The sequence below is a fragment of the Monodelphis domestica genome, chromosome 5 (genome assembly GCF_027887165.1).
Source record: "Monodelphis domestica isolate mMonDom1 chromosome 5, mMonDom1.pri, whole genome shotgun sequence".
NCBI lineage: Eukaryota > Metazoa > Chordata > Mammalia > Didelphimorphia > Didelphidae > Monodelphis > Monodelphis domestica.
Genome location: NC_077231.1, coordinates 278,765,478 through 278,826,425, shown reverse-complemented (window position 1 = coordinate 278,826,425; position 60,948 = coordinate 278,765,478). Strand labels below are relative to the sequence as shown.

Genomic DNA, 60,948 nt, shown 5'->3' with positions numbered 1-60,948 from the left:
AGCAGAATAGGCATTTATAAATCACCAAAATGCACCAACATGGAGAAAATCAAGTTGCATTCTTCTTCTGGGTCTTTTTTTAGAGCCAAGCCAGTGGTCTCTCAGAGGGTGGGGGTCCTCTGCCTAAGTAATATGCCCCAGTAGAATAACGGAATGAGAGACATTGTATGCTCAATCCCATGTGTCTAGGCATCACACAGTGTTCTGCCATGGCATGAGGTTGGTTTATTTTATAGGTTCAGTTGAGTACATGATTTTCTGGTGCACACAATCAATTTTCTACGTGTTTCTATAGAACTTAACAACAGATACGAAACCTAAGGAGATAGTCAATGAAACATTGTTGCTACAACAGAGATGAAGATAAATGACTTGATTTAGGGTGATTTTGGAGGTTAGTCCCTCTTGACCTAAGGAGAATCATTGTTACTTTTCGTCAGCTTTCACAATCAATCACAATTACTTAGATGATTAACAAAACCATTTCTTAGCTAGGTACAGGGTCAGAGGATAATTTAATGACAGACCAGAGTCACATCATGCAACTCCACCACATCTGGCCAGACCACCAGCTGCTTCAGCTCAGCTAGTCAAAAAGTTCATCCCCCTGATATTCTTCTTAGATACTATGGGAGCCTTGGGCTTCTTCTCCTACTCAACATCACTGCTATTATTGTCATTGTCTTTGAGTTCCTCCTCAAAGCCCTTCTACTAGGGAGCTGCAGAGTTCTCCAGTTTGGATATATATATATATATATATATATATATATATATATATATATATCCATCCACATATATATCCATATATATCTTCATTCAAAAAACTCAGGCTTATCTAATTCCCACTAAACCTTTTTTTTTTTTCTTGACTTCTGAGTTCAATGAATGTGGAACCAACTCTGGGCAAGAGCAGGTAGACCTTCCTCTAGGACAAACACCAGGGAGCCAGCAGCCCCTCATGAAAGTACCTTGATTTGGAACCAGGGAACACTATCATTAAGTACAGTTTGAGGAATTCAGATGTCACTAAAGCATGTTGATTTTGGGGGGTAGTTATTGAAGAAAAAAAAAGCTTTTCTTTTCCTACAAGATTTATGCCATTCCTTAAATCCCCTTGTGTTTTTTCTTCCTAAATATCTTCAATAAATAGGAGTAATAAATAATAACATATTACATAAAATATGTTAAATAAAATAATAAATAAATAATAAGCAAAAACCTGTACAAAGGAAATGAGAGAGGCTAAGGAAAGAAAAGATAGTTGTTCATCTCCTTAACCCAGTTCCTCCCGAGTCTTGCCAACTTTCTTGGGCATTTTCTTTGCATTAGGATCTTCTAGCTCTCTGGCCTTGTAGTAGTGGGGAGCTACTTCAAGGAGCCAACCACTCTGAATTTCTAGTACCTGTCTCATGAACTCCTTGGTTGTCCAGACAAGTTCATGGTAGAGAATCCAACGTGGCTGTTCCTCAAAAAGAGAGGAGTCAGGGTGAATGAAGACGGTCTGTTGTTGTTTCACTGTGCGGTACCCACTTTGGGTCAGCCGTGCTGTGTGATAGAAGTAGCCAGCAGTGATGGCCTTTCGAACTTGAGTATAGTCCCCCTGGCAGGAGCTGAGCCCAACTTCTACCTGTTCCAGGAGCCCCTCCAGCTGTTCTCGAACATCTCGAGCTTGGCGCAAGGAGCGCAGCTGCACAAAGTTCTCATGACACCACTGGGAAGAATAACCACTCTCAACCCACTGTGTATAAACATTTAGTAGCACCAGGTGGTCCCCACCAGGCAAGAAGAAGTTGGCACGGGCATTATCAGCATGGACAACTTTGTCCTTGGGACGGTAAAAGATGGAGTTGTTGACTGAGAGCATGGCTGCCACCGTGAGGATCTCCTCTGAGCAGCCATACTTCTGGGAGGCCAGAATCATCTTGGATAACATAGGGTCCACAGGCAATTCTGCCATTTTCCTGCCCAGGGTGGTGAGCTCCCCCAGGTGGTTTAGTGCTCCCAGAGCATATAACTGTTCTAGAGCCAGCATCAGGGTCTCGTAGGGTGGAGGATCCAGAAAGTCAAAATGCACTAAGTCATGGATTCCCAGACTCTTTAGTAACAGGACGACATTGCCCAGGCAGGTCCTCTGGATCTCTGGCACTGTGGTCTCCTCTAGCTCGTGCTGATAAGCCCAGGCTGTATAGAGGCGGAAGCACTTCCCTGCAGCTACCCGACCTGCCCTGCCAGCTCTCTGATTGGCTGAAGCCTTGCTACAGGGTGTGACAGTAAGGGATTCCATGCCAGTTCTGGGGTTGTAGCTCTTTTGTTTGCAGAAACCAGGGTCCAGGACATAAATGATGCCCTCAATGGTCAGTGACGTCTCTGCGATGTTGGTCGCCAGCACCACCTTGCGTGCCCCAGGGGGTGTTGGCTGGAAGATCTGTGCTTGCATGTGGGAAGGCAGGTTGGCATAAATGGGCAGTACCAGGAGCTCCCGGATCTTGGAGCCCAAGCGACGGCAGCGATCCCGGAGCATCTCACAAGCTGCTTCGATCTCTTCCTGTCCCGTCAGAAATACCAGGATGTCCCCAGGGGGCTGAGTGATGTGGATCTGTAGCACAGACACCACACAGGCTTCCAAGTAATCTGCCTCTGGAGCCTTGGTATAGAAGATGTCCACGGGAAACCTGCGGCCAGGGATCCGGAAAATAGGGGCATCGTCAAAGAAGGCTGAGAAGCGGGCAGCGTCTAGGGTAGCCGAAGCCACCAGCACCTTGAGCTCTGGGCGGAATCGAGCAACGTCCTTGATCAACCCAAACAGTATGTCTGTGTGTAGAGTCCGTTCATGAGCTTCATCCACCATCACCACACTGTAACTTGCAAGGTCAGGCTGGGAAAGGAACTCTCGAAGAAGCATCCCATCCGTCATGTATCTGAGAACAGTCCGGCCCGAAGTACAGTCCTCAAAACGGATCCTGTAGCCAACCTCCTTCCCCAGCTTCACCCCCATCTCGAGGGCCACTCTGGCTGCCACACTCATGGCTGCCACTCTCCGAGGCTGGGTACAGACAAGCTTCATTCCCTTCCGTGTGTAACCGTCCTCCAAGAGGTACTGGGGGATCTGTGTGGTCTTCCCTGACCCCGTTTCACCCTCAATGATGAGGACCTGGTGCTTAGCAATGGCATTAAGGAGGTCATTTCGGAATGGAAATACAGGGAGGCTCCTTCTCTCAGCCCTAATGGACTCCTTCTGTTGCTCCCCGGATGAAGGGGATGGAGCTGATGCTTCCTCCTCACCCTGGAGCCTTGTGGCTCTGATAAATTCAATGGTCTCCTCCTCTTCCAACACCAGTTCATACTTGGGCTCAGAGGCAGCAGCATCCTTGGCTCCAAACCGGAGAGCAGCTGCCCGTAAAAGGGCCTCCTCCCAGCACCTCTGCTCCTCTCTTGGCGCTCCCGACTCTTCCACCAGCTCCACCCCACCAGTTGGCTGTCCACCAGTCTCTTCTGGCATGTGGTATCGAGTTGTGGCCTCCAGCTTCTCTTTCTCCCTGGCTGCCTGGTACTGCCAGGCCAGATCTCGTACCCTCTTCTTATACTTAAGTTTCTGCTGCTCAGTGTGGCTCAGCTCTACATCTCCAAAAAGAAATTCCTCATCTGCCAATTCTGCTTCTAGATCCTCCAGCTTCTCCTTCCCCCTCTTGGCAAGGTACTCCCTCCTTGATTTCTTTCTGAGCTCAGGTACCATTGCTTTCTGGTCTTCAGCCATTTTCTGGCACTTCTGGGCCTCCTGATAGGCCTTCTTGTGTGGCTGCTCCAAAGTGTTCTCTGACCCCCCAACAGGGATCTCCCCTCTTTCTTTAGCTTCCCTTAAAAGCTGTTCTGCTGTGATCTGTGCTTTAGCAGGGGCTTCGTCTTTCCCCTTAGCCACTTTTGGGGATCCGCTGCTTTCTGGCTAAAGTAGAAGCTGCCAAGTTTTCCAAGATGGGCTTGCAAACGCTTCAGAGTTGGCTCCAATCTGCTGGATCTGTCCCCTAAACTCCAGGGAAACTGTTCCCAGCAGCCTCTGGTTAGCTCAGAAGCTCCAGACAGCTCTAAAGTGGATCTCCCAAATGCCTCTTCTTATACTGGATCCTGGATCTAATAAGACACCACTGGAGTTCACAAGTGGGAGGGAGTTCACACGTTCACCTGTGAACTTTGGGGAAGTCCCTTTTGCACACTAGGTAGGAAGCTCCTTAAGTCCTGTCAGCTGAAAGGCATTGGGTGTGAATTTCTGCTCTTCTTTTTCAGAAACTCCAAAACACAGTTTCTTTCCCAGTTTCTCTAACCATGATGGCTTGGCTTGACTTCTTGATGGCCTGGAAGCCAGAAGCAGCTCTATTACATTTTATTTTGACATCATTTTAGAAAAGGGGGTGGGAGAGGTTCAGCTGTTGGTCATCCTTCCTTTAAGCCTGTGGACTGTGAGCCCCAAACAAGTTATTCAGTTCTCCAGTTGATAGTGTTTGATAAGAAGGGCCATGTGAAGTGCAGCCCCACAGAACCTCAGTCATGGCACCCAGCCACCCCTAGCCTCCTACCCCTGCAGTTCCTGCCTCACTGCCTGGGTGCCATGGGCCCTTGCCAGCTGTCCTTCAAGGCTGCAGGCCACCAGAAGCTTGTCTGTTACTGTTTAAAAAGTAAAACTCTGGACACACTCAATTCCTTTTGTTAATAATTACTTGTCACAACTCTTTACTCCCAGTTTTTTCCTTACATTTCTAAAGCACTTCATCTCCTTGGAGCCCAACCAATGTAGCAAGGTGTTAGGGATGCCCAAGCATCCCTAGAGGAGCCCCCATCCTCTGGGGATCTTGCGAAGAACAGTGGACGGGTCCTGGAGCTGGCATGAAGGGAGGTGATGGTCCCATTGGGTGGAATCTGTGTGATCTAAAACCTGCTGGGATTGGGGGTACAATTTGAGGAGGGGGGCAGGGCTGTTGTGGGGGCTGAGGTGCACCCCTGAGGTTTGGGAAGGATACCATTTGTAAGAATGCAAGATGATGAAACTGAGCTTAAAATAAGAAGAGACATTTATTGATTTGAAAGGTAATGTTGAATCTGGCCAGGAGAGCAGTATGGGTGGAAGCCTGCCTCCTGGGTGGAAAAGCTGCCTCCCCCCCAATCAATTCTGGGGATTTTATATTCTTTACAACAGATGAATGCTCCTTTACAACCGAGGAAACTGGATGAAAGCTCAGCTTTGCCTGTCCAACTGTTACCTTTAGGATCTCACCGAACTGCTCCAAGTGACTTTTTCTTTCTTTCTTTCTTTTTTAACCCTTAACTTGTCTTAGAATCAATATTGTTTATTGGGTTCTAAGGCAGTAGAATGGTAATGGATAGGCAATGGGGGTTTTGACTTGGAAAAAACACAGAACTCTAGTCAGAAAAATCCCTCTTTGGTTAAGGAAAGGTGTTCAGTGTGATAGTAAACTTCTACACAGAGCTATGTACCACAGGCCTATGTATGCAGAGTCTGAGGATTGAACTCTGGTCACTCTGGACACTGACCCCTGGGAAAGCCAACTGAGCCAGATTGACAACTCCAAGGAGTCATTAAAGTTGGGAAGCTTAAATACCTTTCTAGGGGATCATGGATTCTGAGGATGAGAGAGAGTTGATTGGATTTACAATGGTAACAAAGGAAAAAGAGGAGTTCTACACAGTTCTAGGAATAACAAGTGAGGGGCTGATGCTTTGCAATGCACCCAAAAGGGAAAGACCCAACCTAAGTCTGGGCCATCTTGGTAAAGGACTTTGTCCTAAGAGGAGAAACCTTTGGGACAAAGGAGATACTTAACACCTAATGGGATTGGACCTCCCCACCTACACTTCAAGGTCTATTATTAGTTTGAGACTCTGAGGTTGGACTTTCTCCTCAGGGAGACTCCTGTGACAAGCTCAAATTTGGAGCTTTTTACCTTTAAGCTAACTAAACTGGGGGTCACTGAATCTTACTAGGCTACAAGTTTGGGGGCTTCTAGATTCCATGTTGGCAGGAGGAGCAAAGGTGAGGAGGATTCCTTTGGTAGTAAGGGCTAGTCTGGGCCAATTGGAACAGCATGTCATTGGTCACTAGCCTTCCCAAGATCACCAACTGGCCAAGTACCATCAGATGTAGAAATCTCTCCCTCAAGATTCTGGAGGTAGTAGTGTTCTTTGTTCCCTCTGACTTGGGTATGGCATCCTGAAAAGCCAATTTTGCAACATGGATCTGCATGGGCAAGCCCATATTCTGGGTCCAAAAGACAGAACTGACACGGGTTTTTGAGCTTGCTGCAGGCTTGGCACAATTGAGTCTTCTTGAAATGCATGTGAATACCTGGGTACCAGCAAAACGTTGTGAAGGGCCTGGCACAAACTCTGCATTCTTTTCCACACCTTTCTTTGGTCATGCTGGTGTAGGGATTTGGTCCAAGGCATGTCTGGCACAGAATAGGAAAGTCCAGTGCTCCCAGTTCTGCCTGCTGTAGGTGTTGGAGCCCAGAGACCTCCCCATCTCAGAAGTCACAGCAGTGACCTTGGCCCTGTCCAGGAGAAGTAGGAGCCCCTGCTGAGGGCCCCCGGGTGGGCCAACTGTGACAATCCCCACTCCTAAGTTATGGCCCCAAGTATCTGGAGCTCCCAGGATACTTGAGAATTGGAGGGTTAACTCAACTAGGTGCCAAGTTCTTATCAAGCTCCAGAGGTGGACAGCAGCCTCCTTTAACTGCAGGTTTTGGTCACTCCAGTCCCAACATTCCTTTTGGCTTCAGTGGGCTCACTGAACAAAGGCTTTCTGGTTTTTGTGAACAAACCTACTCTCCCATTCCTCCCAGTTCTCACCCTCAGTGCTCATTGGTTAAGGGCAAGATTCATGTTTGATAAGCCCCAATGACGTCCTTTTATTGTGTGAGCCCATTTTATTTTGATTTTTTCTACTTTGGACATGCCTTTGTTGGTTAACATACCTTTACAACATGCTTCCTGGCATGGGCATTGTACTCCTAGAAACTCAGGCAACCTATTATCAAGGAAATTTCTTTGCTCCCTTACACTCTCTAACTCCCAGCCCAAAATATCTGACCCTGAGAGGATGATCCTCCTTTGACTGTCCCATTGATTTGAGATGGACAAAGAGACACATCCCATTCATTCATCCTCCAAATCATGAGAACCACCTCCATGCCCTTGGGCTAACCTCCCCTACACACAGCCCCCAACCCCTTGCTCCAGAGTCAAGTCCTCCCTGCTGTAAAAGAATATAAAACCCCCAGAATCGAGGCATTCTGGGATGCTCTCATGCTGCCCTCTTAAGGATCAGCTTTTCCACCCATGCTGTTCCACCTAGGAGGCAGGCTTTCACCTATGCTGCCTCCTGGTCAGATTAAACATTACTTTCCAAATGAATACATTTCTCTTTATTTTTAAGCCAAGTTTCAGAGTCTTGCATCCTCACAAAATGTATCCTTCCCAAACCCCAGGGGTTTACCTCTGAACCCCACAATATTACTATGTAGGAGGTTCTGTAGTAGATTGTGGAGACAAAAAAGATTTGGGTTTTGGACTAGGGTTAGGGGAAGTCTCAGGAGTGATCTGGAGGATGGGAAAGGAAAGGAATAAGTCAGTGAGGAGTAGGAAGTGGTAGGAGAGACAGAGGAGGCTTATTCACAGGAAGGGGAAGCCTTTGGCTTAGCTTGTGATGGTGATGGGGCTTAGATGACTGACTTCTGGGCCCAAATATATTTTAAAAAATTTTATGTCCTCTATTAACAATCTCTTAATACTTGGGCATCATTTTTTAAAATTTAGAATATTTTCCCATGGTTACATGATGCATGTTCTCTAACCCCCCTCAGAGCTGACAAGCAATTCCGCTGGGTTATACATGTATCATTGTTCAAATCCTATTTCCATAGTATTCATATTTATAATAGAGTGATCATTTAATGCCAAAACTCAGTCATATCCCCATTTAACCATGTGATCGATCCTATGTTTTTCTTCTGCTTTTCTGTTCCCACAGTTCTTTCTCTGGATGTGGGGATAATGTTCTTTCTCATAAATTCCTCTGGTTTATCCTAGGTCATTGCATTGTTGCTAGTCGAGAAGTCCATTACATTACAAAGAATTCCACAGCTCTTTCATGTACTCTTTTTGCACAAGCCAAGTAGCCATGTTTTTGGCCAAATATGTCCAATACTTTCTACTGGGTTACCTGGATCCCTATTGTGAAGATTGGATTTGACTCTCCCTGTTAGCTGTTCCTTGCTTGTGAAGATAAATTGAAATCCCCTGTCTATTTGTTGACTTAATCCCCCAAAATCGTGGGGGTAGATAAGAAGAAATTAGAGCAAATCCTTCTTTATCTGGTCATTTGGAACTAGGGAATCCAATCATTAAGTAATCCTAGCCTCCAAAACCCAGCAGTTTTTGAAACTTCATCACTCTTTTGGCTGGGATCCTGTTTCCCACAGGAAACCTCTCATTTCATCACCTCAGAGGCAGAGATCATAACGTTCCTTTAGAAATTTGCACAGTAAGATATGGCTCCTTCATTTTTAAAATTCCAATTTCCTGATTATTTCAACTTCTTGAAGGTATTAGCCCCAGAAAATCTGAAAAAAGATCAGAAACTAAAGAAAAACAAATGAATCACAAAAATAAAAGCTAGGCCTTTAATGGAATCCAGAAAAATCAGACACGTTTGAGGAATTCAGATGTCACTAAAGGATGCTGATTTTGGGGGGTAGTTATTGAAGAAGAAAAGTTTTTTTTCTATAACATTTATGTCATTGTAAATTGAATATCATCCTATTTGGTAGAAATAATTGAAACTCATTTTCAATGGTTTTCTTCTAATCATTTGCCATCAATTTCCAACTATGAGGGGGGAAAAGTCCAAAAAGAGTCCCACAATGATTGTTGTCTGTATATGCAAAGTGTGGGGGAGGTCTTGGGCTTGATTTTGAGGCTACTAAAAATCCAAATAGGATACAGCCATCAAGAGTCTGCTTTCAAATCTGATGCAAGAACCAAACAGAATTCTCTAAATGAACCAAGGAATAAATTAGGTAGAAAACAGCTGCTCCCAACCCTTGATCCTTTCTGTCCTCTTCATTGCTGGTAGCAGTTCCCCAAAAGGCCTTGGGTCTTAGGGTCTCATAGCTCCATGGAGAAGAGTTGTCAGAGGGCATTGTACTCCACACACTTTGAGGGCTCTGTTGAGAAGTGCTTCTGACAAATGGTCATTAATCTTTTCAGGCCCTGAATATATTTTCTTTGAGTCTCATCATTTAGAACATGTGCAACATGCTTGGAAAAAATCTTTTCCTGACCGGTTCTGGCATGGATACCAACCATGGTGACTCCAATTGACCAGGGAGCATTTCCAATGGCCATCCAAAGATTAGCATCGTTGGCCTTCATGTATTCTCTCTGCAACAAGAACTTGATAATGTTTGTTATTGATTCTTTGATATCTGCAGAAAGAGTCCTTTTCTGTAGCTTTCTGAAGAGTGGCCTCAGATAGGCTTCTGTCTGTTTGTGGGTGGCACTGTTCAGTTTGCCCTGAATGCTTTGTTTTACATGGTCTTCTCTAGCATTGAGTTCCTTAGCCCAAACTCCAAGGAGAAACTTAAGGGCTTTGGTTATGATGTCCATGTCTTCTTGATCATCCCCCTTTCCTAAGGATTTTCCCAATGCCTCTGATTCTTCAATAGTGGTGTTTTCTTCATGGACTTTCAGGTCATCCCCTGTGTCCTTTTCTCCTCGTTCTTGACCACTAGCCATTTCATCAAAGTACTGTTGATTGATCCAAAGCTGCCTTCAAGTCGTTCCTTAAACCCTTGTAACCTCGGATATGACAATCTCTATATTTCTTAAACATTGAAATGCATCATCAGTTTCTGCAGACCACCTTCCTGGTTCTCCTCTTTCTCTTAAGTGTCTGAGGACCTGTGGCCTTGAAAGAGTCACAGGCAATTGTTCCTGTGCCAGTTCCAGTTCTAATACTGGACTGGCTGAAGGTCGGTGTTTGAAAGATGTGGCTACAGGGAACAGCCAAAAGAGAAGGATCACAAAGTAGGCCTCCTCTTCTTTTTTGGCATCACCTCTGAAGTATCATTTCCTTTCCCCAAGCAGCTTCTTGTCCTCCCCCAGCTTCCAGTTCTGAGAGATCTCTGCTTATGCATCTCCATGTTTGGCTGCCCTGGAGACCTCCTGCCAGGCCAGTCTCCTTGACCCCACACAGGGATCTCCCCTCTTTTTTTTAGCTGCCCTGAAAAGCTATTCTGCTGAGATCTCTATTTCAGCAGGGGCTTTATCCTTCTCCTTAGCTACTTTGGTGATCTACAGTTTTCTAGACAAAGTGGAGGTTGCCATGTTTTTCAGTCTTTCAAAGCTGTCTCCAATCTGCTGGTTCTGTCCCCTCAACTCCAGGGGAACTGTCCCCAGCAGACTGTGATTAGCTCAGAAGCCACAGGCAACAATAAGGAGGAATTCCTAAATGCCTCTTCCTAGACTGGATCTCCTGGAGGGAATAAGAGACCACTAGAGTTCACCAGTGGGAGTGGGGAGCTACCTCAATGAGCTAAAATCTTTCCATTTCTAGCACTTGTGTTGACAAACAAGGACTTTATGAGTGTCTTAAAAAAATAAAAGTAGAGCAGTGATGTTACCCCCAAGGGAGGCTTGGGCTTTTGGTATTGAAGGGGAAAGAGAAGAGGAAACCCCCTTGCACACAGCGGGGTACAGGGGAGACAGCAAATGTAGCGGGTTGGCTCAGAGAGAGGAGAGGGGGTTTGAAGATTTTCCCCCTTCTGCCTTCCCTCCTTAGGTAAAGCTGCTCTCCCCAAGTCGCTCTTGTCCTTCTTGTCTCCCCTCTACTACTTGAGACTGAAAGGTCTACACTTGACCCATTCACTTACACTCAGCTTGGTGAACAGTTAACTTTAATGTTAACTCAATCAGGTAATAGGAAAGGAAATAACAGGCAGGGAAGATTGGGAAAAGGAAATTGGGAAAAGGGGATCCCTTTCTCTATCTAAACCCTTTACCCTCCCTCCTCAAGTTTGGGGGAAACTCTGGCCTTGGCAGCCTCAGCCCCCCTCAGAGAAAGTCAGGTGGACTCAGGGGCAACAGGAGCTGAGGTAAAGTCTGCTCAGGTTTCCCTTCAGAAGTCCCTTCAATAGGGAAGTGTTGGGGGGAGAGATTTCCAGTCACCAGCAGGAAAAGTGGGTAACCCTCAGGAGAAAGTCTTTTCCCACCTTCTCTCTTCAACATCTCAAGACAGAGAGACCCTTGCTCCTCTCCCAGCCAGAGTCTTCTCTCCTCTGGATTCCACTCCTGGGGGGGCCCTCCCCCATTGAGGTGATGACTTTCATATACTCTTTAGTCTGGCACTTTTTCTCTAGTGCCAGCCTCTGTCACATGAGACAAGTTCATGGTGGAGAAGCCAATGTGAGTGCTCTTCAAAAAAAAAAAAACAAAAAACAATCCTCTTTTCAAGGTACTCCCTTCTGGATTTCATTGGGAGCTCAGGGGCCATTGGTTTATGGTCTTCAACCATTTTCAGGCTCCTCTGGGCCTCCTCTTAGGCCTTCCTGTGTGACTGCTCCAAAATGTGTTCTGGTGTGAGAATCCCCAGCTTTCTGGCTTGTTGAAATGCATCATCAGTTTCTGCAGACCACCTTCCTGGTTCTCCTCTTTCTCTTAAGTGTCTGAGGACCTGTGGCCTTGAAAGAGTCACAGGCGATTGTTCCTGTGCCAGTTCCAGTTCTAATACTGGACTGGCTGAAGGTCGGTGTTTGAAAGATGTGGCTACAGGGAACAGCCAAAAGAGAAGGATCACAAAGTAGGCCTCCTCTTCTTTTTTGGCATCACCTCTGAAGTATCATTTCCTTTCCCCAAGCAGCTTCTTGTCCTCCCCCAGCTTCCAGTTCTGAGAGATCTCTGCTTATGCATCTCCATGTTTGGCTGCCCTGGAGACCTCCTGCCAGGCCAGTCTCCTTGACCCCACACAGGGATCTCCCCTCTTTTTTTTAGCTGCCCTGAAAATGAGATCTGTGCTTCAACAGGGGCTTTATCCTTCTCCTTAGCTACTTTGGTGATCTATTGCTTCCTGGTCAACGTGGAGGTTGCCATGTTTTTCAGAGCTGTCTCCAATCTGCTGGTTCTGTCCCCTAAACTCCAGGGGAACTGTCCCCAGCAGGCTCTGCTTAGCTCCCAAGACACAGGCCACAATAATGAGGAACTCCCAAATGCCTCTTACTATACTGGATGTCCTGGAAGGAATAAGAGACCACTGGAGTTCACCAGTGGGAGTGGGATGCTACCTCAATGAGCTAAAATCTTTCCATTTCTAGTACTTGTCTCAAAGTCCTTGTTTGTCAAGACAAGTTCATAGTGGAGGAGCCAATGTGGCTGCTCTTAAAAAAAAAAAAAGCCCCAACCCTCTTTGCAAAGTACTCTTTTCTTGGTTTCATTGAGAGCTCAGGGTCTATTGCTTTATGGTCTTCAGCCATTTTCAGGCTCTTCTGGGCCTCCTCATGCCTTCCTGTGTGACTGCTCCAAAATGTGGTCTGGTGTGAGAATCCCCAGCTTTCTGGCTTGTTGAAATGCATCATCAGTTTCTGCAGACCATCTTCCTGGTTCTCCTCTTTCTCTCAACTGCGTGATGACCTCTGGCCTTGAAAGAGTCACAGGTGATTAGCGCTCAGCAGGGGCTCCTACTCCTCCTGGATAGCACTAAGACCATGGCTCTGACTTCTGGGATTCAGAAGTCTCTGGGCTCCAAAACCTACAGCAGGCAGAAATGGGGGCACTGGGAATTTCCTATTCTGTGTCAGATGTGACTTGGACCAAATCCTTATACTCCCTGACCAAAGAAAGGGGTGGTAAAGAATGCAGAGTTTGTGACAGGCCCTTCAGTGTTTCACTGCCGCCCCAGTGTTGGCATGGGTTTCAAGAAGACTCAACTGTGCCAAACCTGCTACAAGCTCAACAAATTGTGTCAGAGTGCTGGGAGCCAAGATGCCATGACAGCTTGGCAAAGTCACTCATGGTAGCTAAGAAGGCCACAGATTGGCCCTTGCCAAAGGTTGACTTCCCACTCATTCCTCCTTGCATGACCTCTCTCATTAACATCTCTTTCCTATGGGATTGATATGATTACTATTACCTGTACCTTAATTCTCTAAAATGTCACCAAAAGATCAGACTCTCAAACCCAATCCCAAAAGACTCCCGTGGGCTAACTTTGTCAAACCCCTGCTGGCTGGTGTTGGGCCAGAAAGCCTTAGGAATTTGCAGCCTAAGATATCTGGCAAGCCAAACCCTAGTCTACTTACTTTCAGTCATCAGGGTCTCACCTGAGTCTCACCTGAGAGACAAGGAAAAATAACTAGTGTATTCATCCTTGGACCTCCAGTCCAGAATATCTCGTGATTTAGCCAGGGTGTTTTAATCTTGCAAATCTCAACAATAGGATCAGTTAAGAAATTAGGAGCTGGTTCTGCTTTTGAGGTAGCCATGCAAATAGGTCCCAATATTTCTCCTATCATAGCCAGTTCTAGCTCTTTGTGAACATGATTTCTTAGAAGCTTACATAATCAAAATAGGTTCTGATCAAGGACACATGTAATAGCCAACACGCAGTTCCATTGGGTGTGACATTGAAATCCCTTTAAAAGACTGATATATATTAATTTAAGGTCGCCAAGGAATTCACTTATGTAATTCCTAAATGAAACACTCAAGTCAGCTGCTAAATTTTTTTCATGGTGTTTTAATTACAAACAGGAGGAAGAAAGTATTAGAGGGAGAGAGAGAGAAAGATAAGGGAGAGAAGGAAAGAAGTTGAAATACCCACTCTGGCTCAGGCTGAGCCAAAGCGGGCTTTAAGGCCCTGGATAGCCAAGCCAAGGAAAGGGATCAGTCCTTATCACTCACATGACCAATCTGAAGGAAAACAGTCCGTGGTGCTCCTCCAACTCCAAGCACCAGGCTCCAACTGACTCTAGCCCTCCTTACAGGAAGTCCTGAGAACTCCAGTGGCTGATTTCTACCTCACTTTCTGTGTCTCACATGTGCCAATGGTGGCTCTAGCTTGACCTAGGACCACCCAGGGGTCTGTCCTTTTTTTGTACATGTCTGTTGAAGGCCATATTCTCAAATAATTAAATCTTGAGTTTGCTGCAGCCCTTCCTAATCTTGTTACACGGAGTAGGGTGGAGATTGTAGCTTCAAGACCTGATTCTGTTATTACAAGTATCTCTATTGTTATTGATCAGGAAATAGCTAAATCTCTTCTTCTAAAGAATGGTCTGTATAGAGTAGAGTAGCTTTGAAATTCACAAGGCTACGGGAAGGGCAGGAGGAGAGGAGGGAGGAGTAGAATATGATTTTTGTAACCAAGGAATAATGTTTGAAATTGACCAAATAAAATTTAAAAAATTAAAAATTAAAAAAAGAAGATTCCATGGTCATCTATGGAACTAAACAAGACTTTGAAAGTTGAAAACAATTGGCTCCTCTCTCCTCATTTGATTCTTGAAGTCTTTCAAAAGCTCTTCCAAAAACTCTTTTTGGGCTGTGACCACTTCATATTTTTCTTTGAAGTTTTGTAGAGTGGCTGTTTGACTTCTTTGTCTTTAGAATTTGAACTCTGATCTTCTCTTATCATAGTAACGATCTGTAGTCAGTATCTTTTCTGTAATTTAGCTAGGTTAAATAGACTATTTCTTGGCTGTTAACTTTGGGTCAGATTCTGCTCCTCGGTGGGGAGGCTAATGTTTCAGGCTTCAGATATTTGTTTTTTCAGAGCTCTCTCTGGGGATGTTTGAAATTTTGGAGCATCCAATGGGCTGTGATCCAAGGCCAGATGTGGTCACTGCTCCTCTGGCCTATGCCTTGGTTTATGAGAGACCTCAAGTACTCCTCTCCATTCTTGAGCCACAATCAGAATCTTCCTCCCCACATCCACCACTGCAAATACTTTGACCTCCTACAGAATGCATCACTGGCCTCCTTTCTGATGCAATCTTCATTTTACCCCCTCTGCCCTGGCACCAAATCCAAGAACTCTGCAGTGAACCTTTCATGACTTCATGGAATGGAGTTCCTCTTCCCAGGTGTTTGTGACATACTATTCCTCCTGAGTTCGCCAAAACATAGAAATCTCTGTTCAAGGCTGCATAAACAGTTCCAAGACATCGTCGGAATGGGTTAACTCCCCTGTTCACATTCTGGGGAGGATAGATTGTGTCTCTTGAGAAGAGCTTTAAATCTGGTGTACTGCTTACAATAAACATTCATTATCCTTGCTTTAATAATGTTCCAGTCTTTCTTGAGACTCCATAGCAGTCCCCAGCAGAACTCCACTCCTTGTGCATGGTTACAACCAGCAGGGAGCCTGTTCCTCTGTAATTGCATTTTCTAGTATGTGTTTGTTTCTCCTTGGGGATAACATTCCCTGGCTCTATATGCGGTGCCCACAGTGGGGCTCCCTCCAGTCTTGCCCTGCTGGGCCACCCACCCCCAATCCCAGTCATTTGTGGGGTCACAGTTCCTGACATAGCTGCCACTGAGGCTTGGTGTTTGTTGATGTGACAGTGATAGCACTTTGCTCCAGGCCAGACTACTAGCCTAACATCCTCCCAAGTTACCTTAGGTTGAATGACTGCTTTCCCCTTGATGTTCCATTATTTCTGGTGCTCTAAAATTCAATTTGATGTGTTATTAAGTTATTTGGAACAGAATTTGGGAGAGTCAGGCAATTTCCTTCTTTATTCTATCTAGCCATCAAGTACTTGAGCTTGGAAACTCCCTCAGCTTGATAGTTTTGCTTCCAAATTTGCTGTTTGTAATTGCCTTTCTCCCTCTCTACTTTCTCATGTTGTGCTCAGCCCATGGAGGGAAATCTATAAAATTGTGTAGAAAAAATCCTTTCCCCAGGCTCCTCCTCCCCAAACTCCTCCTTCGCTGCATCCCATTTTGTGTGTGTACATTTTGGGACTTAGACTATACTTTCTCTCTCTCTCTAGGTTGGTGTCTGAGTGGAAGACTGTCTTGAGCTGGAGCTCTGGTGCCTGCTAGGCGCTTGTGGGGTTTTTTGTGCCTTAGGAGGTTTGGTGATTTCAGATTGGGGCTTCCTGATTCGGCTCAGAGTATTTATTTTAGATCATATTTTCTGTCCTTTTCCTATATTTCCCTTTTTTTCCCTATAGCTCCATTTTTATTAAAGCTTAATTGTTTAGAGCTACTAACAGACACCTGACTTGAGTTAATTTTATAGATGGTGACCAATCTTTTTTATTAATATTACATTTAATCATTTAATTATTATGAAATCACAGTAAGAAACTGCCTTGTGGCTCAGACACCTTATTTTCTATCTGGTCTTACAAAAGCAGCTTAGTTGTAAATTTAGGTTCTCTCCTTCTGCCAGAATAACCAAGTGGCAACTTTCAAATGAGCTGTTTGTCTCTTTCCTAGCTTTCTCCAGTGGTGACTTACAATCTCGGATTATTGTAAAAAGGCTTTCCAAGTTGTGTTCTCAAGTTAAGGACTCATGTAGACTAGTAGAGCCTCATGACCATGTAGGACTCAAATAGATAAGCTGATGAGAGGGAGGACTTTGCTGGAGTAAAGTCTATCAAACAGCCATCTGAGGTCAGTAGCAGTGTGCCGCTGTCAGGGTCCAATCTCACTCAGGTCTCCAGGGTTCCCGACAGGTGGCGAACGATCAGTCACAATAAATAACATAAAATAAATAACAAGCGGAAGACAGCTTAATCATAATGGCCATGGGATTGCTTTGAATCTCAGCTGTTCCAACATTCCTAGGCTTGGGATTTATTTTTATATCCATATTCTTGGCATGCAGATACACAAAATTAAAGAGAGATAATTGGAAAAGTGATACATTAACTTTTAACAAATCACTTGATTAACATTCTATATTTTTGTATTGTGATTACAAACAGAAATACAAGATAAATGATTTCCTCACAGGTGGCTTACTAGGGAGTTTGAGTTACTGATTTGTGTCATTGAGTCACTGAGGCATATTGAAGCTTTGTGTACCTGTACTGTACCTGTACCTATTGTATGGGCCTCTATGATTGATTTGTGTGCTGGCTTCATGAGAAAGTTTTGGGCTTGACCTGTAGCTGTGGTTTTGCTGGGAATTATGTACCTAAGTAAAAGTTAACCCATGATAGTCTTTTGGGTTTGAAGGTCTGATCTTTTGATGATATTTTGGGGAATAAGGGTACATGTGTTTTGCTCTTGTATTATTTCTTTTGAGACTAGGGGGAATAATAATCATGTCAATTCATAGGTAAGGGGCATTGATGAAAGAAGTCATGTAAGGGGAATAGAGTGGGCAGTCACATCTCACCAAGGACCACTCTGTGGTCTCCCCAGCTACCATGAGTGACTTTGTCAAGGCATCATGGCCTGATGGCCCCCAGCAGCAGTAGATAAATAGGGGCTCTAAATGACTTTGATCAGACAGGTGATCATTTTGGTGTGTGAATGGTTCCTTTTATTGAAGCTATAGAAGTTCCTAATTTTGGATTCTATCCTCAGGATCAGAGTTATGAGAGGACAGGCACTGTGAGCCGCTAGAAGGCTCTTCCATATTGTAGTATAGGCGCTGACTTTCCTCTAGCAGTTGAGCTAGCTTTATAATGTTGAACTTTAGGCAGTGACTAAATGATGCCTGTAGGCTCTCATTCTAAGTAGCCTGTATGCTGCCTTTTCTATTGCTAGATTAAATGGAGAAGTATAATGGATGGGATAGGTCTTTAGGAATGAATCTCCAAAATTCAGCCATATGGCTTTGGTGAAAGGGTTGGGGAGATAATAGACCAGTCAGAACCTCCAAGATATGTCCTGATCTAGTTCCTGAACAAGAAAGGAAGGAAAAGTAAACATGAAGATGATTAGAGTGAACTCATCCCTGATGTCAGTATTTCAATAGCCAGAGGGAGCAGGGAAAGAAATAGGTGGGGAGGTAGAGCCTCTCTTTGCTTCAGTGTTGACTGACTCTTGCTTCTGTTGGTCTACTGCTTAATTCTTCTTTAGCTTTTCTTTCCATTGGTTTATTTTCATTTGTGTAGCCTTTTCTGTCCCTTCTTGGGCTTGATAAATGGTCATTTTATAAAGACTTGAATCAAGTTTCTGCGTCCTATTTCTTTGTCTCTACTGTGGGCAATGTGCAATTCATGTTCTTTAGAGCTCAGAGCTTAGCTTAGTCTCATTTACCTCCTTCCTCCTATTAGGAAATACTTCGTATTTCTAGATTACCTTGAATACTGGAGAGCTGAGGTTCCTAGGGATCTCCTAATTTGTCAGCAGTCATTTGTATCCTATAGTTTCAACTTCTTGGATACTGTCTTTGAGTCAGTCTCTCTCTAATAGGATGGCCACCTGTGTTTTCAATTCATTTATTTCTTTGGCTGTTCAGGTTGAATCTGGTAGAGGTAACATTGAACTTTAGTCAGCTTGTGTTTTTCCATTTCTATCTTCTCCAGGGAAAAAGTTTTGGATTTTAATCTGTTAATTGCTCCACCTCATTCACTTTTTCTTGAAGTTCAATGACTTCTTTTGTAACATTGAATATGTTTCCTCTTACTTTGTGTTTCTTGGATCTTTTCCATTGAGTTTTGTTTCAGTGACTGCCAATCTCTCCTGAGTCCTCAAAAGTTCTCCTTTCTAGCATGACTATTTCTTATTTCTTAAGTGCTACTCCAATATTTTTCTTTTATTTCAAAAACTTTCATCTTCCAACTTAGTATCAATTTAGAAGTCAGGTAAACCAAGTGATTGACCAGAAAACCTGTTTTTCCCTGGGGAAAGCAGAAATTGGAACTGAATTTTCCTGTGAAGATCAGTCATCTCAGAACCAAAACAACATACAGTCAGGATCCAAGAGAAAAATAACTCCCTTACTAATGTAATTTTGAGGGACTCTCACTCCTTAGATGGAGAAATGAGGGTTGAAGGCAGTGAGGAAAGGGTTGATGAAAATGGCTTCCCTCACTACCCCCTTCTGAAGTCCCTGAATTACTTAAGGGAGACAAAATGGAGATCTCCCTTCTGTGAAGGCTTGCCCTTTGATGGCCTTGCCAGCCCTCAAGGGCAGTGGGGAAGTTTTTTCTACAAAGACAGGTATGAAGGACCTCAATCCAGATACGTGCTGCTTCGGTTCAGAGTGCTCACAAGCCTCCCCCTCCTGTCTTCTTGAAAACTGGCAATAAGATAGTCTGCCAATGAGCTTACTCTCTAGTTGTAAATAAATGAGATCGAATTTGCTGACTGCTTATTTGATTTAATTGTTGTTTGGGGCAATGCGTAGATTTTAGAGGGGTTGTAGGTTCACCCTAAATCTCTTTCTAAACAAAACTAATTTCTGAAGTACTAGGTTTTCTTGTATGCAGGGGAGAGGTAGAAAAAAGGGAAGAGAACACTGCTCACCAATTTGAGTCCAGTATCTCAATAGTTCATGGAATGAAAGTCTTTGAAGAAATTAGGTTTCTTGACAGGAACTAGCAATGTTTTAAACAGGAACCCTCAATGTTAGGATTTCTGTCAATGACAGAAATATCCACAAGTGTCTTGAAAATGGCCCAGAGAAATAGCTCTTCCTTCTGTGTCTCCGCACCCAAGACCCCTCTCCTCACGAGAATTTCCCAGAAGTCCTTCAGTTCCCAACTGTCCTTTCTGCCCCAATCTCTGTAGAGCTCTCCCACTGGTTCTTTTTGTTTTCCTTCTACTCCCAATCATTACACTAACAAGCAGCCAGTCTAGGATAATATATACAATGGAGTGTCCTATACCCCATGCTAATGATGAACATGGCTTCTAGACGATAAGGTTTGCTTGCTCCATCGAGGTTATGTCTCATTAATGAACATTGTTTGCTTTGTATCTTGCACCCTATAAAAATTGCATTGTCAATTCAGTTTGGCCCAACTTTCACTAAGAAGATTTACCCTGGCCAATAGGTAAGTTTATTAATCATTGATTATTAATGAATATTGGTTCCATTAACTTGAACTTTGGGTTTCTGGACTTGTTTTGTGAAGTGCACAACTTCAATACTGTGTTTTGATTCCAAGACAGAAGACCAATAAGGGTGAGGCAATGGAAGTTAATGTAGGATTACACTACTAAGAAGTCTCTGAGGCCAAATTTGAACCCAGGACTTCCAGTTATCAACCTTGGCTCTCTTTCCACAGAGCCACTTACTGCATATTTCTTATTCTTCTTGATTTTCTATAGTTTGGAACTTTTGCTTCAGCAAGCACCCCCTCCCTAATACTTATTCATCCTTTTGCTCTCTACTGTCCACTTTCCATCTATCTATAAAGATAATGAGAGAGCTCTAAGAAGCTCTTCTAATATGAGAGGACAATATATAAAAGGAAGATGGAAAGAGATGGAGGAAGACAAAATTTCTCAGGGCCAGAGAGCATAGTAGACAAAGTCCAGAGTATAGTTTGTAGAATGAGCCACAGCTATCCTGGGCATCCTCCTGAAATGGAGAAGTGGTCCAACAAAGAGGGAGAGGCTGTATTTCTGTGATGCAGTCTGTAGACCACCTCAGTACGGTCTTAAGATCTCTCTATTTTGGGGTCAGTTAGATTGTGCCAGGTGATAGGGACCTAAAGGCATTTGTTGAATTTTCACTTACATGTTAATAGTGTCCAGTGCTAATATTGGCTTGGTATCTTCCGTATGCTTGATATATACCAAAATGAATATAAATTCTCAACACAGAGCCAGCTTGCTTCTTAGTCCACCTAGGGGTTTTGTCCTTGATACCGGTACCTGTTTCACTCTTCCAATACTTGCTATGATAGCTCACATTTCAGTCACATGGGTTATAGAATGTAGTAGGAGAAAATGTTCTGGTGCCCACCTCTACTCCCAATCATTAATTCCCTTGGAAATGTCTGTGGAATCTGGAAATAGTGCTAATGGCAGGGAGCTTTGTGAATTGGAAAAATGCCCCAATTCCCAAATAGTTTTGTTAAAACCCTCAACAATCTGAAATTCTTGATGGCTTTGGGTCTAAATCATTTAAATTGTGGTCATGTTATGATCATGCCTTTGAGTTTATCACATTCCCGGTAGACCCATATTACTATATGAAGACTCCTTTCTTCATGAAATTCATATTGCATTGTATTGATTTAAATTGGGAATCTTTGGGAAATCTGCTGGGAATGGGTTTTCCTTTACTCTCCCCAGAAAAGGTGAGAAGTACTGTGTGTTCACAGTGCTTCCAGTTTCTGCCATGGGCCTGAGTTCTCCCCTTTGTCCTGTTTTTTAGAGTAATGAGCTATTATTCACAATGGTGTTCACACTTGGAACCAAGACAGCTTTGGCCTCCAGTGTCCAAGTTCACCAGGTCATTGGGAACTTGGTAGAAATGGTTCAATTTTGTTTTGAATATTTTGAGAAAATTAATCTTGTTTTTAGATGCCTTCTTTGTTTTCATGGCTCCCTAGAAAGGAGAGAAAAGATCTACACAAGGAGAACAGGAGTATAAAAACAGAAGATGTCAAGAAAATTCACCTTGGGAGCTATCTTGCCTCAGTCTCCTACCTCTCCTTCCTCTGCATTTTCCTGTTTCCTTGCTTGCACACCCCATATAATGTAGTATAGGCTATTTATTAATACAGTGACTTTGAGTAAAAGTTTTCCCTGATTTAGTGGAATATCATTGTGGCCAGTGTGGTCCTCTTGTAGGCCAATATTTCACTTCAGGCCCAGCGGTTCCTTGATCTAAAAGGGAACTTAAGACATACTTTGGAGAGGAATCCCTTACAGTGTTAATTGAATCCTGTGGTCTAAGTGCCAGATGATCTCAGATCAACTTTTCTAATGATGTTTTCTAAACTGAAGAAACTCGTATAGTGATGGGTAGTTCCTGGGATCAGTAAACTCTTTCAGCTCTGACTAGTGAGTACCTTTCAGGAAAGGAGAGAGAAGGCTTGATGCAGGCTCTAAGGAAGGGAACCTCATGGTTTTCAGGTCAATCTCAAAGTGGGTAAATCTTCAGCTCTTTAGTGATCATTAAGTGTGAGAGTTCACAAGACACTAGAATCTAGAGTAAGTGATAACTCAAAGGCCACTCCCCCCCACCTTGGGCAGTGCTAGGCAACTTGAAAGACTGTGAGAAAACTGCCTTTAAAAGGTCAGCTTGGGGGCAGCTGGGCAGCTCAGTGGATTGAGAGCCAGGGCCTAGGGATGGGAGGTCCTAGGTTCAAATCTGGCCTCAGCCACTTCCTAGCTGTGTGACCCTGGGCAAGTCACTTGACCCCCATTGCCTTGCCCTTACCACTCTTCTGCCTTGGAGCCAATACACAGTATTAATTCCAAGACAGAATGTAAGGGTTTAAAATTTTTTTTTTGTTAATAAAAGGCCAGCTCCTCCTCTGATTTCCAGCAGCTTCAGCTGCAGCCTCTGAATCAGCCACCGCCTCCTTTAATACTTTATAACCATAACATGTTTTATATAGAGACCTTTAAGATTTTTATTATTATTATCACTTTATTATATTATCATTTTATTATTAGTTATCACTCAGTACCCAGCTGGAGACTTCTGTCAAAAGCTTAGATAAGACAGAACCTTTGCTTTCTAGAATTTTCCAGAATATAAGAGGAAAACATCCCAGAGGCCCCTTTGAACTTAACTATATTCTTTTTTTTCCCCATTCAGAATAATCTAAACTTTACTTTTACAGAAAGATGTTCTAGCTTTTTACTTTAGCAGTTTCTTGATGATCCCTACAATTAAAAAAAACAACAAAGGCTCCAGTTAATTAAAAAAAATTATCAAAGTGGGAGACCTGTTGAAATACAATAAACATTTCACGTATCCAAACAGAACCTTATAAATACAAACAACACTTGTTCCCCTAGTTTAGGAGAGAATGTTTTATTAAGACAATATTGCCTATTGAGTTCCATGCAGATGCCATGGGGCAGAATCCTGTATCTCTCTAACACTTTATCCTTTCTTCCCATTTAAGTGAATCATTCACCTCCCTGACTTTCCATCTCCTCATCGATATGAAGAGATTTACAAGTTTTGCCCTTTTATTCCTTCTCACTCTTAAATCTTTGATGCCAATGGATGAGTAAGAGTCTGACCTTGAGCAGAAAGAAATTGGTCCTTTGACTGTTCTGTGGGTGAGAAGTCATTCACTCTTCCTGCTATACTTGGTCTCATGGAGTTGCCTGAAGCTTGTTCACTCCTCTCTAACTCTGGCTTATAGAGCACTGGAGAATAAACGTGACATGTTATTACATTGGGAGCTTTGGGGCTAGATGCATAATTTTTAAATTTCTTCAATCAGATATTAGAACTATTTTTAATGCTGTCTTGAATCAGGAAGTGAAGTGCACTTAACCACCTTTACCAACGATGGCTGTAAACCCAAAGGAAGAGTTTAAGTAATTCTGAAGCCTTGGGTTTTGTCATACACTCGATATAGTGGTCTGGGTGAATCTGGACTTTCACAGCCAGCAGTGAAGATAGTTTTGGAACTCCCATGTTGAAGTAGAGCTAAGTAGACTAACTTTCTAGGGCAATAGTTCTGAAGTCTGGCTTGATTCAAAGTGTGCAATGGGTACTAAAAGAAGGAAAATAACTCTGATGCTCTTTTCTGTGAAGCCTTTTTGATCACTCTTCTGTCTCAGATTACCATGTATTTACTGATTTGGACAGCTACTTTGGGGACTTATCTCTCTGGTCTTCAAGGTGTTTAATTCAGATGGCAGCAGTGACGACACCAGCTTCATAATGATACCAGGTCTTGGAGTAAATTTCTTGATAAGCAATTGAAATAGTCATATGTTCTTCCTGGCCACATCTCTCCTTCCTGTGCATTTCTAAGAATGAAATGGTTGTCAAATTTCTCAAGTCTTTGTGATAGTCAGAATATCCTAGTTATGTTACTTGAAGATAATAGACCTAATTAATGATTGTAAACCTTAAAGTAAGGGACATAGATGATTCCCAGCTAATGGGTTCTACCCCTAAGGCTCTTTTTCCTTTGACCATTAATAGAAGAGGTCCCTTTTGGATAGCTCTCATGGGTCTGTAGGTATGGAAACAAACTACTATTTGGTAAAAGAATCTAAATTCTCTTGACCCCGGGGGAACCAATTTGCATTCTTTAGCTCACAAATCCATTCAGATAATCTCAGCATAATCAGTTCAACACTTCACTTCCATGATGCAAATTGTAATCTATCTAGGATTGGCTAACCTCTACAATTCTTGTTCTTCTTCCCAAAGTTGCCACAATTTGCTGAAGACCTTTAATGCCAATGGAATATTCTGGCTCTCAATTTGTCACTACTTGATCTTGACATGGTACTATCTAAAGCTTCCTCAGAGGGGAGAGAGAAGTTTTAAGGTAGGAAGATAGAGAAAGGATAGAAGTTTTAGATACCACGAGGGGGATGACGGAGTCGAATTAGAGATATGAGGTGGCAGGAATGAGTCTTTATTAATTATCAATGAGCCACAGCCAAGCTCTGATCAAAGGACCATTCCGAAAGCTTATACCAGTCCAGAGATCCACATTTAATACCACAGAGGTCGGAGAGATGATAGAGAAAGATTAGAGATGGAGCCTGGCTCCAGCAAGGACAGGCATCAGTGCGAGCTGGAAGGGAGGAAGAGCAGAAGAGAGAAAGGCGGAGCTGGCTGAGGCATATTTAATCTCTTTGATATGCAAATATACACAGTACATAGGGATGATTATCATTGGTTAATGACAAGGTATAGGTGTGGTTTCTCTCAACCAAGTGAGCACAAAGAAACCTGCGTTCCCACCTAACCTGGGAGAAGCTGGGGTCAAGGGTCAGAGGCTTTCCCAGCCATGTGCAATACCGAGCATGCTCTCTTCTAAGACAATCTGTACATACCAACTGTTTCCCTTGCCCATAGCTAGGGGTGGACTGCTACACTATCCTCTGTTGTTTTGGGTCATATAGATGTTGTGGGGTGTAGAGGTGTACCCCTGGGATTGGGGAAGGATACAAGAATGCAAGATTTTGAAATTTAACTTAAAAGTAAAGAGAGATTGATTTGTAATGTCAAATTTTGGCCTTCAAGACAGCATGAGTGGATCAACCTGGGGGGTTGCTCCCTGAATGCCTCCATTCTGGGATTTTTATATTCTTCTACAGCAGTGAGGACATGACTCTGGTGGTGGTTCTTGTGATTTGGAGGATGAATGAATGAGGTGTGTCTCTTTGTCCATCTCAATTCAATGGGGTTGGAAGTCCTGAGAGTCTAAGAGATCAGAGGAATTTCTCATAAGTTTGTCTGAGTTTCTGGGGATACAATATCCATGCCACAATGACTTGATGCTATTGACTTTTTTTTTTAAGAATAGAAACATGAAAAAAATCACTTTATTAGGGAACCAACAAACAAGTTTAATATAGAAATAGCAAATTTGTTTTGGAAATTACAGAAGTGAAAATCTTGAAGAGGTGTTTCTTTTGGCCAACTGTTTGCAATTTGGCCCTGCTTTCTTAACTATAAAAGTGTTTTTCTATCTCCCAACACTTCATTCAATCTATTATCTCATCCATGAAGTTGCTCCCTCTATTGGAACTGACAGTAACCCATCTCTCCTATCCCTTCCTATGATTTTCCCCTCAATTCTCTCATAGAGATTCTCCATATGGCTACCAGGTTTACTAGAAGCATTTCTCATATTTTTTACATTTTCTGGGTACCAGTCCATCACTTACTCTTTCTGTTACTCCCTGATGCTTACCACATAGCTGGTCTACCCATAGTTTTCTCTTTTAAACCATTTTTATACATAGGTGAATATAGGCATATTTTTTTTTTTACCTAGTAGTACACATTTACCTTTGGGTTTACTGGAAAGTTTTAATTTTTCAGAGATCTTGGCATTCTAAGATTTTGAACACATAAGATTTCTGAGAGAATATTTGTGTTGAAAAGATGCTCATATTTTATATTTCAGGGAGGGGAAGATAACACAAAATGGAAAAAAAATCATATGGTCCACAGAACATCAAAAACTCTTAAACTATATACTTGTTCTCACATCTTTATGCTTTTTAGCTTTTATTACAAGAAATAAAATATTCTATTTATATTTAAAGGTTAAGCTTATATCTGGCTTGGAAATATATCCCCAAAGGGTACAATCAAGTATTCTGTTTTGGTTTTTCTTTTAATGAAGAGATGCTTAAATATAATCTCCATCAAATTGAAAAGTTTCATCTTCAAAAATTTCCTAAGGTGCAAAAAGGTAACTGAACATAGTGCATTCCTTCAACATGGACCTATTCACATTTAAACACAATAAACTCCAGACCTGCTCAGAGGGAATGCCTATCCTCACCTCTTCACTACACCAGCACATGAATACCAAAGAACCATCTGAAAGCAACCCAAGTTTAGTTCTCTGTTTGCTAATGCAAAATTGTTCCTTGTGACCAATCTTGATATCAGCTTTTTGAAGGTGGGGCCCATTTTGGTGGGTCAAATCCAGTCCTCAGAAAAAGCAAATGTCTTTTTTCCTGGGTGGCCCCGGGACCATTAAGGGATTTCTGTGTCCATTGTGTAAATCTGAATCAGGTCAGACACAATATTATCAATGACTGGCTTGGTAAGGTCTTCACTAAAGACCTGCCACCATGGCTTTTCTGCCTCAGAATCGGCAGGCACCTCCACTCCGTAGCACTGCAAGGCGAGCTAGAGCACTGCCTCGGCTCTGTGAGGGGCTTGATAGCAAAGGCACAACACTCCATGGTAGCTGTCCCGCAGCAGTACCCAGGCTACCCGGGAGACGGGCGTTCTCTCCCAGCTGTGCTGGTTCATCCAGTTCTTTTAAGAAATAAGGGAGTGGAGCAGGGATTTGTGGGGGTGCTGTGAGAGACATTGATGACGTGTCTAGTCCTGAGGTGTTGCTCCTCCACCTTCCCGGCCAAGTAAATGGCAGACATGGCTTTGAGGTAAGGCTCATATGCATCGAATTTGGTCTCGCAAAAAAATTTATGGTAAATGCTACAGGCTGTGGCAATTGGAATGGACTGCATACCCGGCTTGACACCTGCCTCCATGATGAACCGGGTCACTTTAAAGTGGACTTTGGCCTCGGACTAGGTGCCCCTCTTTCTTCACTTCTTCACCCTCGGCACTGCTCTCACTCTGCCTGGACTCCATGGCTAACACCGTTGACTCCAAGGTATTCCTGGCCCCTCGGTCCCCAAAAGTATACTTCAGAGTTGTGGAAGATATCTTGTACAGGGTATAAGCGGAATGGATAGTGTGTAGTGAGATCCTCTGATGTTCCGGGAGAGGGAGCAGCGTTTCTCTTCCAAGTGGATGGGAGAGGGGTCCCTCGTGGGAGGGGCTGAGGAAGTCCTGGTAATTATGCCATGGGGGTATTAGGAGTGTAGAAGGGGATCCGCTCAGGTTCTGCCCTGGGCGCTCCCTCCCTGCCCCGCCCCCCCCCCCCCCCCAGCAACGGCAGGTGGTAACAGGATCCCCGCTGACATTTACCCCACGGTGTGCAAAGTCCCAGAACGTCCTCAGGACCGGATTGGCCCACTCCCTGGGGATCCCCGTGGCTTAGGAGAGGAGAAGGAAGGGCTGGAGCTGGTCTCAGTCAGGGCAGCGTTTCAGGCCCACCCCCCTCCCCCGCAGTGATGCTATTCCTATTCGCATGGTTGTGCCTCCTGGCGTGGCCAAGGGCTGTCTGCTGGTAGGCTCCTGGCCCGAGCTAGGGAGCTGGGAGCCGGAGAGCGCAGTGGGTAGTGCCCATGAAGCAGGTGGCCGGTGGAGCCGGAGCCGGGTCCTGCTATTGACTTTTAAAGGTTTTCTTGCAGCCTGCTCAGCCCTAACATGAATTTCTCTCCATTTGCATAACAGGCACTTCTTGTTCTTTATAGGCAAGATATTCCATATCTCATGACTTTTTGAAATCTGGTTAATATCTCCAAGTTTGGCTTTAAAAGTTTTTGTTTTTTAACTGATCTAAGTAGTAAGCAGCTAACACATCTCTAATCTGTCATGTAATCAATCTACCCTGTTTTCTCCAGCCAGGAAAACTATATGAACTTTTGAGGTTCAAGTTTTCCAATCTTATTAGTTATTAATTTCATCCACTTTAGATTGTTGTAATTCACTTCCACCAATTTTATCAGAGTTGAAAACCCTTGTTAGACATAAACTTCTTCACTTTCTTACTGACTGGAGTTATTGTCTTTGAATGAGAGGATTTAGCCAAGGCAAAGTTGTGAAATGTCCCTCCTTAGCTGGTCCCAGGAGAGGAATTCTCAGTATTTGACTTTTTGCTGAGAATGTTGAGCTGTCTTTCCATTTAAATACAAAATGTATTTACATGTAGGTTTTTGAGGGACTAAAGTGCCTCAGTCCCAAAGCAATTCTGTTTATGAATGTAGACATTTGGACATTTGTAATAACTAGAAGAGTCACGCTGGTTTACTAAGATTGCCCTTTGTTTCATGGAGTTTGGGGATCCATGTATGCTTCCTTCTAGATTCTAACACTTCTGTCAGACATCATTAAGGAGATAACAAATAACAGTCTGAGCTTTAGGTCATAGGAGTGTGTTTGTGGTAGAAAAATAAAAAGACAAATCAGAAGGAGCAAAGTCTTATGCCCGAAAGAGTAGGAGAGCCCAATTCCTGCTAAGTGTGGCTTTCCTGCCCCTCTTTGTTTGCAAGCTGTACCAGATGTCTATTCTGTTTTTCTCACTAGTAAAGGTCTATAATCAGCAGGTTTTCATTCTGATGTCTTTTGCTGAGAATAGAAAACGTGAATCCTCTGCCTCAAAGATCCTCGAACTCTTTGATATTTTCTCCCATGACTTGATCAACACTGTGGCTTTGGCCCCATTGGTTTGAGACCTCTAGCGCTACATTTAAAAACTCTGGGTTATGTTTTTTTCTTCCAGGTTTTTGGATTTCTGGAGGTCATTTTCATTGTGTCTTTAGTGGCTCATAAACTGTGCATGAAGTTTGGCAATGGAGACTTTTCCTCCTATTCCCAGGTATTCTGACACCAGAGAGGTCTAGATGCCCAAGACCACACTGAAGGATGGAAGGGTTAAAATAAAAGGTTGGGCTAAATATATCAGAGTGTGGTTGCTGAAATGAATATATCTGAAGTCAGAATGACTTTTATTTGGTAGTTTATTTACAAAAGGAGAGTAAAAGTAAGGAAATGAGAGAGACTAGATGATTACTCTGGCCTGGTCCAAACCAGGAAGGACCTCAGAGGCCCCAGCAAAGGGAGCCAAGAGGTAAATTAATGAAGGGTCTTAGCCAGGAGGCCCTCCTCCAAGACAAGGGGCCTCTCTGGAGGTTCGTACCTCCAGAAAAGCCAAGTAAGGGTGTCAGCTTTTTTCACTCACCCATGTGGTAGTTCTAAGGGAAAAATAGAGCAGTCCAAGGGCCCCAAGCCAAAGCTCCTTCAAGGTCAGATTCCTAGGCCAAAGAGCTGGTCACAGGAAGTTCTCGTGAACTTTTAAAGACCCTTCATTTCCTTCTTCTTGTGCCTTCCTTTCACTTTATGTGGACAAATTGTAGCTATCGCTTAGATAGGGCAGTCCTAAGCAATCATTGGGTTTCTGATTCCTCAGCCACTATTGCACACGTGAGTCACAGACCTCCCCATACTTCAGGATAAATGGGGTGTATGTGCTTCTGGTGATTAAATCTAAAAATGGACAGGGGGGAGAGTTAACCCCATCTTCACAAGGACCATAGACTGATGGCAAGAAATAGCTGATAGTAGCTTTCAGTCCTTTGTAGATTGGCCTTTGGAAAGTGGGACACAAACTAAAGATGCTTCTTGATGAAAATTAATGTTGGACTGTATTATTCATTAGCAACATTTCTATGCGAATTCATTCATTTTCTTAAAACCCAATCTTAAGTGCCTTAGGTCAGGCACTTCAATTCTCGTAATAATAGCTCTCAAGTTCTATAACAAAAAGAGGGTCTATACCCAAGTAAATGCCAAAGTGGAGTCAGAACTTCTTCTCTTTATCTTTAAGAAAGAAGCCACTGTCCAAGCCATTTGGCCAAGTTTCCCTAGCTCAGGGAAGAGTAGTTCTCACCCTCTCTGTGATGAAATAAATGAAATAAATGGGAAAGGACTGAGAAGTCCACATCCTCTTTTAAAATACACACTAATCAGGACTGGCAGGTGAAGTCCAAAAGATGTATTATCAGGCCAATCAGAAGGAAGATACAACCATATGAGCAAGAGCTCTGTTCTTCAACTTTCTGTGCAGAGCCAAATGTGATTGATCCATCCTTTATTATTATATCTATGTCCCTATAAGTTTACTCACAGAAATGGTCTCATATTCATTGGTTGAAATTGTGTGCATTCCATTACTAACCTAATGGGAGTAGAATAAGGCCTATGCCTAGATGTTGGGTCTGATGAAAATTCATATTCTATTAATAGCCAATTGTTAATTGGTGATCCATCCTTTCTGACCAGGCTGTTTCTGAAAGGCATGACCAAGTGATATGATTATCCTTGGACCCAAGGCACGTATTCCTTGACTAGTTTGTGCTGGGCCCCCCACATAAATAGGACCCTTTTTTCTGTTTACTCCATAAAGTTTGACTCTACCCAGGGAGAAGGAGTTTTGTCCCTGACTCCATTAAAGAATGGAATGACCTGGCCTACAAAGGAGAAACTAAGCCAGAGATAACTTGATTGGGTTTCCTTGTCCAGGTTTCTGGAGGCTGCTGTACTTCATGACCAAGCCTTGTTTGTGGGATGACCATTCTTCCCCTTCCCAACACCCTGCCAAAGGGAAGAAGTAATACATTGAGTTGAGAACTCTTAGCCCACCTCCATATTGTTTTCACCAATCAGAATTTAAGATGGCCTGGTGTGCTCCCTTGTTAGCTGCTGTAACCTTGATTTATTCTTTGCTAGCGTAAGTTGACTTTTCATACTCTTAGTTGTCTTTCAACATTTCATATACTGCATTTGTCTTTGAAGCGCTAGAAAAAGTATGATAGAGTAATATGAATTTTGTACACTTTTTCTTTTTCCTGTTACCATCTCCTAATATGTTGGCATACCATCTACCCTGCAGATCCTTTTTTCTCTCCTTCAAATACATCTTCTGTCTGTGCAATAAGCACTCATTCTCTGATAACCTTGAAGGGTAACATGACGTGGTGGATAGAGACTAAGCCTTGGAATTAGGAAGATGTGTTTGAGTCTTTTGTGACACTAGATGAATGACCTTGGGCAAGTGGCACTGAGACATTCAATTATAGAGAAATTTTCTATCCTCATCGATGGAAGAAGTTTCTTGACTTGCAAGCCTCTTTATGAATAAATTCATAAGTCTAGACCAAAAAATTATCTTCAGAATAATTTGGTGTTTCTCTAGCTTGTGGTCGTGCCGTCCATTTCTCTTGAATGAAACAGGAGCAGGGAAGGGGTGAGTGAGAATGCAGTACATCTCTAGATGGAGGTAATTAGTCTTAGGGTTGAGAAAGGTGGGCAAATATAATGTATTCTCATGGAGTCATAGATGAAGTCTGGGCATGGGAATGGGGACAAAGGGCAGGACAGGGGCAGCTAGGTGGTTCAGTGAATAGAGAAACCTGGAGATGGAAGTTCCTGACTTTAAATTTAGCCTCAGACACTTCTTAGCTCTATTAGCCTGAGCAAGTCACTTAACCCCCCATTGCCTACCCCTTCTCTCTTCTGCTTTGGAATGGAAGCATAGTATTGATTCTAAGACAGAAGGCAAGGGTCATTTTAAATGGAAAAGAAAGTATAAATTTAGTGATTTACTTGATCTTACTGGAGCTGAACTGGTGATGGTGAGCATATAAAATTGTCATTGGTAAGCTGGTTTAGTGGAAAAGTAAACTGGAAAAGTGATGAGCTATTCTCCCACTGCCTTCCCATCTCCTCATGTCCCTCCCCATTCTTGATGACTCTTTCCCACTTAGATGATCTTGCCATAGATAAGTCATGTTGCATGTCTCACATTTGTACATCTGTGAATATGTTAATTCACATTCAGTATTGTGGTTCCTTGGCCCTAGGATGCTCAGTAACTCACAAGTCTTAGTTAACCCACCCCATGCTGAAAATAAGTTTGAACTAACATTAATAAAAAGTGGCTTGGCTGAGCTATTTGTTTAGGTGTTCTAATGATAAGTGAAGTCTTATTCTTTGTTGAAAGAGCATTAGTTCTTCAGTCATGAGGATCTGGGTTTAAATCTAACCTCTGTTCTAAGTATGAAGTTAGATAATTTTGTCTAACTTTCTTGGGCCTCAGTTTCCTTACCTGTAAATGAGGAAATTTGGACTTGGTAATAAAACATATAATCTATTTAAAAAAGGAAGTAGCTCACTTCCCAGCAGTATGACCCTGGGCAAGTCATTTGCTTCCCCCTCCCCATTGCCTAGCCCTCACCACTCTTCTGCCTTAGAGCTAATACACAATATTGACTTCAAGAGAGAAGGTAAGGGTTTAATAAATAAATAAATTAAATAAATAAATAAAAAGGAAGTAGCAGAGTTATTGATACAAGTTATTTTTTTAAAAGGCAGAAAAGGTTTCTGAGAGATCAGGAGGAAAGGCAAATGGTCTTGAGGTCACAGCCACAGGAGAGAAACCTGCTCTGTAAATGACAGCATAGAGTGAGTGATAGCCCACATATACTGAGGAAAAGGAAAGGAGATCAAAAGCTTTCTTGAACCCCAGCTTTACTCTTATTCCAAAAAGTATGACACTAGAAAGGGATATAGCTCGTTCATGGCTTAGAAGAACTGTTTTTTTTTGCAGTTAGTGCTCCTTGATATGTTAAAATTTGAGTTTCTGTATCTTCCCTTCATAGGTTGATTTTACTCTCATTATCATATAATTTCCTATTGAGAATGGAATGATTGTGTAATAGAGAGTCTACTGATATTATTTGGGAAAATCAAGTGCAAAATATGCTGCTCTATGAAGGCCCTGGGGAGACAGGAAGAATTGTGGCAGGAACTATTCCAAGATCCCCTTTCCTTCTTGGTGCATTTTCTTGGGTCTTAGAATTCCATTTTAATTCTTGGATATTATGTAGGATCCTGGAGCCCTGGCTTTGTCTTCCAGATCCTTCCAAATTTTCAGACCTTCTCAGGCTTCCTCTTCCCCATGTTCCCTGACTCAAATCAGGTATTTCTATGTGATCAGTTGCCTTCATTCAACCCTCAGAGATGCCCCAGCCAGAGGGATAGTCCTGCAAGTACCTCTTGAATTTCTGCAGCTCTTCTAACTTCTGAATTCTGGACCAGCCTCTATGGAACTCTTTCCCCCAATGGCCTTTACCATGTCTGCCAGATAGGTCATGGCAGGCTGATGCTGAAAATGTTTCCATATACATACTCTGCCAAGTGTTGTGGGTGAATATATTTCTGATGGCAAATAAGAGTCTTTCTGAATGACTAAGATTTTCTTCTTGTGCTTTCAAAAAGAGTGTATAAGTGTCATGCATACATTCTCCATCCCAACCTCAGGTGGTTGTTAAACATGCACTGGCCTTACCCTTGATTCCATCTCATTTAGTGACTTAGTCCATTGTTAAGTTTCCTTCTTTTGCAGACATTCATTCACTGGTGGCACCTCATATTTTAAGGAGGAGCATAAGAGTCTCATGACATAGTGAAAAACCTACCCAGAAGTAGCTTTTTGGCTACTCTAGGAGGTGGTTGGCTTTGATTAAGCTTGCCAATTCAAGTCTGAAGAACTTTTTCTGATAACCTGCAACCTGGCTATAGGAAATCAATTTTGGACAATTAGTAGGAATGTTATCGAGTGTTCCTTGCTACTTCTGAACTGACAGTGTCTATCCTGAGATTCCTTCTGAAGCAGTAGAAATGCAGGGATTGTGCTTGATCAATCATTGGTTGAATCCAACCATTTTCCACTTGCCTGTAGGCTAAGCTTACACTATTGTGCTTTCCTATGGAGGTCTGGTGGATAATTCACCCATCTCTTTATAAATGCTCTGGGATTGGACCAAAGGATTTCTTGGTCTATAGATATGTTTAGGGAAGAAGGGGAGGAGCAGAAATGAGAAGGTGATTGAAGACAAAATGACAGAAAAGGCAAAAGTCTGAAGGGAAGACCTCAAACATATTTCTTTTCCCTACAAGAATATAGTGTGTCTTGTCAGTACCTGCTTTTGATTGTTGGTACTGTGTAATTACAATTTGAACCCTAGAACTACAATCCCCAGCACCCCATGTTCCTTCTCACCTTATGTGCTGACATAGGAAGAATATAAGTGTTGTGTACCCCTTCCTCTTGTTCTCTCTTCCTGTGATCTCATTTGGTGGTGTTAGGAGTAAATTTTAGGGTTGAGACTGAATATAATTTTAGTGGTCGCCAGGGATTTAATTCTAAATCCCAATGAGATACTCAAGTCAGAATAGAATTTTATGGTGGTTTATTTTCAATAGAAAGAAGAAATTAAGAATGAGGGAGAAAGAGGAAGGGAATTAGATCTACTCTAGCCTAGTCTGAGCCAGGGGGAGTTCAGAGGCCTCTCAGCCAAGGGGCCTTTCCAGAAGATTAATCTAGCTTGGCTTCCAGCCACAAGGCCTCCTCCAAGATGAGGGGCCTCCTTGAAGGCTGGTGCCTTCAGAAAGATCAAGGGAAAGGAAAGTCAACCTTATCACCACATGGTCACATAAGGGAAGCAGGCTGAGGTCCCACACTAGAGCTCCAAGTCCTGTTCCACCACCAAAGATCTCAAAAAGGTCCTCAAAGGAAGTGATGCGAAATATAAAAGCAGTTCTTTACATCACTTCCTGTCTCACATGTACCAGGCTTCAGAAGGAGGCTTCAACTTGGCTTAGGACAGCCCAGGGGGTCAGTCAGTTGTTTCTGATTTGTCACTTGCAGGCACATTCTGATCACAGACCACCCTCCCCCACACTTAATCCTTAAGTGGGGGTGTATACATTCCTGGCTGCTAAAATTCTAAAGACTAAGCAAGGTGGAGTAAATCTAAAATTCACAATCCCTCCCGATGATGATTAGGAGACTAGTCACCCCAATTGATCACTAAACATATTATCTTGTACCTCTAAGTCTTTTAACTACAGGTGCATACAAATTTTTACTTTCTAAGAGGAAACTACAATAATTAGAGATAAGAGGGGAATAGAAGAAAGAGACAGCAAAGCCAACGTTTTGCTGGGCACATTGACAAAAACCAATCAGGGGGCAGTCTCCTTTTAGCATAAGAGTATACATTCAAAATAAATGTTCAATCAACTACACCCAAAGTTCATTCTGGATCTTCTTGATGTAGTGTAGGTTTTTCAGGCATCTTTCTGCAAACAGTTCATTCTCTGGATTTTAGGAGTTGGCAAGCTTCTTTCCTTGAAGGTCTTTCTCAAACAAAATAATTTTTAATCTTGGATTTTATGAAAATACAATCACCCCTGAAATGGGTGTTGAGAAACCCCCAGTTCAACTCAAGGTGCATGGTTGAGTTATGGGGGTATATGAGTCAATTATCAAAAGAGGAAAGAAAACTCCATAAACCTAAAGAAAAATGGAAGAAAGTTAAACTTTGGGGAGAAAGGAAAAAATTCAAAATCAGAATCAAAATATCAATATCTATGTATATAAAAATTTTGAGTAAACAAGAATAAATTCATAATAGGCCATTGTATTAGGATCCAAATAAAGTAATTTTTATTCCACAAGTCTGTAGGACAAAATGCAGTAATGTCTCACTTACCCATTTGCAGCCAAGACTACAGGAAGTTGCCATACTATAAGAGAGAAACAAGGACTAGATTTGTGTGTGTGTGTGAGAGGGAAGTGTCATTCCCTGATCCGATTTTTTTTGTCATTCTCAGGGATAAGAGGAGCCAGGATGATAGCCAAACTTTGGTACTTGTCTGTTAGTATTTCACAAAGAGTGTGGATACAAGGAAGGCCTATGTATTAACATATGTCAAGTGTCGCAACCTTGAGTCTCACACTAGGTTCAAGTCCTTTTGTATTGGCTTAGAAGTTCATCAATCCTACCTGGATTGGTTACTTTCTTTTGACCTGTGTTCTCTTTTTGGCCCTATTCAGGTTAAGTCTGTGCTCCTTTTTTTTTTATCCCATTTCCTAGAATCAGACACAAACATTAATCACAGTCCCATAACATTTATCAATAAATGGTAGGTTCCCACAGTTTAAAGCTATTGGGTATGCATTAATATTATAGCAAGTATAGATATTTTAAACTTATATTACTGCAGGATAAAAAATAATATTGATTGTATGTACCTTAAGTACAAGAAATGAGAAAAGGGAAAAAATCAAATATTCCAATCAAAGTAAAAGAAAAGCAATAATAAAAAGGAAAAAATCAGGAATTCGATGTGTTCCTAAAAAACAGTATCCACCTGTCTATGGATTATTATCTCTAATGCATGTGATAGGATACAATCAGTCAGTCTCAATAGAAGATACTCTCTTTACATGTGAACAATGAATCCAAGAATCCTTCTCTCCAATTTTTATAGATGTTGGAGTAGTTAGCCTTCCTGGGAAGGGCCATTCTAAATATTGCTGAGTTGTTCCAATACGCTGCAAGTTCTTTATATTGTAATAAAGGATTATTTGAATGGTAAATGATAACTAAAGATCAGAGTCTGTGAGATTTAAAATGGTTGAGGTCTTAAACTGTAGTGAGTTAAAATAGTGGAAGATATAAATTGTGATAGATATAAGAGAGGGTGAGTAATTTTGACCGCAGAAATATGTTTCACTACAGTGTCTTGGTTTTTAAATCAAATATAAGGTGGTCACCAGGGAAATATTTGCAATTATTCAAATACCCAAGTCAATTGGGTTTTATAGAGATTTTAATTGACAATAATCACTATTTATTTGACACTATTTAATTGACAATAATCACAAATATCACTAATTGACAGTAATCAAAGAAAGAGAGAGAGAGTAAGAAAGGAATAAGTATGAAGGGCCTCAAGCCAATATGGCCTAGACCTGAGCCTTAAGAGAGGAATCAGTCAGTTTTTTAACACTCACCACAAGATCTGTCTAAGTAAGGATTTCTAATGGCACCAGGCCAGCAGCATCTCAGCTGCTTTCACCAGCTCCCTCCTCCATCTGAATGTTTCAGAATCAGTCTCCTCAGAATGAGTCTCTCCAATCTGAATGTTTCAGAATGACTTCCCAGCTCTTCCCTGAGCTCTTATTTTTAAGGGCAAAATCTTCTCTGTCACCTCCCCTAAGTCCTTACATCTACCAATCACTGTAGATGTTTCTAAAGGACCGCCCATTCTTAGTCCACACCTAAGAAGGTGTGGATTTTTGAGTAATTCACACCATGAAAGCTCAGAGTAAGTTTTCCAGTTCTTTGTTCCTTGTAAATTCACAAGTTGCTTGACCTTTATAGGTACTTAGCTTAAGAAAAGTATGGGTTTAAGTACTTTTCATTGTTCAGAAAAGAGTTTACAACTTTATCTTCCCCTAGGGCAGACCCAAGTAGGTAAAGTAGAATTCTCACATTCCTGCTTTAAGTAGAGTTCACTGCCCAAATGGGGAATGGACTTAATCCAATCTTATAAAGTAGGGTCTGGGAAATTTTAATGTTTACAAGTCACTATATCACAGCAGAGAAATCAAAGAGAGCTGGACTTTGTCCTTTTTTCTTCTGTCCCCAAGCTAAGAGAACACCTTCAGGCTTTAGTCTCAAAAAGCCAAGAGAGAGTCCTGACTTTTCTATCTTCAAAGCAAGTCTTCAGATTTCAGTTGGTCTGAAACCACTCTTCCAAATGGTTCTCCTGGTCACATTCTAAATCAGAATGTTCTCCTTTTGAATGACAGCTCAGCAGTCCTAGCTATTCCATCCTTGTTGCAGACTTTTCCAATTTCTCTTCCATAAAATATACCTTGTCTCCTGGGTTCAGGTCATGAAGTGAAAAGTCTAGTGGTCCTGCTTGTACTACAGCTCCAGATTCATGGAATTCACAGTTTGTGCTGTAATTCCTATATGTAAAAAGCAATAGAAATATCTCCCCCTAATAGTGATGTATATGCAGGAGAGAAAGGCTTGGCCTGTATAGGAAGTCCAAAAAGCATCTCAAATGGTGAGATGTGTAGGTCTCCCTTGGGAATGCTTCTAAGATAAAATAGGGCCAGAGGGAGAATTTCAGGCCATTTAAAATGCATCTCAGTACCGTAATATTTATTGGGAAATGAAATGGGGGGATTAATGTGAGGTTTGTTTGGGGGTACTGAGGAGTTGAGGGGAAAGAGGGAATATTGCTCGGTGAGGAAAAGGAGAGAGATGCCCCCTGCCGAGAGGAAGTAGCAGGGGTCCAGTGAGGTCTGTTTGTCGTTGAATGACTGAACTGATGTTCAGCTCCCTCTATGCACAGGAAATATAGTCAATTTATCTGACTGTGAATTCAAATAGTATAAAGTTTAATAACCAGTTGGGATTGGAATTTTTCGCAGCTTCAGAGCTGAGGCCAGGCCCCAGAGGCTGGTGGAGGGTTTCTCCCACTCCCATCTACTCTATATCAGTCCTCACTTTGTCTAATTCAGAATCTTAGCAGTAGACAGAAAGCAAACAAGAACAGTTCTGACCTTCAGAAGTGATTAGGCCTGAATCTTTGGGCTGAACCAAGAAGAGGCACACCACACCAGACTGGGCTGAACAAGCTCCTCTCTCCTTTAACATCAGGAAGGAAGGCAGACCTGGCAGGAAGGAAGTGCTAGTCACAAGACCCAACTGCCACTCCCAGTAGACCCTTCCCCCACCAACTGTCAGTCTTGTTTCCTTTCTACAGCACATCATTTGCCAATCATAGTTTTAAATTATCTTTTCATTTTTTCAACTTGACCTGAGCTTTGGAGATGATATGGTACATGGAATTTGGGAGTTATCCCCAAACAAGAATATATCTGAGTTAGAATAGAATCAGTAAAATGATTTCCTCTATCTGAATCAATACGTGCTGGCAGGCCAAAGCGAGGAATAATCTCTTTTAAAAGCACTTTAGCCACAAAAGCCACTATGGCTAGGGCTGTAGGAAATGCTTCTGGCCATCTGGTCAGTTGATCTGCTAGACAAAATTTTTAATGTCCAGCCTTTGGCATTGTTATGAAATCTATCTGCAGGTGCTCAAAAGGTGTGTAAGCCAGAGGACATCCACCAAAAGTTTGCTACGAAGGCGTATTGGTTATATGCTTGGCAGGTAGAGCAGACTGTACATACTTTAGATGCTATGGTAGTTATACCAGGGGCCTATCCATACTCTTGTAATAGAATCCACGATGCTCTGGGTACCAATGTGACTATTTTTGTGAATAGATTGGCAAATTTGGTTATAGAAACTTCTAGGGAGCAGGGGTTTTCCTTCAGATGACACCCATACTCCATTAATCTGTTTTGCTTTGAATTTTTGCTTCCATTTTTCCACTTCCTTTTCATTATAGGAAAGTGATAAATTTAAGTCATTAGTGGCTGTTAATGTTAAAAATAATTTAGTCCCTTCTATGGCCGCTAGCTTTGCAGTGGTATCTGCCCGGTCATTTCCCCTAGAGATGGGGTCAGTGTTATCTGTATGAACAGAGAAATGAACCACAGTGTAAAAATTAAATTTAGACTCTAGTAATAAAAATATTATTTTATGAGGTTTATGAAGGATTATTAGAAATCAAGGAAACATGGGGGATCTCAAAAAACTGCCCAAGAATCTTTTGTGTGTGTGTGTGTGTGGGGTGTATGTTTCTGCCTGGGGCATGCTTTTCATGAAGTGGCTACTTCGCCATGCCCAGGTTTATCCTATAATTTTATACCCTTTTTTGGAGCACCTATACTTTATTCAGCATACATGTTTGAGAAAAGATAATTGGATAAGTGATACACTAATTTTAAACAAATTGTTTGATTAACATTCTGAGATCATTCTCTTCAGTTGTATGGTAACTATTGATTTTGACAGGAAACACAAAGGTTCTACACAAGGTAAACAATTTCGTCACAGGTGGCTTAATTGTCTCATTAACCTGTGAGGAGCTTTGAGCTTACAGACAATCAAGGAAAAACACTTACTACCTTTAATAAAAATAGATAATCAATCAGAAATTCTAGAAACAATTCAACAATTAAAGCAGTGGGGTTGAGAGATCGGAGAGGTACTGAGAACACAATTCAGATTTAATATTAGGCTGATAATTTTTGAGCGTTTACTAGGGAGTTTCTCAAGGAGATTTTTGGTAGGTAGAATCAAGACACTGAGGCACGGTGGAGCTTGGTGTACATGTACAAGTCATTCCTTATGAATGAGTTATGTACTGACTTTAGGAGAATGAGTTTCTGTACAGGGGAAGTAGGGGATATTCTGGGCTTGGCTTGTGGGTACAGCTTTTGCTGGGAATTATATACCTAAGCAAAAGTTAACCTATAAGTCTTTTGGGTTTGGTTTTGTGAGTCTAATCTTTTGGTGATATTTTGGGGAAATAGTGTGCAAGCATTTTGCTCTTATATTACTCTTTCTGAGACCCAGGAGAGAACAACAATCATGTCAATTTCATTAGTAAGAGATGTTGACAGAAGAAGTCATGCAGGGGGGCTGAGTGGGCAAGTCCATCCTGCCAGAGTCACTCTGTGACCTCTTGGCATCCATGAGTGACTTTGTCAAGTTATCGTGGCCTGAAGGCTCCCAGCACCTGAACAAGTCACTTCACTCCAATTGCCTAGCCCTTACTGCTCTTCTGTTTTAGAACCTATACTAAGAGAGAAAGTAAGGGTTTAAAAAAAGAAATCAATTGAGTAGCACTGGCTATGTACTCAAACTCCATACCCTGGGAATACAGATGGAGTGTAAGACACTGTTGAACCCTGCCTTAAGATGAAAACAATGGAACCATCACCAAACAGTGCTGCAATGCATCTGCAATCTCATTAATGTGGTGGGTATGCAATGTTGAAGCCCGTTTCAGAAGCTTGTCTGCCACAGGGTCATTAATGCCATAATATTGATCTTTGATATTCTGATCAGCAAGAGGATCATCAGGATCTGTAGGCTTCTCATGTCTATATGGACACTCCTCTCTTCTTTTACATTCTCCTTTCACCCAGAAGGAACAAATGTGAGGACAATTCCATTTGTAGTAAGGGGTGGTCCGAGCCAATTTGAGCAGCATGTCACTGGTAGCTGTAGCCTTCCCAAGAATACCAACTGGCCAGGTTCCACCAGAGTTAGAAATCTCTCGCTCAACATTCCGTGTGTAGTATTCTTTGTTCATGTCAGACTTAGGCATTGTAAAATGGAGATTTGAACCCTAGACTTCAATCCCCAGAAGTCCTTGGTACTTCCCCGAATTCCCTATAATCTCACCTGAGTCTCCACCTGGGCGAGATCACCATTGAGTATTTAATGGGCTCTCTGCCTCCCAAGAGGCTCTCTTCCTCGACTTGAAACATTGCAGCATGTAGTAAGTAGGCTGTGAATGGGCTAATCAGCCCTAGGCATGTGGTTTTCTTATTTTCTAATTTCTTTATTCCTTGATTTTTAATAAACCTCATAAAATATAATACTTTTATTACTAGAGACAAAATTTAATTTTTATAGCATGTCATCTTTAAAGGACAGTCCTGCATCATGGACGTGAATAGGTAAGCCATATTCTAGGTCCAAAAGGCAGGTCTGACACATGTTTTTTAGCTTGCTACAGGTTTGGCACACTTCAGTCTTCTTAAAATGCATGCGAACACCGGGGCACCAGCAGAATACTGTGAACAGCCTGGAACAAATTTTGCATTCTTTTCCATATTTTTCTTTGGTCATCTGAATGTAGGGATTTTCTCCAAGACACATATGACACAGAATAGGGAAGTCCACGTCCTCTCAATTCTGCCTGTTGTAGGTGTTGGAGCCCAGAGACATCACCATCTTGGAAGTGGTGGAGGCAGCCATGGTGCATGTGTCAGTCCAAAAGGAAGAGATTTAAGAACAGCCTCATTCAGGTCCAGTCCCCAAGCATCTTTATGAAGGTGTGAAAGGGGGGGGGGGTGAGGGCCTTGGAATCAAAGAGTGAAACCTTTGATTTTCCAGACCCTGATATTTTAATGCCAAATATCCCTTCGTGGTTGCCAGACTGTAAAAATTAAATTTAGTCTCTAGTAATAAAAATATTATATTTTATGAGGTTTATTAAGGATTATTAGAAATCAAGGAATAAGGAAAAATACAAAATAAGGAAAACGACGTGCCTAGGGCTGATTAGCCCATTCAAAGCTTACTTACTACATAATTTCAATGGAAGAGCGGAGCCTTGAAGCGCTTGTGGGAGGAGAAGAGCATAGAAGAGGGCGAGGTAGGCATTGCTGCCCATTTAAATACTAATTGTGATCTTGACCAGGTGGAGACTCAGGTGAGATGATAGGGAATTCTGGGAAATACCAAAGACTTCTGCGGATTGAAATCTGGGGTTCAAATCTCCATTTTTACAACAGCTAGGGCTTCAGGCAGCTGGAGAGCAGAAAGAACTTCATTAATAATTTCAGAATTAGCTATAGATTTTCTAGCTGAGGTTAAAAATCCTCTCTGGAGCCATAGCATCCCAACTGAGTGACAAATGCCAAAAGCATATTTAGATTATCTCGAGGCTTTTCTGCCATGGACACTAGTGTTTCACAACTGTATAACAGTTCCCCTGAAGTTGGTAAATCTGGAAGCAAGGTGGCAGGGTTAAGAGTTGTACAGTGTTTCAAGGTAATGTTTTCACTATTTAAGAAGGTTTTTTCATACCTTGTAATTTCCTGATCTGAGGATGCCTGTGTTTTATGCCTTAGCAACAATGCTTCTATGTCATGTGGGCACATGATTGTTAATGGGCCTCCCAATACTAGATCAACAGTTTTTGTCACTAGTAAAGCTGAGGCAGCTATGCCTCTAAGACATGGTGGTGCTACTGGGTCCAATTGGGTTGAATAATAAACAACTGGGCCTCTGAGAAGGTCCCAAAGTTTGAATGTTCATGAGCTGAGATGGGTAGCTTCAGGTGTTTTAACTCAAAGTAAATGGCTTGTAATCTGGGATGCCTAGAGCAGGGGCAGACAGGATAGCCTGTTTTATATCTGACAGAACTGGCAGGTGTTCTGGCTCTAGTTTGAGGGGTTCAGGGACTGAATCCCTTGTTAGTGCTATATGGGACTTAGTAATTTCCCCATAGCAAGGAATCCATTGTCTACAAAACCCTGTGGCTCCTAAAATTGCTCTTAACTGTTTCTTAGTGGTAGGAGCACTCCATTTTTGAATATTTTCAATTCACTTGGGAGAAATAGAATGGGCACCAGCAGTCAGGATGAAACCCAAATATTCTATGTTGGGGAGGCACCACTGAACTTTATCCTTCAAGATCTTATGCCCTCTTTTATATAGTGGGAGGGAGTGGGAGGTAAGAGGCAGGCTCACATGGTCTATTTTGTTAGATAATTACCTTTGATTCCTTTATTTCAAGTGATTTTTAATAAATTTATAAAATACAATACTTGGAGTATTGGACATTGATTTAAATCTTACAGTACTCTGTGTGCTTTATTATGCCTTCATTTTACTAACAGTAAAACTGCCCAAAGTGCCTTCCTACTTTTAAAGTCTCTTCCATTAATGGTCCAGCACAACAGTATGGTGGAGTGAACAGAAGATATTCAAACAGGCTCCTCTGTTGGGGGGATACAGTGTTCTTCCTTTTCTTCTAGAGTTCAGTGGGGGTGTAGCCAGATCTTGGGTAGCCAGAAGGGTATATTTTCTTCATAGAAACAGATTCCTTCTAGGCCTTTGATATTTGTGCAATTTGGGAAACCCTCAGAAGGCATGTTAGGACCTGTGCTGAGCAGATCCCAGGAAAAGACTTTGATTACCCAGATTCTTAGCCATCCCTTTCAATTTCAATTTCATTTTCCAGAGGGGATGGCCACTTCAAAGCAGTGAAAGTTGAGTCCTCTGCAAAAACCCTTTCATACCTATCTAAAAGGAAGTGCTTCGAAGGGATAGAAAACCGAATCTAACAATGGACAGAGTTGGGGGACCCTCGTGCTGGATTCCATTGGACCCCTCCCCTCCCTCCTGTGCTGAGATTCCAGGGTTTGCTAGGATTTCAGCATGAGGGCTCCAGCCCTCAGGGAAGGCCTTGCTGCCAAGGCTGCAAGAGGCTCTGGGCTCTGACCACAGCTGTCAGGGAGGCAGCTCAAGGAGGGACATAAAGAAGAGGCTAGCCCTGTTTTGCAGCCTTCCACTATCACTCTCCAGCTTGGGCCTCCACTTCTCAAGGTTTTGTCCTCAGGACACATCCAACTCTGCAGATCTGGAGCACATGACCTTGCTGCCAGATGGGAAGCTAGGGGCTCTGAACCAGCAGCTGGCAGGGAGGCAGCAGGGAGAAAGAAAAAGAGAGGAGGACAAGGGTAACAACCTTCAGCCTCCACACCTTCAGCTTCTGCTGGCAGCTGGGGAGATTGACCAGATTAGGTTGAAGGAGTATTAATGAGCCCAGAGATGCAATCAATTTCTTTTTCCTATGACTGGACCCAAATGTATCCTTAGGGGGCTCTTTCAAGGTGGCTTATTTGGACCCTAAGACTATAGGAAGAAGCTGGGACAGAGGAGATGGAATAAATCTGTTTCTTTTGTTGCTAATTGATGAATAATCAATAACCATTAAGCCTTTTCTATGTGTCAAGCCTTGTGCTGAGCTGGGGAGAGAAATAGGGAAAAAAAAGATGTCTCTTACCCTTAAGTCAGAGATGTCTCAGAGTGACATGGTTGGCTGAGAAGTGAGATGATCTGAGCTCTCTTCTTAGAATGAGGTTTTGGTGTTGATGGTTCTTGTACCCTTTTATCAGGCTAAAGGTAGTTCTGCAGTGGAATCCCAAGGCTGACAGGATCTTGCAGGATAATGCTATTTTTCCAATAGGGAGCTTCCTGGAACACAGGAAGTCAGATATCCCAGAGTAGTGCAGAGAGGTGTGAGAAATGAAATGTTCTGAGCTCAGTTCCTCCTTGGGATTTAATCATTGAATTTTAGCTCTGGTGTCTAGAACCTGAAGATTATTCTTGTTTGTGTGGTTTGTGAGAAAGGAAAGCTGGAACCCTGGGCATGAAGACTGACACAGCTGCAGGAAACCTACAAGCAGCTGGGGGGTGGGGGGTGCAGAAGACAGGAATTTAGAACTCTGGAGAGGCTGAAAAGGCTGGGAGCATTTGGAAAGCTGCTCTCTTTGCTGAGACTGTTAGGGTCCAGTGCGTCGCCCACCACCATGGAAGACCCCCAGACAATGCAATCAAGCAGGAGGGTCCTTTATTCTGGTATACACCAGGGGAAGCTCAGCACAAGAGTTCCACCTGCAGTTGTGAGTGCAGAGTCTTTTATACCCAATGCCTGACAGCATATCACTAGCCACCATACGTGGCCCACAAGTTTCTCCTGGACTCTACGTTTTGGGCGTCGGCACATTTAGATTCCCTGACAGGTCTGTTGGTCAGATGTTCTATAGTGATATGTGCTGTACTGACCAAGCAGCTCCCTGCTTGGGGCTCCTTCAAGACATCTCAAGGAGAAGATTTCTGTCCTTGACTGAATCCTCAATCCAATAATCTTTCTTCTCCCTTTTCCCAATCCTCCTAGAGACCAGCTAGTGGATAAAGACTTTGAAGAGAAGCAATCCACAAGAAAACCTCTCACAATCTCCCTTACCCTGAACTTGGGATACTGGCTGTGCCAGCCAAGAAGCCAGGGTCTTTCCCCTGAATCCCTCAGAGGCTCAGGCTGTTAGACCTGAGCCACCTAACTTTTGGGAGGGGGGTGGTGCCTAGATAGGGATCCCTTTCTTCCTCTTTCCCTCAGTTCTGGATACTTAACAGATTTATTCAGGAGGGACAAGGCTGAATGAAAGGTAAACTGACTCCAGCTTCATTAGAAAGGCAGCCCAAGTTGGGGGGCTGGGGGCCAAGAGAAAAGTGACCTTTCTCTCCCCTAAAGAAAGAGGTGCATCACCTCAAGCCTCTTTCTGGAAAGAAATCTCAGCCTGGCAATCAAGAGTTGAAGAGGCAGCCATAATGAGAGGATTAGTCAGAGAGGATTGAGGGGAGAGAGAAACAAATCCATCCTCCTTCTCTCCCTTTGACTTGGTAATAACCACACCCCCTTCTCTGACCCTGCCTTGAGGGAGGAAGAGTCCATTCTTCTCTCTCCCCAAATTCCCCCCTTTATTACAGGTCTTAATCAAAGGTATGGCTGTCTGAATTGGAGGAAATGGTAGGTCAGAGGATGGAGGAGGTCATGAGCCTAAAATTCTTTATGATAGAGAGCTAGCAGGGTTGGGCAGGGCACATAGTACTAATTTCGTGCTATCCCAGGAAGTTTGCTGAGCACAGTTCCTTCAAGATGATTACTATCATTTTAGAAGCTATTAAAGCCAGCTGGGGCATCTGGGATGTTCTTTTCATGCAAAACTGTCTCAGTACATGAAGATGGCAACCAGAAAGGTATAGTTGGGTTTATTTGGGAATAGATATAATGTTAAAAAGAAATATCTAATATTAAAGGATTTTGCTCCTTTAAAATCTACTTTGGTAGGATACAAAAATTCAGATATTTTTCTTTCTCTTGATTATAATTTTTACTGTGTTGATCTGAAAAGGATCCAGTTACTATTTTCTGTGGTTTTGAAGTTTTTATGTCCCAATATATGGTCAGTTTTTGCATAGGAGTTGTGTACTGCTGAAAAGAAGGTATTTTTCTTTCTATTCCCATTCCATTTTCTTCAGTTCTAACTTTTCCAAGATTTCATTGACTTCCTTTATGTCTTTCTTGTTTATTTTTTGGTTTATCTCAATCTGAAGGGGGCTATAGAGGTCCCCCAATAGTATAGTTTTATTGTCTATTTCCTCCTTAAGTTCATTTAATTTTTCCTTTAAAATTTAGGGGCTCAACCACTGGGTGCATATATGTTTAGTATTACTTCACTGTTTATAGTACCTTTTAGCAAGACATAATTTCCTTCCTTATCTCTTTTAATCAGATCTATTTTTGTTTCAGTTTTGTTTTGAGATCAAGATTGCTACTCCTGCTTTTTTTTACATCAGATGATGCATAGTAAATTCTGCTCCAGCCCTTCCCTTTACTCTGTATGTGTCATCCTGCCTCAAACGTGGATGGATTAAAATTTAGGGGTTGGACTAAAATATGAGAATTCTAAAGAAATATTGTGGTTGCCGATTTAAAAAAAATATAGCTCAAGTCAAGTGACTTTTAGTATCTTAAACTTACAAAGAAGTAGAAAGAGTGAAAGTGTAGAAATGTAAAAAGAGAGTAGAGTAAATGTCTAGCCTGTCACACTAAATGTTGCTCTGGTGGCTGGCTCAGCCCCAGCAGGTCTCATTAACCCTCAGTCAGTGGACCTGGTGATGTCTTATATAAAGGTTCCAACACAGCCTCCTCTAGGTGAAAGAGGGCCTCTCTGCAACTAATTTCTCCACAAGCCAGGAAGGGAAGGCCAACTACTCACTCACCCAAGACAAAGTCCAAAGGAGAAGATCGAGGAGCAGTCCTTTTAGAAGCAGTCTAAGAGCCAAGACCCCAAGTGGAAGCCGAGGTCCAAGTCTAAAAGCACCTCCAAGAGGCAAGTCATCAGCTGAAGTTCCAAGTCAAAGATCCCTTGGACAGGAAGTTCAGGACTTTTTTTAGTCCTTTTTCCACATCACTTCCTGACCCTTCCTCCACTTTACAGGAACCAAATGTAGTCTTTACATTTTCCTAGTACTTCCCAGAGCCAGGACACTTGCCTCTGGGGTTGTCACCCACTTTAGTAAAATGATTTGGGAATTCTCTTAGTTACTATTAAGAAGGGGTGTTTAAATTTCTGGTTGATTAATTAAAAATTGCTCATTGATAGGCAAAGAACATTTGATTCACTCTTCACAAATGTTTTTTGTAAACAAGACATGGTAGGATTCTGGTTTTTTAATCTACCTTGCTATCTGCTTCTGTTTTATGGGTGAGATCATCTCATTCACATTTACAGTTATGATTACCAATTTTGTATTCCCCTCCATCTTATTTTTCCCTTTTTATCCTCCTCTTTTACTTTGTTCCTCCTCACCAGTGTTTTGCTTTTTATCACTCTCTCCCCAACACCCTTATCTCATTCCCTTCTATTTCTCCATAGAGTAAGATAGGATTCTGTACTCCAATGAGTGTGATGGTTCCCTTTCTGAGCCAGTTAGAGTAAGGTTTAAGCATTGTCCATCACCACCTTCATTTTCCCCTCCACTGTAATAGTTTTTTTATGCCTCTTTAGGTGAGAACTTACTCCATTCCATCCCTACCTTCCCTTTTCTCTCAGTACAATCTTCTTTTTCATCCTTAGATATTTTTTTGCATATCATGTCATGCTAATCACCTTATTTCCACATCTTCTGTCTATGTATACTCTGTCTTATTGCTTTACTACTAATAAAAAATAAATGAAACATTTTAAGAATTATTTTCCCCAGACTTTCACTTTTTATAAATTTTTCAGAAAAAATTTTAAAAATAACCATGTGTTTAAAACAAAACTTAAGCCTTAAATTCAAGTGCATGTTTCAATATTCCAAAATATTTTTTAATATTTTGATGATCATAAGTGTCAAAGTCAAACACTAATATATGAGAAAGGATATGCTAGAGAAACACATTTTGTCTGGTTCACTTGTACCCTGACATAGTCAATTAATAAACATTTTGAGCTTATTATTAAGAACCAACTTAAAAATTTCAAAACTGGTAAGATGAAGACATTTGATCAATAGGCGTATTCATAGAGAACTACTAGTAATATGCCCTGAAGCTTAGAAAAGAAATCCAAATGTCAACCTACAAAGCATATGCAAGGGATTAAAGATGTTCTGTGTCTTCATTATCACTGCCTCCAAGGCTGCGGTCTGTAGACAGGGCCCCATCTTCAATGAAGCTTTCTCCATTATTCACTCCCTCCTTGGTTTGCTCTTTTGGTGTACCATTTTCTGGGGACTGTTTTCCCTATACCCGGGTCATGCTTCCAGAAGCAGAATCAGGATCAAATGAATGGGTTTCTTTCTGGGTGATAGGATTCTCTAAAAAATTATCCCAGCCTTTCAGTTGTTCTTCTCTCTCTCTTGATGTCTCCTCCACCTGATAATCTGTCACACCATCCCATACTTCCACATGCAACTGGCGACCACCAAACCACCTTCCATTGAGGGCTTGTATGCAGAGATCAGCTTCTTCTGGTTCCTTATAGGACACAGAGGCCACACCATCTGGGTGTCTATCAAAGAGAAGGACCTTCTTTACTTGCCCAAACTTCTCACACTCTGTTTGGAGGTCTTCTCTGATTTCATTTAGCACTAATGGATCCTCCTCAAAATCCTTTGGATGGAACATATTCCTAATAATGACAACCCTCTCATGTCGCATTCTCATTGAACCAGCTTTTTTCTCAGGCCTCCAATCTAGCTGTTTTTGTTGTAGAGACAGCTTTTTCCTGTAGTCTTTGCATTTCTTCTTCTTTTTCCTGTCATCATATTCACCCTTGAGCTGAAACTTAGCCTTTTCCACATGCAGTTTGTAACCTCTGATTACATCATCATCTAGAAGCTTTAATGCTAGATCAACCGATTCTTTCTTCAAATAACAGCAAACCCCATCTCCTTTAAGATTTCCTTGTTTATCTTTATAAAGCTTGATTTTACATTCATCTGTTTGGGGGGTCTTTCATGATAATGCCACATTTGGACATAAGTTGTACAAATTCATCCTTTGTAATGTCTGGAGGTAAGCCAGTAACATATACATTTGTGTTGCTGTCCTCTTCAACATGAAACCATCCTGGTTCAGGCTTTCTCTTTTCTCCTTTCCGCTTTTTCTCACAGTTTTGGGTGGCTTTTTTGTCAGGAGGCTCCTCACCAGCTTTTACATTCTTATCAGCTTCCTTCACTTTTTGCAGATGAGAAAGGAGGATTATCAGGAGGGAATCCATAATTGGCTTGATATGTAGCAAGGAAATCTTCAGTGATCTTGGGGAACCAAGCCTTCTTGTCCAGGTCCCACTCATAAGCAGTGCCATCAGCTTGGTCCACATAAGTGTAGGGATCATTGCCCTTGGGTAGTTCATTAATCTCCTCATAGAGTTGTTGGAGCCATAGCTGTTCCTCAAACCCTTTGTTGTTGTCTTGCTGGTTGCTGCTCATGTCTCCCAGCTAGGCAGGCATGGATCCAGACAACTGGTCCCAGTGAAGTCTTCCCACCTAGCAGGCTGGGCTTTAGAAGGAGCTGGGGCATTGCAGTGAGAGTGGAGAGGTCCTGAGAACCACCTTCCAACAGGGTACCCCAAGCCCTTACCTCACTTTTATTTTAAAGAGTAGGCTCTCTTCTCATTGAGGATAGGGAAATTCCTTAAACTTCATCTCTTCTTTGATGCTAATCTTAGCCTTATTTCTGAGTTTCTGAAAGTTTCAGTTCTTCCACGGTGGTATGATAGCCTTTGATTCTTTTCTCTCACCCACCGAAGAAGTCCAGGAGTCAGAATCTAAGTTGAAGTCAGGATCCACACTGCAGTCTCCAATGAGGTTCCCTTGAAGACTGTCTCCAGGAGACACTCTTCACAAGCCTCAACTTCACCAGCCTGCCAACTGAATGATTTGTTGTGGCTTTTATGGTGCTTTCTTATCCCCACCCCTCTTCACAGGGGCCAATCACAGTTTCCAAAATGTTCACACCTTTCATCCTCTGAAGGTAGCAACTCCTCCTAGGATTCACACGTTTCTGAGTGTGTGACCTCTTAAAAGAATTCAAAAGCTTCTGGGTATTTGAGTGAGAAAAAGGGGTGGAGTTCTTCCAAGTATCTTGCTGAATTCTCATCTCTGAAGATGTGAACTCTCCTACAGTAACAGTTTGTGGATTTCCCTTACTTTAGGGCTAAGTATGGGTGTATTCACTTTTGTTGATTAATTTAAAAGTAGGCAAAAGAGAGTTCATCCTATCTTCACTCTAGTGAGGTACTAAGTAAGGGTACTTAAGTCATTGTTATTCTAAAGTGTTAACTCCAATTAGGCAAACAGTACAAAGGATTACTCAGAATAGTCAAAGAGAACCAAGAATTTCCTTTCACAGTGACCTGCCTAAGGTCACAGAAGGGCAAAATAAGAACTAGGATTTGAATCCAAGTCCTCTTCCTCCAAAGCCAGCATCCTTATCACTGAGTTCCTTGATTTCACTGTCATTAAGATAGAGATAAAGCTAAGACCCAGAGATGGAGAGTGTCAGGAGTCAAAGACAAGGCTTTCCCTGGAAGGACCACCAAACTAAGCAAGCAAAATGTTGGTCCATGGCAGAAAGAATTCACTTTCAGCTTTTCTCCTTGACAAGTATAAAGGTTACGAGTATTTGGGGGGAGGTTGAGGGGGGTGGCTGTGGTAAGGCACCCTGCAGGCTGCTCTCATTAAGAGAATAGGCACTGGATAGGATTATCAAGGTCAGCTTATTTATATGTTTCAGCCTTAGACAACTCTAAACTGAAACTCCCAAATGTCTCTTTTCATACTGCATCCCAGAGGTAATAAGAGATCACTGAAATTGTTTCTAAGTAAGCCGGAGTTCCTTACCAGTATTCACTTGTGAACTTTGGGAAAGTCCCTTTGCACACTAGGTAGGAAGCTCCTTACTTAAGTCCTGTCAGCTGAAAGGCATTGGGTGTGAGTTTCTGCTCTTCTTTTTCAGAAACTCCAAAACACAGTTTCTTTCCCAGTTTTTCTCTGTAGACTTGATGGCTTGGCTTGATTGCTTGATGGCTTGGAAGCCAGAAGCAGCTCTATTACATTTTATTTTATTTTGACATAATCTTAGTAGATATTTTAGAAAAAGGGGGGTGGAAGAGGTTCAGATTTGGGGAATGAACTCTTGGTCATCCTTTAATTGTAATAAAGCTGCAGGCTCAATCCATGGTGGATTTCAAAGTCCCTCAGGGGAACTTGGTCCCTTATGCCTGTAGACTATGTTTGAGTCCCAAACAAGTTTTTCAAGTCCACTCTTATTTTTTTAATTTAATTTTAATTTTAAAATATTTTTCCATGTTTACATGATTCACTTTCTTTCCCTCTCCACTCCCAGATCCAACAAGCAATTCCATTGGGTTGTACAAATGTTATTACTTGATGCTTATTTCCATATTATTCATTTGTGGTATAAAGCAATTTTTAAAATCCTAAACCTGAAATCACATAACCATATACACGTGACAAGTGATGTCATATGTTCTCCTTTTGCATGTCTACTCTCATAGTTCTTTCTCTCAATGTGGTTAGCATTCTTTCCCATCAGACCTTTAGGAGTGTCCTCCTGGCTTGTTGTATTGGTACTAGTAGCACAGTCCATTACATTGGATTGTTCCATAATATTTTCCTTTCTGTGTACAATGTTTTCCTGGTTCTGTTCTTTTCACTCTGCATCAGTTCACTGATGTTCTCCCAGTTCATATAGAAATCCTCCATGTCATCATTCCTTATAGCACAATAGTATTCCATCATCATCATATACCATAATTTGTTCAGCCATTCCCCAATCGATGGACAACCCCTCATTTTCTCAATTTTTTGCCACCATGAGTGTGGTTATGGATGTTTGTGTACAAGTCTTTTTCCTTATCTCTGTGGGGTACAAACCTAGTAGTAGTAGTGGTATTGCTGGATCAAAGGGTGTGCATTCTTTTAAAACCCTTTGCACATAATTTCAAATTGCCTTCCAGAATGGCTGGATTAATTCACAACTCCACCAGCAATGCATTAGTGTCCCAATTTTACCACAACCCTTCCAACATTTTGTTTTTCTTTACTGTCATATTGGATAATCTGCTCAGTATGAAGTGGTACTTGAGAGTTGTTTTAATTTGCATTTCTAATTATGAGAGATTTAGAACACCTTTTCATGTGCTTATTGATAATTTTGATCTCATCCTGTGAAAACTGCCTATTCATGTTCCTTGACCATTTGTCTATTGGGGAATGGCTTGATTTTTTTTGTAAATTTGACTTAGTGCCTTCAATATTTGGGAAATTATACCTTCAGACAAAGCATTGTCGAAGCCCTTTTTAGAAACTTCTCTGCCACCTGGATCCTGAATCACACAACTGGCAATCTCTTATATTCTGAGCAGCAAGAGGATCTTCAGGGTCTGGAGGTTTCTCCTTCTGTATGGACACCTCTCCTTTTTTGCATCCTCCTGTTCTCCAGAAGGAACAAAAGGGAGGATGTTCTGTTTGTAGTGAGGGCTGGTCTGAGCCAACTGGAAGAGCATGTCATTGGTCACTGGAGCCTTCCCCAGAGCACCAACTGGCTGAGTGCCATTGGAGTTAGAGATCTCTCCCTCAGTATTCTGGAAGTAATATCCTTTGTTCACCTCTGGCTCTTACTTACAGAAACGGGGAGCCATTTCCTTGGCTGTGATGGGGATAGGGAGTAAATGACTAACTTTTGAGCCCAAATACATTTTTTTAAATTTATGTCCTTCATTGACAATCTCTTAATATTTAGGCATAATTTAGATGAATAGCATGTCAGAGGTACAAAGTTCCCCACAGATTTTTTTTAATATATCACACAAAAGTTTCCCAAGTCACAATGATTGCAGAGTAGAAATTTTGTATAAATAAAAATAAATAAAAATGTATAAATAAAATCATCAAAATGTACCAACATGGAGACAGTCAAGTTTCACTCTTCTTCCCTGTCTCTGCCTTGGTCCTTGCTCTGTAGCATCCTTTTCTTGCTGCTCTTTCTTCCAACATTTGGCCATTGCCAGCAATTTGAGGTTGGGCTGGTCAGCAGCATCCTCTGGAAAGATGTAATGGTGGTGCTCTTCCCAGCCAGCATCAGAGCCATCTTCTGCCTGAACTTTTCTCCTCTTCTTCACTTGCTCTGGCATTAGTTTGTCTACTCTCCTTTTGAGATTCTGTCCCAAATTCATATTCAACATTTCTCCAGGATTTTAATAACAGGAGCCTTTCTTCCTTCTCTTCACAGTTTCTCATCCTTTGGTTGACTTCTTCATATATTTGTCTGCAGTGAGTTAAGCTTTCTTCAGTTCCTGCACAAAGCTCAAACTGGGCAAAACTGATCCATGCCTTAACATGCTGAGTTCGTTGCAGCAATCTGTGGTAAAGACTTCTGGTTTTTTCATATTCTTCTTGTTGAATTTCAAAGTCAATGTACGATTTCCAAAGCACCTACCTCTGGCATATCTAAGCATGGCTGGCTAACAGCCAACTCATATATTGCCTGAGCTCTCTCCATATCTCCAAGAATTGTCTCTACCTTGGCAAATTTGATTCATGAAGTGCAATTTTCTGGCACAAATTCCAGGAACTTTTCATAAAGTTTCCGGCACCAATCAAATTCTTGAAGCTGCAGCTCCAATTCGATATAGATTTTAAACAGTTTGTTTTGGGACACTTGCCAATAGAAGTTCCCAAAGTTCTGGCTAATGGGAGATTTTTCTGTCTTATTTCAAATTGGGCATAGAGTAGCCACATTTTGGCAAATGTAAACTTTTTGTGTGGAATCAGTTTTAAACAGGCTTGATATACCTGTCTGGTCCTCTCTGGATCCTTTGCCTCCAACTCCTCATAAAGTGCATAGTTGATCCAGAAGTATATATATCACTTCCAGTATCTCTTCTCTGGGATGGGTGGCACACTGGCAATGGCTCTTTCATACACCTTTCACAGTGCTTGGTTCCTCATTGCTTTCTACCAGGCACAAATAATCGAACCAGGTATCATAATTGTATGTATTGGCCTTAATTGCTCTTCATATTGGAATCTCCTTTTGTTCATGATAATAATAGCTTCAATAGCTTGCCTGTCCCCAAATATTTTTTTCAAAGGTTGTATAATGTTTCAAGAGTTCTTGAGCTTGTTGCTGTGAAAGCCTGTTGAGGGCATGTTTGTAGATCACTCGGACACATTCAAATTCTTTCTATTTTTCCTCAAACTTTGCAAAGGCCACTTAGAGATGTTGATCCATATGCTCATCCTCAATTGCTTTATGGGCCATTGCTTTATGGTCTTCTTCAGCCATTTTCAGGTTCTTCTGGGCCTCTTTTCCTGTGTGACTGCTCTAAAATATTGTCTGGTGTGAGAATCCCTAACTTTCTGACTTGTTGAAATGCATCATCAGTTTCTACAAACCATCTCCCTGGTTCTCCTCTTTCTCTGAACTGCCTGATTGCCAAGATCAGAGTCCAGCCTCACTCAGGACTGCAGGGTTCCTGATTGGTGGTGAAAGATCAGTCAAAATAAATAACAAAGGGAAGACAGCTTAATCATTTCAGACATGGAACTGCTTTGCATCTGACAGCTGCTCTGCCATTCCCAGGCTTGAATTTTATTTTGATACCCATTTTCTTGGCATGCAGATTACATGACCCCATTCTCCCAGGCTTGTTGTTGGGATGGGAGTCATGGCAGGAATGGGTGAATCCTTCTGGAATCCAAGTGTGTATGAGTGTACCTGGGGGGAAAACACAAAGAGATCCTTGCCCCCAAAAGAGGGCTGGAACTACCAATGATTAATAATAATATTTTTCCAATTGACCTTTTGCCTTTTTTAAATTAATTTGAAATTAGCAAGAGATTTGAATGTATGTGTTGGGCCATTATCTGTTTTGAAGGTTTGGGAAATGCAGAGAGCATACTGCTTCAGTAGTATGGGTAGAAGCAAAAGTTGATTAGAAAGTTATCCAAGAGTACACAGATGGGCAGGATTTAACATGTATTCCAAATAGCAATTAGTAATATTGATGAATCTTTAGCTGAATTTTCTTTTCATTTTCATGGATCTTATTTGTCTGGACTCATTGATCTATGTGGTCCATGTTTAGACTGGTCATTTCTCAGGGTTCTTACTAGGGAGTTTCTGAGTTGCTGATTTTTGAAATCGAGTCACTGAGGCATATTGAACCTTGATGTACTTATACTTATTGTATGGGCCTCTATGATTGATTTGTGGGCTGGCTTCATGAGAATAGGTTTCTGAGTGGGGAAAGTTTTGGACTTGGCTTGTAGCTGCAGTTTTGCTGGGAATTATATACCTAAGTAAAAGTTAACCCATGATAGTCTTTTGGGATTGGGTTTGAGGGTCTGATCTTTTGGTGATGTTTTAGAGAATTAATGTACAGGTATTTTGCTCTTGAATTATTCCTTTTGAGACTAGGGGGAATAATAATCATGTCAATTTGTTAGGTAAGGGGCATTGATGAAAGAGTTCTGGGAGCCATCAGACCAAAACACCTTAAGAGAATCATGCATGGTAGCTGGGGAGACCACAGAGTGATCCTTGGCAAGAAGTGATTGCCCACCTAACCCCCTTTTATATGACTTCTTTCATCAATCTTCTTTCATCAATTCTTTCATCATCTTCTGAGACTACAAAGGCAGTCAAGCATCTACTGTCTTGGATATGTTTTGAAAGTAATTTAGCCCCTTCCTCAGGTACAGGAAGGAGAACAAAAGTGCTTGTAATTATTTTACATTTATATTAAGGGACCAATACAACAAAATATTTTAAACAGATAAAAGTTTTCAGCTACCTTATTTAAACTTTAGAGATATAATTTGAAAAACCTGAGAGGTTAGCTGATAGCTGGAATAAATCTTGATCTGAGAATAAGACATATTACAACTAAGGCTTAAAGAAGTAACAGGAATTTTAAGAGTTTATTTGAGTATTCATAAATATAATTTCTTTTTTTAAATAATATTTTATTTGATCATTTCCACACATTATTCATTAGAGACAAAGATAATTTTCTTTTCCTCCCTCCCACCCCCCATAGCCGACGCGTGATTCCACTGGGTATCACATGTGTTCTTGATTCAAACCCATTGCCATGTTGTTAGTATAAATATAATTTCTATAAACTATTAAGTAAAAATATGAGCTTTTTCTAGAAGCAGCCAGGAATAAAAGGTTTTTTTTTTTAATTGAAACTGCATGATTTGACTATGTGATACAACTGCAAAAGTCCAAACTATAAATCCAGAATCCTAAAGAAGTTCAGGTTAGAAAATATGCCTTCCTTTTAAACACAACAATTGCTATATTACAGTTAGTTAAACAAAAATAAAAATGCAATGATTCATGAATAATTGGATGAACTATTTAAGATGCTAATGTGAATATATTAGATTTGAAAGACTTGTGGTTCAAGTGGTTAGGATCAACTTTTGAGAAAATGTATAGATTTCTTTTTATATATATCAACATGTCAGTTTTTTTCTGTAAATGCTTCTGTGTGAACCATAATACATTCATGATATAAATTTAAGATCACATTTTGAGAAGTTATGTATATTAACCCCTCAGAGGAATTGTTTAGAATTGCTAGGATACAAACTTGATGACTCATTCTGAGTCTTTGCTACCCCTCCCTTCTTTCTCTCCACAGCTAGAGTTAAGTAATCATTCACTAGTTAGCAAACTAAAGCAGTTTTTGATTACAAATAATTTCATTGATTATTGGTAAAGGGATTCCATTATCCACCTACATGTATGGGAATCCATGTATAATTTTGAATACAATAATCCTATGACTTTAAAATAATACTATTAAAGATTTTATTTTAATTTTTGAGTAAACCTGTTTCATCACACTCACCCCCCCCCTTCTCCCATTACAGCAAGTTTACCTGTTACTCCTCCCTCTTCCTACTACAGTAAAGAGAATTCTTAGAGAGAACACTAAAAAGTTCTATTATTTTAAATAGACTTTAAGATAGGATAGGATAGTTTCTCATCACTATAGTGACATGCATATAAATAAAGCTTCCATGTAGCAAAGTTAGTGAGACCCTTACATTGATTTGAGGTAAATATTTTAACAATTGCTAGTTTATGTAAACATGCAAGCAACCTGTTTCCAAATTGACAATTGGAGTATTATTGATAATGGGTAGAGTTTTGCTCCTAAAAAATAAATAAATTAATAATAATAATAACCACATCCATGATACCTTGCTTTTATTGATTTTACTGCTTTGTCTATGCATGTATATTTTTTAAACAAAATCTTTTCCCTTGTACTACTGAGATTCTGATTGGCCTACAATTAAAAGTTACAAACATAATTTAGTTACTTATAAGGGAAAGATAATCAAAATTTTTAAATAAAAGGTTAAGATCTCAGGACATTTTATATCTCCTGAAGTAAAAGAATTTATTCACAATATGTTAGTTCTACCAAAATTTTTCTTAATAAAATGACACGGACCACATAGATCAGTGAGTCCAGACAAATAAGATCCATGAAGATGAAAAGAAAATTCAGTTAAAGTTTCATCAATATTACTAATTGCTCTTTGGAATACATGTTAAATCCTGCCCATCTGTGTACCCTTGGATAACTTTTCTTTCTTTTTAAAACCCTTACCTTCCCTCTTGGAGTCAATACTGTGTATTGGCTCCAAGGCAGAAGAGTGGTATGGACTAGGCAATGGGGGTCAAGATACACAGCTGGGAAGTGTCTGAGGCCAGATTTGAACCTAGGACCTCCCGTCTCTAGGCCTGGCTCTCAATCCACTGAGCCACCCAGCTGCCCCCGGATAACTTTTCTAATCAATTTTTACTTCTACCCATACTACTGAAGCAGTATGCTCTCTGCATCTATCTCCCAAACCTTCAAAACAGATAATGGCCCAACACATACATTCAAACCTCTTGCTAATTTCAAATTAATTAAAAAAAAGGCAAAAGGTCAATTGGAAAAGTATTATTATTAATTATTAATCATTGGTAGTTCCAGCCTTCTTTTGGGGGCAAGGATCTGTTTGTGTTTTCCCCCCAGGTACACTCATACACACTTGGATTCCAGAAAGATTCACCCATTCCTGCCATGACTCCCATCCCAACAACAAGCCTGGAAGAATGCAGATACAGAGACTGCTAAAACAACAAGATGTTCTACCAACTTGGGGACAAATTGGGACACTTGTAGCCTAAGCAAAACAAAGAATGGACAAGCAACAATTCATACCTCCTGATTGCACTGCCACCCTAATTCTTGCCAAACTAGCTATTTTATCTGTACCCCGTGGTATTTCTGCCATTAAAAGCCCCTTATCTCCCATTACTCATTTTTCTTTGTGGAAATTCATTGCTTCTCCCCAACCCCTGCTGTATTACTGAACCCTAGTGACAAGAAAAGTTCCAAACCCATTCAAGCCTATGCATTGATTGTACAATGTGTTTCCCCCACAACTTATAGAAATTCTTGCTATGCATTTTGACAAATTGTCTTAATCCCCCCTATTCCTGCTATCATTGTATTTGTTGTTATATAACCACCCTTTATTATGTTAACTGTTAATATGACTATTGACTGGTATGATGGTCCAGGCATTTATGCCCTACAATTAATTTCCAACAGTTTAAACCATCCTAAACCCTTCATTGCACCCCTTATTGGGTAACACTGCTCTCACTGCATCACTAGCAACCTTCCCTAGAAGGAGTCCGTCCACACTGCACACAGAACATGTAGGTAGTCTTTCCAAGAATGTTTCCCTTGCCCTCTTAACACAGGAACACATAGATAAAGGCTTAGAAGCCTGTGTAAATGTCCTTGAAGAAGCTATTCTATACATTCGAAATCAGCTACAAAACATAAAAGTGAGATTCAAATCAAAATGTCATGCAGAATTCAAATGGATCTGCGTCTCCCCCCTCCCTTATAATCAATCAGATGTTCCTTGGCAAAACATAAAACAACATATTTTTGGCATTTGGAACCATTCAGAGTTTTCAGTTGATCTCAAAACATTACATAGACAAATCATGGATATCAGTCACTCTGGTACTTCTCTTATTCAGCCTCATCCATTGCTAATTAATTTTATGATACCATCTCTTCCCTTATCTCCAACAGTGATTTGACCCACACCTTTATTGCTTGTGGATTTGCTCTTGTCTTATTTTTTCTCATTCTTCTTTGCTTTCCAGTCCTCATCCGATATTTAAGGTCCACCATTCAGCAAGTCCAAATTGAACTGAAGTCTCTTCAGCTCAAAAATAAAAAGAAAAGGGGATGTGCTGGGAGCCATCAGACCATGATGCCTTGACAGAGTCACACATGGTAGCTGGAGAGACCACAGAGGGGTCCTTGGCGAGATGTGATTGCCCACCCAACCCCCTTTTACATGATTTCCTTCATCAATGCCTATTACCTATGAATTGACATGATTATTATTCCCCCTAGTCACAAAAGAAATAATGCAATATTTGCAATTAATTTCCAACATAGGCCACATCCTTGGGGCCACATCCAACATTTTTTTATGCAATTTTATTTGTTATTGTTCCATTTATACTCTGAAGGTGTCTTAATGACCAGATTTTTTAAAATACATTATGCAGCATTATATAAGATCATTTTACCCTCTTATGAGTGTACATGAATTTTGATAGCTCTAACCCAGGGCACAATAAAAACAGCCAGGCTCCATATCCTTGTCATCAATTGTCCCTGGCAGGAATATTTTCTTTTTTGTGGCTGGTTTTCCATATCCTCTGTGTATACTGCCTTTAGGTACTGCCCATTCTTTAACAGTTTCTGCTTCAGGTTTCATGTTCTTGTGTTTATGAAGCATCTTCCTGTTGGATCTGTCTAATTTAGTTTGTTCCTTGCTCCTGACAGTACAGGACATATTCTGATGGGTGAATTTGTGTTTAGCACCACTTTTAACCCAGCATCTCCAGCCACCATCAACTCTTCCTTTTGTAGTCTACCTTCTTTTTT

General features: G+C 41.5%; 2 protein-coding genes and 4 pseudogenes across 2 annotated transcripts; all 6 read right to left on the bottom strand.

The window, feature by feature from the left end:
* Positions 1–1,273: 1,273 nt before the first annotated feature.
* On the bottom strand, positions 1,274–6,453 carry LOC100028815 (pre-mRNA-splicing factor ATP-dependent RNA helicase DHX16-like). The gene is made up of 2 exons (XM_056800671.1): positions 6,361–6,453; positions 1,274–3,940 (listed from the first exon to the last, which is right to left on the bottom strand). The coding sequence occupies exons 1-2, from the start codon at positions 6,451–6,453 to the stop codon at positions 1,274–1,276; spliced, it is 2,760 nt and encodes a 919-aa protein (XP_056656649.1).
* Positions 6,454–9,195: 2,742 nt separating this feature from the next.
* On the bottom strand, positions 9,196–23,584 carry LOC100028797 (pre-mRNA-splicing factor 18-like; annotated as a pseudogene).
* Positions 23,585–26,210: 2,626 nt separating this feature from the next.
* On the bottom strand, positions 26,211–27,757 carry LOC130454738 (cyclin-Q-like; annotated as a pseudogene).
* Positions 27,758–40,982: 13,225 nt separating this feature from the next.
* LOC130454737 (pre-mRNA-splicing factor RBM22-like) lies at positions 40,983–42,031 on the bottom strand (annotated as a pseudogene).
* A 7,132-nt stretch (positions 42,032–49,163) lies between these two features.
* On the bottom strand, positions 49,164–50,353 carry LOC100028749 (HIV Tat-specific factor 1-like). Its single transcript, XM_016425506.2, is given in 3 exon segments — positions 49,164–49,871; positions 49,873–50,094; positions 50,096–50,353. Coding segments are annotated over 3 exon segments (1,188 nt in total).
* A 3,485-nt stretch (positions 50,354–53,838) lies between these two features.
* Positions 53,839–55,235, bottom strand: LOC100028732 (crooked neck-like protein 1; annotated as a pseudogene).
* Between the last annotated feature and the right edge of the window lie 5,713 nt (positions 55,236–60,948).

Excerpts from the sequence above, each read along its gene's own strand:
- LOC100028815 (XM_056800671.1), bottom strand. The coding sequence starts at position 6,453 with ATGCCTTGGACCAAATCCCTACACCAGCATGACCAAAGAAAGGTGTGG. Across the intron at positions 3,941-6,360 it reads CCCTTCACAACGTTTTGCTG|CCAGAAAGCAGCGGATCCCC; the intron begins GTACCCAGGTAT and ends CTTCTACTTTAG.